The sequence below is a fragment of the Ambystoma mexicanum genome, chromosome 6q, assembly GCF_040938575.1.
Source record: "Ambystoma mexicanum isolate Mex_15411 chromosome 6q, UKY_AmexF1_1, whole genome shotgun sequence".
NCBI lineage: Eukaryota > Metazoa > Chordata > Amphibia > Caudata > Ambystomatidae > Ambystoma > Ambystoma mexicanum.
In genome coordinates, this window is record NC_090937.1 from 1,607,510,269 (window position 1) to 1,607,582,357 (window position 72,089).

The window sequence follows — 72,089 nt, forward strand, 5'->3', positions numbered from 1 at the left end:
ATACACGGCTTAGTTCTCTGCCAGAGCCCGAAGTAAACCAGAATATGAAGTCAAATCCATCCTGGACTCCAAGGTGGTTCGATCAAAATTTTATTACCTAATTGACTGGAAAGGTTATGGACCTCAAGACCGAACTTGGGAACCCAGTGAAGACATCCATGCTCCGCGTTTAATCAGACAGTTCCATCGCAATAATCCCACCAAACCAGGACCGGGAGGAGAACCACCCTTGAGAGGGGACTTGAGGGGGAGTTCTGTCATGGTCATGAAGTCAGGGGCACAGGCATGCAGGGGTCGTATGCACAGGAGACCTGGGTGGACACTGTCCTGGCGCCTTGGGGCCAGGCTCATGAACAAAAGAAAACAAGAACCTCCATTTAACACCAAAAAGCTTTTATTATGGACATAGCACTTCAGATGCATTAACCTTGAGCATTCCATCCATTAAGCACGATGCATGAACCTTGAACATTCCATCCATTAAGCAGCCCCAAGTGTATTCTTGGGTGTGGCTGCTAATGGATTGCCTTCGCACGTGCTCACTCTCTAGGAGTGGCAGGGTGTGGCTGGTAAGCCAACCCTAATGGGCCTGCCCACAATCTCAGCTATATAAGCTGCCCTGATCCTCAAGACAGACGCTTCGCGTTACTCTGCACTTGCAAGCAGCGTAATGCTCACCGTCGCCTGAGGTCAGACTTACCTTTGAAGATACTGCTTCCTGGACATCCTGCTTCCTGCCAGCATACTTACCAACTGGGGAAGCTGTTCTTACCTGTTCATCTGTTCGGCGAACCAAGTATTCATCTTTACACTTTCCGGAACGCCGAAATCTTAATCTTGGCACCACAGCACGACACTCTCCATCGTCGACAGCAGTGACTGCAAGGAAAAACAGAAGACAAGGTTAGACATCGAAAAAACAGTCAGTTTAAGGATGCGCTTCGCCATACTTTGCGCTTTTCTTTAAACCATCACTTACCTGCTGTCGAACATTGTGGTAGCATCAATCTTCCATCCGTCCGCGTCTCGCGTCTCACAGCTGCATTGGCGCAGCATTTCCATCTAAGGGAAGAAAACAGAAGAGAGACATTGCAGGCATAAATAGGAGCAACATATAAAGACATAAAAAGATAAAATATATAAAAATGGTTATATCAAGATTATTAGTTTGTCACTTAATACAATAACAAAGTCCTCAACGTAAACTATTGACCAGCACCTGCAAATTGTCAGATAAAAGAACTCAGTCTTATGAAATGCTAGAGGGTGCCACAACCCACCATGAATCATCTACATAGGTCGCGCAATATTTCCACTATTTTCACCCACATTTTCCTAAATGCGCTGGTAGGATAGCTCAGGTGCAACGTGCTTGGCTTGGAAGGAAGATGATGCAGAGCCACACAAGTTCGATCCCCGGTCCGTGCTTAGAAAACCTCTAGGTATTAAGCATGCTATAAATAACCAATAAAATAAATAGTTAACTCATCCCTGTCAAAATATCTAAGCCACAAATGGGAACAACCTAAAGAATCTGTAAAGGGGCCGTGTGCTGTAAGAATGATAGAACCACTGGATAACAAAGCTTGAAAATATATCGTCTAATTTCGAACGTGCCTGAGTGGAACCAAAGAAAAGAAGCTCTGTTTTAGCCACATTAAGACACATACCATTGTTGAACATACAACTTTGAATAGTACTGTAAATACTAGAAATAAGACACAAATCTTTTTCATAGTCACCACTGATATTTATAATCAATTGGGTATCATCGGCATATTAAGAAAAGCTGACTCCCAGTGAGTCAAGGAGATCAGATAACGGGCGACAAAATGCATTAAAAAGAGCTGGTCAGAGGCAGGCGCCCTGTGCACACCACACTTTAGCCTCTCTGGTTTGGATTGAGATTCTCCCCCAATGATTTTAGACATCCTATTTTGCAAAAGTGATTCAATCCAAAGGTCTGCCTCATCTGAGTAACCAGCAAGATTTTTCAAACGATCAACAAGGTCGAAGGCTGCTGACAGATCTAACATCATCAGCAGCCCAAATTTGCTGTTGTCCATAATTTTGAGCATTTCGCTCTGAAGATCCAGCAGAGTGCTTTCCGTGCCATGGTGAGACCTGAAACCCGATTGTCTAAGGTGTAAAACTTCATAAGAAACAACACATTTGTAATAGGTCTGTAATTGGTGTGGACCTTGTGGTCCAGTCCTGGTTTCTTCAATAATGGGGATACAACTGTCCCCGAAGGTCACGTTTACAAAGCGAACTAAGAATGGCTGGAAGATACTGAGATGTTCCAGAACTATTTTAGAGTGGAGAATCTCACCCTCATGGGTCGTAGGATTCATCTTGCTTAATGTTTTAGCAAGAGAATCCTCCGAAATAATCTAAAAAGAGAAAGCTATATTACATTCCTGATTAATTTCATGTATACTCTCAGCCAAATATGTAGGCACATAGTTGGCCAAGTTTTCCTTAATTTGAACATGGCCGCCAAAATTGTTTTCCACAAAGGCCTTCTGAACTGCTTCACAATCCTTAATATTGGGAGAGAATTGATGAGTGAGGATTTCGGTTTTTCTAAATCTCTCAGTATTTCGAACAACTTCCTGGAGTCATTCTTAGCAGCCAGAATCTGTGAATCAAAAAAGCTTTTCTTTGCTTGCAGAACCTCCTGACGATATAATTTTTCCAGGGTCTTCCAAGCCTCCCTATGTTTCTGTGACTGATCTTTATGCCCCAATCACTCTGCTGTCCTCTTTTCTTGTATACGAGCAGATAGTGCTGGAGAAAACCATTTCTTATTACTAGGCTTCTCTCGGATGAGCTTACTTCTGACTGGTGCTACCCTGACCAGATATTTTATCAGAGCCTTTTCATATTCCACCACCAGGTGATGAGGGGGGGGGGGGTCATCCTTGGTGGTCGAGATCATAAGCTCCACCAGGCACTGCTCTAGACCAGCCATACACAATTTATTAAAATGTCTACTCCACTCCCTTTTGGTGGTGTTGGGTTTCTGAGTAGATAGTGCCGGAAGCGTCATGGTGAAACTCACCATAAAGTGGTCAAACCAGATGCATGGATTGACACATATTGGTCTTAGCATCATACACCTAGCTATAACCCAATCAAGGACATTGCCTAAGTTGTGAGTGGGGTCCCTATTGTGAAACACAAAATCATTATCCCCAAAAAGCTTTTCCAAATGAGAGGCTTCTGTATATTGTGGATTATTCCCCCTTGGCTGACTCACACCCTGACACAGCCCTTTCCATGCTCCACTCTGCTATATCTGATACGCTCAATGCTCTTGCCCCTGTCATGAGGATTCGCTTCAAGCCCAAAGCCAAGTGCAACTCTTGGTACGACTCAGACCTCGTCACCGTTAAACGCAAGTGCAGGGTGGCTGAGAGGAAATGGCGTGCCTCTGCTGCCTGCTCCAAAGGCAATGCCAGCTCTCCGCCCGCGACAAGAAGAGAGGCCTCATCCAAGCCCGCATCTCCGAAGCATCTAACACCTCAGCCAAACTCTTTAAAATCTGCAAGGAGCAGGCCAATCCTGCTGCAGTCTCTACATCTCCTGTCCCTTCCCAGGCCCTCTGCATGGCTCTGGCTTCTCATTTCATCTATAAATCTTAGGACATCCTCTCCTCTTTCTCTTCCTCTGCCCCTCCTCCCTCCACTCTCTGTTCCTCCTCGGGCCCTTCTTCAGCCACCTCTCTTCCTTCCTTCTCTGCCTTTCCCCTGTTCTCCTCAGACGAGGTTTCTAGACAGGTCCGATCTATAAAAGTCTTGTCAAAACAGGTTCACCCCTGTTTCTCCAAAACCATCAAGGTCCACATTGACACCCTGGCTCCTGCTCTGACTGATTTCTGCAACCACTACTTCGGCACTGGAGTCTTCCTCTCCCCCTGAAGCACTCCCTTGTACACCCCCTTCTTAAGAAACCCTCTGCCGACCCTTCCTGCCCGGCTAACTATCGCCCAATCTCCATCACTCCTTTCCTGGGCAAACTCCCAGAAAAGCTCTCCCATGTTAATCTTCACATTTATTCTGTTGGTTGTTTCCATGACCATCAGTCTGGCTTCGGAGCTGCCAGAAGCATGGAAACGGCTCTCCTGAACATCCGTGAAGACCTGCTCTCCAACCTCGATTCCAATACCCCCTCTGTCCTCATCTTACTTTCCATGCTGCTCCACTGTCTCCTTGATAACCTGGGTATCACCAATCAGGCTCATGCGTGGCTGACCTCCTTCCTCTCAGATCGACCCTCCCAGGTTCAACTTGGGTCCTTCCTCTCGTCTATCTCTATCTCTACCTGTGGTATTCCCCAGGGGTCTAACCTCTCTCCCTGGCTGTTCAACCAATACCTGGCACTTCTTGCCCACCGCATTGTCGTTCTCTGACCCAACTTTCAGTGCTATGCGGATGACACTCAACTCATTTTTAGGCTCCCTTCTGCCACCTCTTCTCCTTTTCTCCTTTCTGACTGTCTGTCCGCCATCCAGGAGTGGTGTGCTGGCAATGATCTCTGCCTTAATGCCAGTAAGACTGAGATTCTCCTCATCGGTTCACCTGCTCCCTCCTTTCCTGTCACTCTCTGGCCGGCCTCTCTTGGCCCTCTCCCAGCTCCCACCTGTAAGGCTAAAAACCTTGGGGTTATCTTCGACTGCTCACATCTCTGACGTCTCTAAGAAGTCACACTACCAGCTGCACCTCCTCAGAGGTATTCTTCCCTTCCTCTCCTTCTCCCAGAATTCACTGTCTCCAGAGCTCTGGTTCGCTCTAGGTTGGACTACTGCAACAGCCTCTTTCTAAATTTGCCTGCCTCTACTCTCCGCCCTCTGCAACTTATTCAAAACAGGACTGCAAGACTTGCCCTTGGCCTCCAGCACAGGGATCGTATCTCACCAGGACTGAAATCTCTGCACTGGCTCCCAGTGGCGATGAGGATTAAGTTCAAAACCCTCTGCATTTTCCACAAGGCCTTCTGGGAGCTGGGGCCTCAATCCCTTCAACTCTCTCTTCCTAAATATCTTCCTTCTCGAGCTCTTCGCTCATCCGCCTCCAAACCCCTCAGGGTTAGTCACTTCTCCAAGCAGCAAGTTAGTGGTAGATCTCTTTCTTCTGCTGGGTCCTCCCTCTGGAACCACCTCCCTGCCTCTCAAAACTTAGGGAGAACCATCTCTGGTTCTGGAAGCACCTCAAGACCCTCCTCTTTGCTTCTGCTTTCTCTCCTCCTCTCCCCTGCTGAATTCCTGACTGAATCTGGACTGGTCACCTGGCTACCCTCGGATCTCGGGCCCAGGTCCACTCCCCACCAATTGCTCACCTGCACTGCCCCCCAGGCATCCCTTGCATCCAGGGACGGTTTCTGTATACCTACAGCCCCTACTAGCACTTGACACCTGATGTTTGCACTTACCCTTGCCCTTGCCACCAGCTGGCTGCAGTTTTTTTATTGTATTTATTTTTTTACTGTTATCCTATGCACTGCACTGCCCCCTCCCCTTTCCCCCCTGCACTTTTCCTCTTCCCTCCTGCCCTGCACTTGCACAATCTCAATGTCACCGGGCCTAGTAGGATCGCTGTCTCTGTTTCCCCTCCTTTGCCTCGTTGCGCTTTGAAACACTTGTGTATAGGCGCGTTATAAATGCCTTATCATATCATATCATATTCATCCACCTTTTAAAATCCCCCAATACCAACGTGGAGTTAAAGAGAGGCTAAGATACTTGAAATGTCCTCGTAAAAAAAGGGTGTATCAGAAGGTGGACGGTAAAGAAGTACGATATTCACACAGTTGTTAGGGGTAGGTGTGGTCTTCAAAAGGATAATTTCACAACCTGAGCAGGTAACGGGTACTTGAAAGAAGTGTAAATCTCCTCGTACCACACATGCCACTCTCCCTCCCCTTCCAGTTTCCCTATTTTTAGCAAAGAATGTATAGCCAGGGGGGATTGCCAAGTGAATGTTTGGGCCACTAGAGTCCTGTAGTGATGTTTCATTAAGGCACATAATGTCTATTATTTGATCCAATATGAAATCTTTGACATCTAGTGGTGCATATTTATCCAAGGACCTACTATTTAACATGCCGTTTCTACAGTTTTATGTTTACCTACGATGGTCATTGTTAAGATGGATTTCTGAACTCTGTCCTGGAGGGGCAGAGGTTCAGAAGGCCAGCCTAGTTTCTTGGAACAGGTTAACCTCTGGACAAGCCAGACCAATCAGGATAGCGATGGCGGCGGTCAAGACTAGGTCTCAAGAGGGGTGATGGTGACTGAAAGCCCGCAATGAGCACACAAAGCAAGGACGCTTACAAATTCCTCCAGACAGGTGTTATATTAAAAATATAGACACATTTATTACAAGGCCTTTGTAACATCGACCATAGTAAAGAATCACAGTAAAACTCCAGTAAACCAACACATCACAATCAATACAGTTATATATACAGACCGAGGGGTATAAAGAGTTAGAAGCACGAAATATGCAGACAACCTAGATGGGGAGGAAAACAGGCAGTGCAAGTAATCGTTAGACCCAGTTTGACATCAGAGGCCAGCTAACTAGAAGGAAGTCCGAGCCCTATGAAGAGTGGAGCCTTGTGCTCAAAAGTACCTGCACACGTGGGTGCCAACGGGCAACGGAGAGTCTCTTCAGGGAAATCAGGCAGTTCAGAAAGGTGGACGAAAAGATGGTGAACAAATCCCTGTGACTCAGGCAAGGCCTCCACTTGGGGGCAGAAGCAGGGCGTGACTGCGGGAAAGGGTTGCTGTTTACAACAGCGATGGAAAGCCACAGGCTCCTGTGGGAGGGCGACCGGTTAGGTTATTGACTACTCACCAGTCCCCGATGCAGGCAGACCCAGGCTTCTCCGGTTCAGTTTCGGTACTGGCAGGTTCAGATGCGATCAGAGGAACGTCTCGACGTCGTGTAGATTCCGCGACAGCAGGAGTCAGGGTCGAGGGTGTCCCAAATGCAGCGAACATGAACAGATTGTTACCACAGCAGGGCAACTTGGCAACCGCGTGTATTCCAGTCCCAAAGCACACGTCTCACTTCAGACCTGGGAACGCCAAGTGTACGAATCGTATGAGAGTGTCGAGGACAGTTTGGGGGTTGCCACATGGAAGGAAAATTACCTACAATTATGAAATCTTTCCTAACAGTCATGAAGTGATCAGGCTTGATACTATGTTCCAAGGGCATTGTGTGCTATGGACCATATTATTTGAAGGTGACAAACCATTCCTGGTGTTTAATGTAGGAAAGAAGGCAGTCAGCGCCGGTGCGTTCAGCGCAGGCTTGCACAGACTTGCTGGTCCCTGACGCGCAGGCGCTGACCTGCCTGACAATGAAGAAATAGACTAAAGGTCTATAAGAATGATGGAAAATATAGTTCTTAGTGCAAGTACGTGAGCTGGCTAAGGAGTCTTACTTTGCAGGCGCCCCGCTACTAAAAGGCATACACTGTAATGTAGAGCCTGGCCACAGGGGGTGGCTCACCCCTACCACACTTGGACCTGAAGCCATGGGAGGAGCAGACGCCTGAGTCCACAGCCTGCATGTGACATAAGCAAACAGGACCAGCAAATAAGGTGAACTAGGGCCACATTTACCAAGACACCCCTTATGTGGTTATCAATAAGTACATTTCACATCGACCATGTCCCGTGCATGTGTCTGTGTCCACATACCACTACTTCCCATCTAAACATGTGAATATGATGACCACATTACATGAAACATGTGCATGCCTGGCCACGCTCATCAACTTAAGCACGTTAGGCTGCCACCTTGACCAATAGCTGCTGCACTGTTAAATGCCAAAAAGGAGGTGAATGGCACAGCGCAGACGCCAATCATCTGCACCAATTCATGACTCCACCAGAGAAATTGAGTCACCACTGACCTGAACTCCCTGTGGACAAGTAAACTTGAACATACACTCACATTGCTGCACATGTTCATGGAGGGTGAGCACACACATGCAGCAAGAAGGGGGTTGACATCAGGCCAACATGCACACAGCATCTGGTTCACTATCACTGATAGTAGTTACACGTGTGGACGTTGCCTCAATGTGTGCCTATTTGCATCAGTCACAGGCCTGCAGATCAATACCTGGTACAAGCCACACGCTGCTGGATGATGCATCATGCACACCTGGAGGCCCTCGAATCACGTGATCCATGGAAGCCACAAGCAGTGTGCCTTTGTTGCACTGCATGTGGTAGATGGCGATGTCCATCCCCTCACATGATGCTCACGCACTGGCCCTGGCAGAAACTGGAATGCCCTTGAGATGCACAGCACATGCTGAAACACTAGTGTACACAAAATCCATGTGTGTACACATGCTTTGCAAAAAGGAGGCCCCATGTGTCTAACAGAGTGGCCACATACACAGTGTCCCCGGCCAACACAAGACACAACCACTCCAATATGCTGAGCATGCACTGTAGGACGTGAGTGTATAGGAGAAATGGCTGCACAACCTTGCATAAAACCAGCACAATGCTTACCCTTCACCTATGCTTCAGGGCGGTGGTGCCCGATACATGCATCGGTACATCTGACATGTCCAAGTATGACCAATGTGATAGCACTGTGATACACCCGCAGCACCCACTCAACACTATGCCTGCCGACTGCTTGATGGCACTGAGCCGGGGGTGTTTAGAAGTGGTCCATCAAATGGCAGCATGCACGCCTGCGGACACACATGGGAGAATAGAAAAGAAAGTGTCATGGCATATGAAATACCATCTACTCACTATTAAGGTGTCGTCTGGCACCGCGGAATGTTCCAGTGAAACTGTGAAAGCGAACGCCTGCCTGCCCTCCCAGCCATTCCTTAACAGAGCAAGCCACTGTAGGCCATTCTGAAGGTAGGGCGCTGGGCCATAGAATAGGAACACCAGCACCACCTCCCATTCCTCCTCTCCTCTGCCATTACAGAACCATGGGTTTAGGATTGCCATGGAATCCCCAAGCCATGGCCACCTGTCAGCGGCAGGGGATACAAAGGGGCCCCCTTGATTATGCAGAGGCCATGTAGAAACTTGCTGTCACAAATGGCACGGACAGAGCACCGGGTCACATATGAGCACTGTGCAGAGCACAGGGACGCTTGGATATGAGCCCTGTGGAGAAAATGCATCCAACATCTCCATCCCACCTCCTGCGCCCATTGCACTTGCCCCTGGGGCTGGAAACCTCTTGGCATGCAGGCATCATTAAGAGGCAGTCAGAAGCGGCACAGCCCAGGACTGGGTGGAATCCAGTGGGAGGGAAATCCTGGAGACGTGCATGGTACTTTGGTTAATGTTGGAAGATGTCCAAAAGTCCCTGGACTGGTGGCAGCCAACTGGCTGAAGGCACATCATATTGAGGCGGTATGTGCAGCAAGAAGGATGCTCGGCTTGCTCAAGATGAGGAGGTATGTGCATTAAGGCTAGAGTCCAGGAAGGATTCTCGGCTTGCTCCAGATGAGGAGGTATCTGCAGCAAGAGTAGAGTGCAGGGAGGCTGCTCGGTTTGCTCAAGATGAGGAGGTATCTGCAGCAAGGCTAGAGTCGAGGGAGGATGCTCGGCTTCCTCGAGATTTGGAGGTATGTGCAGCAAGGGTAGAATGCAGGGAGGCTGATCGGCTTGCTCAAGATGAGGAGGTATGTGCAGCAAGGCTAGAGTCCAGAGAGGATTCTCAGCTTGCTCAAGATGAGGAGGTATGTGCAGCAAGGCTAGAGTCCAGGGAGGATGCTCGGTTTACTCAAGATGAGGAGGTATGTGCAGCAAGGCAAGTGTCCAGGGAGAATGATCGGCTTGATGAGGAGGTATGTGCAGCAAGGCTAGACTACAGGGAGGATGCTCGGCTTGCTCAAGATGAAGAGGTATGTGCAGCAAGGCAAGAGTCCAAGGAGAATGCTCGGCTTGCTCAAGATGAGGAGGTATCGGCAGCAAAGCTAGTGTGCAGGGAGGATGCTCGGCTTTCTCAAGATGAGGAGGTATCTGCAGCAAGGCTAGAGTCCAGGGAGGATGCTCCGCTTGCTCAAGATGAGGAGGTATGTGCAGCAAGGCAAGAGTCCAGGGAGAATGCTCGGCTTGTTGAGGAGGTATGTACAGCAAGACTAGAGTACAGGGAGGATGCTCGGCTTGCTCCAGGAAGAGGTATGTGCAGCAAGGAAAGTGTCCAAGGATGATGCTCGGCTTGCCCAAGATGAGGAGGTATCTGCAGCAAAGCTAGTGTGCAGGTAGGATGCTCGGCTTGCTCAAGATGAGGAGGTATCTGCAGCAAGGCTAGAGTCCAGGGAGGATGCTCAGCTTTCTCAAGATGAGGAGATATGTGCAGCAAGGCTAGAAACCAGGGGAGGAGGCACAGCTTGCTCAAGATGAGGAGGTATGTGCAGCAAGGCAAGAATCCAGGGAGGATGCTGGGCTTGCTCAAGATGAGGAAGTATGTGCAGCAAAGCTAGTGTGCAGGGAGGATGCTCGGCTTGCTCAAGATGAGGAGGTATCTGCAGCAAGGCTAGGGTCCAGGGAGGATGCTCGGCTTGCTCAAGATGAGGAGGTATGTGCAGCAAGGCTAGAGTCCAGAGAGGATGCTCGGCTTGCTCAAAATGAGGAGGTATGTGCAGCAAGGCAAGAGTCCTGCGATGATGCTCGGCTTGCTCAAGATGAGGAGGTACCTGCAGCAAGGCTAGAGTCCAGGGAAGATGCTCGGCTTGCTCAAGATGAGGAGGTACGTGCCGCAAGGCTAGAGTCCAGGGTGGATGCTCGGCTTGCTCAAGATGAGGAGGTACGTGCAGTAAGGCTAGAGTCCAGGGAGGATGCTCGGCTTGCTCAAGATGAGGAGGTATCTGCAGCAAGGCTAGTGTCCAGGGAGGATTCTCAGCTTGCTCAAGATGAGGAAGTATCTGCAGCAAGGCTAGAGTCCAGGGAGGATGCTCGGCTTGCTCCAGCTGAGGAGGTATGTGCAGCAAGGCTAGAGTGCAGGGAGGATGCTCAGCTTGCTCAGGATGAGGAGGTATTGGCAGCAAGAGTAGAGTGCAGGGAGGCTGCTCGGTTTGCTCAAGATGAGGAGGTATCTGCAGCACGGCTAGAGTCGAGGGAGGATGCTCGGCTTGCTCGAGATGAGGAGGTATGTGCAGTAAGGGTAGAATGCAGGGAGGCTGCTCGGCTTGCTCAAGATGAGGAGGTATGTGCAGCAAGACTAGAGTCCAGAGAGGATTCTCGGCTTGCTCAAGATGAGGAGGTATCTGCAGCAAGGCTAGAGTCCAGGGAGGATGCTCGGCTTGCTCAAGATGAGGAGGTATGTGCAGCAAGGCAAGAGTCCAGGGAGAATGCTCGGCTTGATGAGGAGGTATGTGCAGCAAGGCTAGAGTACAGGGAGGATGCTCGGCTTGCCCAAGATGAGGAGGTATCTGCAGCAAAGCTAGTGTGCAGGGAGGATGCTCGGCTTGCTCAAGATGAGGAGGTATCTGCAGCAAGGCTAGAGTCCAGGGAAGATGCTCAGCTTTCTCAAGATGAGGAGGTATGTGCAGCAAAGCTAGTGTGCAGGGAGGATGCTCGGCTTGCTCAAGATGAGGAGGTATCTGCAGCAAGGCTAGAGTCCAGGGAGGATGCTCGGCTTGCTCAAGATGACGAGGTATCTGCAGCAAGGCTAGAGTCCAGGGAAGATGCTCGGCTTGCTCAAGATGAGGAAGTATGTGCTGCAAGGCTAGAGTCCAGTGAGGATGCTTGGCTTGCTCCGGATGAGAAGGTATCGACAGCAAGGCTAGAGTCCAGTGAAGATGCTCGGCTTGCTCAAGATGAGGAGGTATCTGCAGCAAGGCTAGAGTCCAGGGAAGATGCTCGGCTTGCTCAAGATGAGGAGGTACGTGCCGCAAGGCTAGAGTCCAGGGTGGATGCTCGGCTTGCTCAAGATGAGGAGGTATGTGCAGCAAGGCTAGAGTCCAGTGAAGATGCTCGGCTTGCTCCGGATGAGGAGGTATGTGCAGCAAGGCTACAGTCCAGGGAGGATGCACATTGGTGATAGGCAGTAAAAGAAATATGTGTGTAGGATGCAGATAGCCGAGATGTGGACTATTGCAAAGCAGCAAAGGGTGCATTGTGTTTCCACCATTTTACAATCGTGCTGCAGTTCAGGTGAGGCTGTAAGAGTCATATGAGTGAAGAGTTTGCAATCACCATCCATAACTGCAAACTACATCATGCACATATGATGACTTGGGTGAAACGGGTACATTGGAATGTTAATATGTGTACAGGCACGTGGTGCATCTGTGTGTGTGTGGTGTTCAGCTTATATACATCAGCCGAGTCTGGCACGTCATTTCCTCATGCATGGCCGTCAGTATTCATTGAAGCCATGAAATCGTGGGTGGATGCAGACAGTTGTGCTCATGTGTGCGCAAGTGAGCACACCACCCCTTGTGCATGGCGGAAGTCTGGCATATGGTGAGGGCTGAATGTGGAGCAGTGTAAAGGGTACATAAAGTGTGCCCCTCAATTGCTTTGGAAATATTTTCTTTTGTGTATTTTTCTAAATCTTTAAGGCAAACCGTGAACAGGGCCGTCACTGAGGTCTTGTGTCACAGTTGACCGTATTTAGGGCCTCTGGCAGCGTCATCTCATGGTGACCGTGAAGCGCACCATGTGTTGGTTGAGTGCTCTGTTCATTTGTGTTGATTAGTAGAATTTCTTTACTCTTGTTATTGCTGTGTGATTATTCATAACGCATAGAGTTGTGTCCTCCGATGTGTGGTGTTCCACCATTACCTTTTGAAGATGTGCTCTCTTTGCTTCAGGACCAAAAGATAAAGAGATCAGGAGTAATCCTAAGAGTTTGTCATTTTAAGGCTGGGATTTGTGTTCCTTTAAATGACCCATTGATTTCCTGATATATTGTAGATATGTTTTAGCTGCACTAGAGAGAGGCAGGGCTGGGTGGGTAAGGAGAAGGAGTGTTTAAGCTGCACTAGAGAGAGGCAGGGCTGGGTGGGTAAGGAGAAGGAGTGTTTAAGCTGCACTAGAGAGAGGCAGGGCTGGGTGGGTAAGGAGAAGGAGTGTTTAAGCTGCACTAGAGAGAGGCAGGGCTGGGTGGGTAAGGAGAAGGAGTGTTTAAGCTGCACTAGAGAGAGGCAGGGCTGGGTGGATAAGGAGAAGGAGTGTTTAAGCTGCACTAGAGACAGGCAGAGCTGGGTGGATAAGGAGAAGGAGTGTTTAAGCTGCACTAGAGACAGGCAGAGCTGGGTGAAGAAGGAGAAGGAGTGTTTAAGCAGCACTATAGACAGGCAGAGCAGGGTGCATAAGGAGAAGGAGTCTTTAAGCTGCACTAGAGACAGGCAGAGCTGGGTGAAGAAGGAGAAGGAGTGTTTAAGCTGCACTAGAGACAGGCAGCGCTGGGTGGATAAGGAGAAGGAGCGTTTAAGCTGCACTAGAGACAGGCAGAGCTGGGTGGAGAAGGAGTGTTTAAGCTGCACTAGAGAGAGGCAGGGCTGGGTGGATAAGGAGAAGGAGTCTTTAAGCTGCACTAGAGACAGGCAGAGCTGGGTGAAGAAGGAGAAGGAGTGTTGAAGCTGCACTAGAGACAGGCAGCGCTGGGTGGATAAGGAGAAGGAGTGTTTAAGCTGCACTAGAGAGAGGCAGGGCTGGGTGGGTAAGGAGAAGGAGTGTTTAAGCTGCACTCGAGAGAGGCAGGGCTGGGTGGATAAGGAGAAGGAGTGTTTAAGCTGCACTAGAGACAGGCAGAGCTGGGTGGATAAGGAGAAGGAGTGTTTAAGCTGCACTAGAGACAGGCAGAGCTGGGTGAAGAAGGAGAAGGAGTGTTTAAGCAGCACTATAGACAGGCAGAGCAGGGTGCATAAGGAGAAGGAGTCTTTAAGCTGCACTAGAGACAGGCAGAGCTGGGTGAAGAAGGAGAAGGAGTGTTTAAGCTGCACTAGAGACAGGCAGCGCTGGGTGGATAAGGAGAAGGAGTGTTTAAGCTGCACTAGAGACAGGCAGAGCTGGGTGGAGAAGGAGTGTTTAAGCTGCACTAGAGAGAGGCAGGGCTGGGTGGATAAGGAGAAGGAGTCTTTAAGCTGCACTAGAGACAGGCAGAGCTGGGTGAAGAAGGAGAAGGAGTGTTTAAGCTGCACTAGAGACAGGCAGCGCTGGGTGGATAAGGAGAAGGAGTGTTTAAGCTGTACTAGAGAGAGGCAGGGCTGGGTGGCTAAGGAGAAGGAGTGTTTAAGCGCTGCACTAGAGACAGGCAGAGCTGGGTGAAGAAGGAGAAGGAGTGTTTAAGCTGCACTAGAGAGAGGCAGGGCTGGGTGGATAAGGAGAAGGAGTGTTTAAGCTGCACTAGAGACAGGCAGAGCTGGGTGAAGAAGGAGAAGGAGTGTTTAAGCTGCACTAGAGACAGGCAGGGCTGGGTGGCTAAGGAGAAGGAGTGTTTAAGCTGCACTAGAGACAGGCAGAGCTGGGTGGATAAGGAGAAGGGGTGTTTAAGCTGCACTAGAGACAGGCAGCGCTGGGTGCATAAGGCGAAGGAGTGTTTAAGCTGCACTAGAGACAGGCAGAGCTGGGTGAAGAAGGAGAAGGAGTGTTTAAGCTGCACTAGAGACAGGCAGAGCTGGGTGAAGAAGGAGAAGGAGTGTTTAAGCGGCACTAGAGACAGGCAGAGCTGGGTGAAGAAGGAGAAGGAGTGTTTAAGCTGCACTAGAGACAGGCAGGGCTGGGTGGCTAAGGAGAAGGAGTGTTTAAGCTGCACTAGAGACAGGCAGCGCTGGGTGGATAAGGAGAAGGAGTGTTTAAGCTGCACTAGAGACAGGCAGAGCTGGGTGGAGAAGGAGTGTTTAAGCTGCACTAGAGAGAGGCAGGGCTGGGTGGATAAGGAGAAGGAGTCTTTAAGCTGCACTAGAGACAGGCAGAGCTGGGTGAAGAAGGAGAAGGAGTGTTTAAGCTGCACTAGAGACAGGCAGCGCTGGGTGGATAAGGAGAAGGAGTGTTTAAGCTGCACTAGAGAGAGGCAGGGCTGGGTGGCTAAGGAGAAGGAGTGTTTAAGCGCTGCACTAGAGACAGGCAGAGCTGGGTGAAGAAGGAGAAGGAGTGTTTAAGCTGCACTAGAGAGAGGCAGGGCTGGGTGGATAAGGAGAAGGAGTGTTTAAGCTGCACTAGAGACAGGCAGAGCTGGGTGAAGAAGGAGAAGGAGTGTTTAAGCTGCACTAGAGACAGGCAGGGCTGGGTGGCTAAGGAGAAGGAGTGTTTAAGCTGCACTAGAGACAGGCAGAGCTGGGTGGATAAGGAGAAGGGGTGTTTAAGCTGCACTAGAGACAGGCAGCGCTGGGTGCATAAGGCGAAGGAGTGTTTAAGCTGCACTAGAGACAGGCAGAGCTGGGTGAAGAAGGAGAAGGAGTGTTTAAGCTGCACTAGAGACAGGCAGAGCTGGGTGAAGAAGGAGAAGGAGTGTTTAAGCGGCACTAGAGACAGGCAGAGCTGGGTGAAGAAGGAGAAGGAGTGTTTAAGCTGCACTAGAGACAGGCAGGGCTGGGTGGCTAAGGAGAAGGAGTGTTTAAGCTGCACTAGAGACAGGCAGGGCTGGGTGGCTAAGGAGAAGGAGTGTTTAAGCTGCACTAGAGACAGGCGTAGCTGGGTGAAGAAGGAGAAGGAGTGTTTAAGCTGCACTAGAGACAGGCAGAGCTTGGTGCATAAGGAGAAGGAGTTCATATATCCGGCTGGTTTTGGCACACTCTGATATATATACTCCAGACCCCTTTTATCAGATAAGTGTACTATGTATCTGTTGTTTATGATAGTCTTTTTTTGCACCGTTAGTATTTTGAGGGATCCCTTCCATTGTTACTTGAAGTATCTGTTGTGTCTACTGCTGGGCGGGCTCTGTATAGGTTGCACACGCTGCAGTCATGATGGTCTGCGCTCCTACGCTCATGGCAGGCGTGAGTGCAGTGGCTGAATGCGACTAGCGGCTGGCATTGGCGCAGGGGTTTGTTTGTTTGTTTGTTTCTATGGCGCTCCCAACCCTAAGGTATCTGGGCGCAGTTCCAAGTTACAAGGTTACAAGCATTAACAATGTCATGGCTATGCACATCCCCCATGAGGGTTACATCCAGGTTACATGATAATGATATGATATGATAAGGCATTTGTAACGCGCCTATACACAAGTGTTTCAAGGCGCAACGAGGCAGGGGGGGGGGAACAAGGGGAGACAGACAACGATCTTACTAGGCCAGGTGTCATTCAGATCGCGCAAGTGCAAGGGTAGAGGGGAAGGGAAAAGTGCATGGGGGAAAGGGAGAGGGGAAAGTGCAGTACAGGGTTATTAGCATACAGCATACAGGATAAATAACAAGGGCCAGCTGGTGGCAAGTGCGAGGTAAGTGCAGACAAGTGCTGGGAAGGGGGGCTGTATGGATACAGACACAGTCCCGTAGTGCAAGGGTTGACGTGGAGGCAGTGCAGAGGAGAGTGGCTGGGCCGAGAACGGTGAATGGCCCAGTTGCAGATTCAGTGCAGTTTCAGTAGTATTAGCAGGGGACAGTGGGAGAGAAAGCGGAGGCAAAGAGGAAGGTTTTGAGGTGCTTCCGGAACCGGAGGTGGTTCTCCTCAAGTTTCAGGGAGGTAGGAAGGCTGTTCCAGAGGGAGGCCCCTGCAGTGGAAAGAGATCTGCCCCCAACTCGTTGTTTGGAGAAGCAGCTGACCCTGAGGGAGTTGGAGGCGGATGAGCGAAGAGCTCGAGAAGGAAGATATTTAGGTAAAATACATCATGGTAAAAGGTTACAGAGTATTCACAGAGCATTTACACAAAAAGAAACTCAAGACAAAGATATATACATAAAACATATATACAAAACAGTGGCCTCAGATAGTGGTTATTAGCAGTATGTGAGACTCAAAGAAATCATCTTGGAAGGAACAGTCAAACAAATGCTATTTGAACTCATAAGTCATGCTAGTGAGAGCACCGGTTTGGTGATCAAGAGCGAACAGCCATGATTTAGCATCTTTCCTAGAGGCTTCGAAGGAAGGGGTGGCACTAAGGGACTCTGGCTTGGAATTCCAGGGCTGGGAGGCCATGACTGTGAAGCTGCTCCCTCCAGCTTTCCTAAGTTTGAATTTCGGGATTCTTAGGCTGTTGGTCTGCGCAGTTCTGATAGGGCGTGCCGAGGTATGTTTGGTGAATTTGTCCACTAGATATTTTGGCACACTATTGGAGAGGCATTTGTAAGTGAGATTTGAGGATTTAAGCTTTATTCTGTCCTTAATGGCAAACCATTTTACTGAGCGCCTGGTGTTGGAAATGTGCTGAGTTTTAGGGATGCTTAATGCCGCTCTTAAGGCGTTGTTTTGGAGGATTTGCAGTTTGCTAGTATTGTGTTTGCTCGAGCTAATATAGAGAGCATTGCAATGATCTAGGTTCGACAGGATAAGGGCTCCAGCTAATGTGATACAGCTATCTGTAGACAAAAAAGGGTTGCAGGAGTGAATAAGTTTACATGTGTAGATAGTGGCCGGGGCCGTAGCGTTCACTTGTTTATTCAGGTTCAAAGCAGAGTCTAGATAAAAGCCTAGGGTTTTGACCTCCTTTGAGACCTTGATTATTTGCCCACCAATACTAAATGAGCTGCGTAGGTTGCTGAGTTTACAGTTGGGAGAGGTTGGGATAAATTCTTTTTTTTTGCGCCAACTAGGATTATTTACTCATTTGTTTGTATTATGCAGTTCAATAAAGAATGAAGGAAGGCTTCAGTATGCTGAACAAAAAATTGTTTATTTGAGTTCTGATGTTTTCTTGTTCTACTTATGGATTCTCTCTACACGTGTTTCACCATTCAACGGTGTAGAATGAATCATCAGGAGGGATTAATTAAAAAGCTGCCTAAGATATGGTACCTTAGATTCAAAGTATACTGGTTCACAAATGTGTTAAAGGCTTTGGGTCTGCCTCGTGAGAGCCGTGAAGATTCGTGTAAGAGACACCAGGTTGCTGAGTTTGTTAAGTTTGTTAGTTGACCCCATGAGTAAGAGTTGTGTCTTATCATCATTGAGACAAAGGCCATGCGTGGCCATCCAGGATTGTATGATCAGGTAGATTTTATTAATCAAGTTCACGTCAGTGTTATAGTCTCCTGAGATTGGAATGAGAATCTGGCTGTCATCCGCATAGTTTTTATAGGAGACACCCAGATTATCAATGATATCAAATAAAGGCGTTGTTAATATATGATACATAGTGGGGGAGACGCATGAGCCCTGAGAGACTCCACATGTAACTGGAACTGGGACTGCTGACGCAGTAGGTGAGAACACTCTCATGGATCTGTTGTCTGGCAATGACTGGATCCATGCAGTGGCTTAATCTGAGAAGTGGGCAGTGGAGGAGAGATGGTTACATACAATTCTATGGTCCACCAGATCAAAGGCGGTGGAGAGATCCAGCAAGAGAAGCAAGGCTAATTCTCGTTTATCCTTCCGTTCATCCATTTGATTTTTTAAATCAATGAGGGCAGTTTCTGTTCCGTGTCTCGGTCTAAAGCCAAATTGCTGGGTGCCGAGTAAGTTATTGGATTCCAGGTAGGTTTGAATCTGGAGATAAGCTGTCTTGCCACTATTTGTAGGAGAACAGGGACAGCAGTTATTGGCCTGTAGTTGGTGGGTATGCCAGGGTCTAGGTTAGGCTTTTTTTAAAGGGGAAGAACGCAGGCGTCCTTAAGATTTGTCGGGACTGTGCACATGTCAAAAGAGGAGTTGATTAAGGTAGCAACAAAAGGAGCTAGGTCCCTAGCTGCCTCTTTAATTGTTGAAGCCATGCAGGAGTCTCCTAGACATCATGGTTTGAGTGAAGAAATGATCTTTTCCACTTCACGGGTAGAGACTGGTGCACATTTAAACATGTTAGTTGGTTTAATTTGGTTACCATGGACTTTCTGTGATATGGCTTCCTGAGCCTTTGGGACATTACGATGAAGTGAGTATTTTTTGGCTGCTATTTTATCTTGGAGCATGGATATTTTGTTACATAAGGCATCTTGGATGTTAGTGCACCAAGTTTTATATTTGATGCACGTGTCATTAGGGATATGCTATGATATGATATGGCATTTGTAACGCGCCTATACACAAGTGTTTCAAGGCGCGATGAGGCAGGGAGGGGGGAACAAGGGGAAGACAGACAACGATCCTACTAGGCCAGGTGTCATTCAGACCGCACAAGTGCAGGGGTAGGGGGAAGGGAAAAAGTGCAAGGGGAAGAGGAGGGGGAAGTGCAGTACAAAGTAAGTAGAAAAAAATAAATAAATAGGGCCAGCTGGTGGCAAGTGCAAGGTAAGAGCAGACAAGTGCTGGGAAGGGGGGCTGTAGGGATACAGAAACAGTCCCGCAGTGCAGGGGTTGCCAGGGAGGCAGTGCAAGTGGAGAGTGGCTGGGCCCAGGACTGAGGTCGGAGAGGATGGCCCAGTTACAGATTCAGTGCAGTTTCAGTGAAGAATTTAGCAGGGGAGAGGGAGAGAGAAAGCAGAAGCATGGTTCTCCTCAAGTTTCAGGGAGGCAGGAAGGCTGTTCCAGAGGGAGGCCCCTGCCGCGGAGAGAGATCTACCCCCAGCTCGTTGCTTCGAGAAGCGGCTGACCCTGAGGGAGTTGGAGACGGATGAGCGAAGGGCTCGTGAAGGAAGATATTTAGGAAGAGAGAGTTGAAGGTATTTAGGCCCCAGGCCCCAGAAGGCCTTGTGGACAATGCAGAGGGATTTGAACTTAATCCTCGCAGCCACTGGGAGCCAGTGTAGAGATTTCAGTCCTGGAGAGGTACGGTCCCTGGGCTTGAGGCCAAGGACAAGTCTTGCAGTTCTGTTCTGGATGAGTTGCAGAGGGCGGAGAGTGGAGTCAGGCAGATTAAGATAGAGGCTGTTACAGTAGTCCAGCTTCGAGAGAACCAGCGCTCGGGAGACATTGAGCTTCTGGGAGAAGGAGAGAAAGGGAAGAATACCTCTGAGGAGGTGCAGCTGGTAGTGTGACTTCTTAGAGATGTCAGATATATGAGGAGAGAAGGAGAGTGTGGAGTCGAAGATGACCCCGAGGTTTTTTGCCTTGCAGGTAGGAGCAGGAAGAGGGCCAAGAGAGGCTGGCCAGAGAGCTGCAGGGAAGGTGGGAGTGGGTGTGCCGATGAGTAGAATCTCAGTCTTACGGGCATTAAGGAAGAGGTCATTGGCGGCACACCATTCCTGGATAGCAGACAGACAGTCAGAGATGAGGGAGGAAGAGGAGGAGGCCGAGGGTAGCCTGAAAATGAGCTGGGTATCGTCCGCACAGCACTGAAAGTTGTGGCAGAGGCCGGCGATGCGGTGGGCAAGGAGTGCCAGATACTGGTTGAACAGCCAGGCAGAGAGATTAGATCCCTGGGGAACACAGGTGGAGAAAAAGATGTCAGAGAGGAAGGACCCAGGTTTGACCTGGGAGGGTCGATTGGAAAGGAAAGAGGTCAGCCACGCCAGAGCCTGACCAGTGATACCCAGGTTATCACGGAGACGGTTGAGCAGGATGGCATGGTTGACAGTGTCAAAGGCAGAAGAGAGATCGAGCAGAATGAGAACACACAGAGTGTTGGAGTCGAGGTTCAAGAGCAGGTCCTCACGGATGTTCAGGAGAGCAGTTTCCGTGATTCTGGCCGCTCTGTAGCCAGATTGATGGTCATGAAGACTACCAACAGATTCAGCATGGAGGATAAACTGGGAGATGGCCAATTTCTCCAGGAGCTTGCCTAGGAAAGGAGTGATGGAGATTGGGCGATAGTTAGCTGGGCAGGAGGGGTCGGAAGAGGGTTTCTTGAGAAGAGGGTACACAAGGGAGTGCTTGAGGGGTGATGGGAAGACTCCGGAGGCGAAGGAGTGGTTGCAAAAGTCAGCCAGGGCAGGAGCCAGGGAGTCAATGTGGTCCTTGATAGTTTTGGAGGAACAGGGGTGAACCTGTTTAGACAAGACTTTCATAGATCAGACTTGTCTGGAAACCTCGTCAGCAGAAAAAAGGGGAAAGGCAGAGAAGGAGGGAGGCGGGGTGGCTGCAGAAGGGCCAGAAGAAGAGCCGGGAAGAGAGGGAGGGAGGTGATAGGAGGAGAGTGAGGACAGAATGTCCTGAGTTTTAGAGATGAAGTGAGAGGCCAGTGCAGTGCAGAGGGCCTGGGAGAGGCCAGGAGAGGTAGAGACTGCAGCAGGGTTGGCAAGCTCCTTGCAGATTTTAGAGTTCAGCCGAGTTGTTAGATGCCGCAGAGATGCGGGCTTGGATAAGGGCTCTCTTCTTGGTGAGAACAGAGAGACGGTATTGCCTTTGGAGCAGGCGGCAGGCCAGTTTGTCAGAGGATGAACATGAAGCATGCCATTTCCTCTCTGCCACCCTGCACTTGCGTTTTAGGGTGACGAGATCCAAGTCATACCAGGAGTTACATTTGGCTTTGGGCTTCAGGCGGATTCTCATGACAGGGGCAAGGATATCAAGAGTATCAGATATAGCAGAGTGGAGCATGGAGAGGGCTGTGTCAGGGTGGGAGTCAGCCGAAAGGGGGTGGGGGGACGAGAAGGTGGCAGCGAAAGCCTCAACTGACACGCGCTTCATGGGCCGGATGACCGAGAAGGTGGGTGGCAGTGATGAGGGTGGCTTTGCCTGTGGGGTAGGAAGGGTGAGGTGGGAGGATAGGAGAAAGTGATCACTCCAGGAGAGAGGAGTGGAGAGAGGGACGGAGAGGGGAAGGTCAGAAGATATCAGAGCATCAAGAGTGTGCCCTGCAGAATGAGTAGGCCCAGACGGGAGAATAGAGAGTGAGTGAGAGTCGCAGAGGTCACGAAAGAGTCCAGTCGGGGGACAGGAGGCATCCAGGTGGATGTTGAAGTCACCAAGAAGGAGGAGTTCAGTGGTAGAGGACAGGAGTGAGGAGGAGAGGTCAGCCCACTCAGAGAGGAAGGAGGAAATTTGACCAGGTGGCCGATAGATAGTAGCCACGGTAAGGGAATGGCTAGGAGAGAGAGAGAGTCGGCAGACAAGACATTCAAAAGAGGAGTAGGTCTGCGTAGGAGTGACAGTGGCAGGAATCCACTCAGGGAAGATAAGGGCAACACCCCCCCTGTGCGGTTGGGACTGGGCATGGAGAGGATCTTGTAACCGTCAGGTAGGAGTGTGTCAAAGCTGGTGACAGAGCTGGCCGTGAACCATATCTCAGCGAGACCGAGGACGTCAAGGTCCAGTTCCTCAAGAAGGTGACAGATGTCAGAGGAATGCTTGATGGCAGAGAGAGAGTTAAGAGTGGCAATGTGGAGAAGGTTGCCATCCTTGAAGGACTTCCGGGGAGGGGTACAGATTAGAGGTACGCCCTGCGGAGGTGTAGAAGAAGGAGGAGAAGAAGGAGCACGGGAGGGGGCAGGGAGGGAGGGTAGAGGCAAGGTAGCCGAGGACAGAGGAGGGGGGACAGCAGGAGAGGAAAGGAAGTTGATGAGGCGTGGGAAGCGTCTATCAACGAGGTGAAGGTTGGCCTGAGGGCCTTGGGCCAAGACGGTCCCATTAGCGTAGACATTAATGATGGCCTTAGCGGAGCGTATTAATAATGCATATTAGGTGCACAGTGGAGAGGCCACCTAAGTTTGAGAATCCTGCGAGGGGAGAAAAAACCCTAGTTTATCACATTTCAGAACAACAACAGTAATGCGTATTAGGTGCACAGTGGAGAGGCCACCTAAGTTTGAGAATCCTGCGAGGGGAGAAAAAAACCCTAGTTTACCACAGCTGTTGAACACAGTGAGGTGAAGACACCATGCAAATGCAGTGGCCAGGTGTAGGGGGGGGGCCAGGAGAAGGTGGAGATAGCAAATTGACCTTGCGCTTTGCGTCCCCTTTGGACACCTGCAGACACAGTGGGAGCCGCAGCTGTAGGAGCCGCCCTTTGCCTGAGGTACCCTTAGCCGTGGGGGCTGCCGGGCAGTGGGGCTGCCCAGGAGGGACAGTAGATAAGGGGGGGTGGCGGGCAGGGAGGCGGGCTGGAGGAGGACACCAGGAAGAGGCTGCAAGGGGAGGGGGGAGGGAGAACACACCAAACACACGCTCGGAGCGCAACAAAAACGAAACAAGAGGAACAGGGCTAATCTTACTTCAGGCCCAGATGGACCGGCAGGCTATCAATCCTGCAGCTGGGCTGCCGGGCGAGCTGCTCTCACCCCAGGAACTGCGCAAAGAGGCGAGCGGGGGAGAGCAGCCGTCGGGTAGTCCAGAGGGACTAAGTGGAGGAGCCAATCAGAGGGGGGGGGGCTGGAGGAGGACACCAGGAAGAGGCTGCAAGGGGAGGGGGGAGGGAGAACAAACCAAACACGTGCTCAGAGCGCAACAAAAACGAAACATGAGGAACAGGGATAATCTTACTTCAGGCCCAGATGGACCGGCAGGATATCAATCCTGCAGCTGGGCTGCCCGGCGAGCTGCTCTCACCCCAGGAACTGCGCAAAGAGGCGAGCGGGGGAGAGCAGCCGTCGGGTAGTCCAGAGGGACTAAGTGAAGGAGCCAATCAGAGGGGGGGGGCGGGCCGGGAGGCGGGCTGGAGGAGGACACCAGGAAGTGGCTGCAAGGGGAGGGGTGAGGGAGAACACACCAAACACGCGCTCGGAGGGCAACAAAAACGAAACAAGAGGAACAGGGATAATCTTACTTCAGGCCCAGATGGACCAGCAGGATATCAATCCTGCAGCTGGGCTGCCTGGCGAGCTGCTCCCACCCCAGGAACTGCGCAAAGAGGCGAGAGGGGGCGAGCAGCCGTCCGGAGATTGTCAGAGAGGATGTCAGGAGATTCTAATTCTCTTAGAATTGAGAAAAGTTCTCTGGTACTGGAGCTAGCTTATGTGATTCTAACATTAAAGGAGTCTTTTTTAGTTTGGAGAATTTCCTTCTGGCAGTCAGGATAGTGAGATTGTCCTTGTTTTGCTCTGATTGGTTGTTTCTCCAAAGGGCTTAGCGTGTCTTTTTTCATTACGTGTGACTTTAGGGCTCAGAGTAAACCATGGGTTCAGGTGAGCTTGAGGTTTCCCTTTGCTAAGATTTAACGGTGCGATTGTTTCAATGGCATGGTTAAGGGTTGTGCTATAAAGGTCAACTAGCTCAGTAGGATCAGTGTTAAGGTTAGCCAGGTTGGTGATGGGATGGAGGAGGGTTAAAAGATTATTGACTGTTTTATTTCGTGTATTTCTTGTTAGAGCTGTGGGGGGCCATAGGAATGGCTTGATTCATTTTCAGGTTGTCTTGGATACTAAAGGAGATTGGGTAATGATCTGTCCAAGTGCATGGATCAATGGAGGTAATAGATGTCGTACAATTAATGAAGGCAATCCAGTCCAAGGTGCAACCTTTAATATGAGTGGGCGTGTTGATCTTGATAGTGAGGCCGGCCTCAGAGATGGAATTAGCTAGGGTAGTTGCATTTGCGTCATTTGGGTCATTCAAGCAACGGTTGAAGTCCCTGAGTAATATGATTTGAGAGCCCGGCTTGGAATTATTGTTGAGTAAGACTGTTATATCTTCATCGAATGACGCAATAGGGCCGGGTGGCCTGTATACGAGGAGCATGATGATAGTACAGGAAGCTGATAGAGGTAGCTTAACTGAAACGAGTTCGCCGGAATGGAAAGGGATGTTCTCTATAGCTCTCATTCCTAAGTTAGATTTGGCTATGAAGGAGATGCCCCCACCTTTAGAGGTCACTCTATCTTGTCTAAGGATAGAGAAGTTCTCCAGAATTGCTAAGGACAGGGCAGTATCTGCTGCAAGATGCAGCCAGGTCTCTGAAGGCTATAAAGTCTAACTGGTTAGCTATGATGAGATCAGCAATGTCAATAGCGTGAGCAACTAAAGATCTTTCATTGATGAGGACTCCTGTGGCGAGACTGTAGTGATAGGGAGGATGGTGACAGGGAAGCTACATTAGATTTACGTTTGTTGTTCCTTTTGCATGGTTTAGACGGGTACAAGGTGTCGCAGAGGGGGTTGGTAGGTGAAGGGAATACGTTGTGTCTGGATCCTTGCCTAAGATTTCTAAGAGTGGTAGGGCACGGGTTGGTTAGGTTTATGTCTAGTGGTGAAGCAGTGAATCCATTGAAGGGGGTTAGAATATTAGGTTGTGTTTCAATTGTACCTGTCACTTTTGTCTGTTTGTCCTGTGAGAGGACGAGTGGCGGCAGAAAGTAGGTAGGTCTGATTTGGTGGGAATGCGGTAAGGGTTTCGGGACTGGGCACGTATTGTTGTTCATATTGTCAGAGGATCCTAGTCCAAGAAAGAGTATTAGCAGTTTAATCTTGTATTGTGCCGTATTACCCGCTGACTGAAGTGCAATGTGATTGCAGCTCAATAATAAAATGGCAACAAACTTAGTGTGAGACTGTGTCATGACTAGGCTGCTCACTATTGTACTGGGACATAAGGAGCCAGGTGGACAGTAGTATAAGAGGTTAACAATTAGATGGCAGATTTAGCGAACTGCCTAAAGCAGTGAGCAGAGACTGTCTATTCGTAGGCAAGCCAGTAAGTACATAGCAGTGGGATGAAGGTTGTTATACTAGTGGTAGATAGTAAAGTCACAGAAGGCAGCATATAGGACTAAGATAATAATGGTAAGTAACCTGATGAGGTCTTTCTCGACTAGTTAGGGATCAGGATGGTAGCAGTTTTGAGGCAGTGAAACATTAGGCATGTACATGACCTACGACATCAAGATAATACAATGCGTATTAGAAGTACAAGCTACGATGAGCGCAATCAAACATGTGTCAGGTATGAATACATCCTACAGCGTCAGAGCAGTCCTCCTAAAAAATGGCATATAGTGAGGTAGGAAATGCTTACATTAGTTGTACTAGGGACATAAAATGCTAGAAGGTGAAGTGTAACATAATACCATGAGGCAAAACACAGTTCTTACCCACAGCTAGGTTGTATAGGTAGAGCAAAGTATACGGTTGCGCAGCACTATGGAACGGTAGCGTGGATAGTCTCAGAGGTGCAGGCAAAACACCTTGTTGGCCCTTACGGCACGGATAGGTCCAGACAGGTAGAGGCCTTGTACTTAAGGGCCTCAGTCAGTAGGGACCTGGCTTGAAATGGGGAGCGCTTTGAGGTTTGGAACGCGGCAACGACTGTCTGCTCCTGCAGCAGTCAGGATCCAAATGGTGTGGTAGTTGCTCCTGAAGCGTTGGTGATGACAGGGCTCCAGCCCAGTGTCAGAGGGGGGAGGGGAGCAGTAAATGAGTGTCCAGACAGATAGAGGCCTTGTTCTTAAGGGCCTTAGACGGTAGGGACGCGGCTTGCGCCTTCCAGTAGCCTGCAACGGCCTATCAGCATGATCGTAGAGGTTGCCAGGCAACCAAAGTAAACAAATTCAGGCACAATTGCCGGCGGCCATTCTCAGCAATAATATACTAACACAGGACCATAGTTACCACATGTGTGATGGAGGGAGCCAAGAGTAAAGTTGGCCTGGCGTGGCTCAGTTTGGACTTGACTTAAATAAAGTTGCTCCTCGTTACTTCAGTCACCGTATGTGTCTTTCCAGTGTTGGAGCACGTCGCAACATTTTGGCGATGAGGATGGGTTTGAGCCTATTGAGGCGGCAGAGTGGGTATAACCCATGGTGATAGCTAAAAAACCTGATGGAGGGATTTGCATGTGTGTATACTTATGCTCCCTAAACATCAACATATGGGTGGACCGACACTCACTACCAAGGGTGCAAAAGATGATAACCTGGCTAAATGGAGCAAGGTATTTTACGACCATAGATCTATCTAGTGCTTATCATCAAATTAATTGCATCCTGATTTAAGAGCTCTGATTTCATTAGTAACCCATTTGGAGCATATAGATTTAAGAGGAAGGGTGCCCTTTGGGTTGGCCTCTGCTGCTGCAGTATTTCAGCATATGATGGAATATTTATTTGGAGAAATGAAAAATGTAATATGTTTTCAAGATGTGTTTCCTGATATTTATGACAGATTCAGATCAGCATGTATAATGAAGTATAATGAAGCTATTGACGGTTCTGCAAAATGCATGGTTAACAGTTAAGAAAGAGAAGTATAAATTCAAAGTAAATGTGGTATTGTATTTGAATCATGTGATTAATGAATCTGGCATCAGGCCAAAGACTAATCTGGTAGAAGGTAGAGTAAAGGCCTCTGCACCACACGATAAGGACGCCTTAAGAGCATTTCTAGGTGAGGAGCTGTTTGCCACATTGGTTGCTCCGCTAAGAGATTTACTGAAGAATATTGTTGTTTTTGCATGGATTGAATCTCAAGATAGTGCTTGTAAGAGTATAAAAAGGGGCCTTCTTGATGCTCCAAACCTGGGGATGTTCGATCTCTGCAAGAAAACAGTATTGACCACAGACGCAAGTACAGTAGGACTGGGGGCTGTGCTCAAGCAATTGAAAGTTGAACAGGAAATTGTTTGCTGTTGCATTTACCTCAAGAGCTCTACAAGGAGCACAGAGTAATTACTCTACGATAGAACGTGAGGTGCTAGCTTGCTGTTGGGTTGTGAATAATTTTTTTGTGGGGCATTCCATTCTTGATGAAGACAGATCACAAGCCTTTGGTGCATGTTTTGGTGGGACATAATAGGTGTGTTTCTCCCAGGATAAACCGTTGGACTCTTGCCCTAGAAGAGAAAACCCCCCTTCCGCCATTGCCCTTCCCCATTCCCATTTCTGCCCCATAGGGCTCTATGGGAATGGGGAAGGCGCTAATTACGGCACTGCAATTTTGCGGTGCCGTAATTAGCTCCGAGGTCCCTTAGCGGGTTGGATTTTAACGCCTGCAAAAAGCAGGCGTTAAATCCCCCAACCCGCAAAGGGACCTCGTAGTAAGGCGGTAGGGATTTACCGGTACCGGTATTTTACCGGTACCGGTAAATACCTACCGCCATCCGTTTAATGAGGCCCTATGAGTGAACTGGGGATGCTGGATGGTGCACAGAGGCCAAGAGAAGAGAATTCGAGCTGGAGAGACCCTGGAAGGCCTGGGGGAAGAAGGACTGCCTAATTGCAGTGCCTGTGCATACATGGGAGGCTGCAGTGTGGCCTTCGAGACCCCAGCAGGGAAAGATGGTTAGGATCTCGTTGGTTGGATAGGTCTCGAACAGTGGGTAACGAGATAGAGGGTTAGGAAAGGGAAAGTGGACAGGCAAGGGAACATATGGGAAAGAACAACAATAATATCCACACAATTCCCCCACACATTCACACAGTGCTTTACAAATAGCTTTTGATACAAAAGAGGCACTTAGCTCTGTGGGTGAGTGCTGGCCTCCTGCCTGTGCACTCTCAGGTCCGGAACTCGGAGCAGTTCAAATGTTGCATGAGAGGTTTAGTATTAGTGACTTGTGTTACTTCACATAGGCAAAATACAAACCATAAAACACACAACAGTGAGGCATGCCACCTCTGGGTTTAGTTAGTGCAAGCACATACACATTCTGGGTTAATCAGCTCACAGAGCTTAACAGCATCCAAGAACTGACAAGAGCTTAGCGCTCGGTTACGTTAAGGGATTCAGAACGTGTGGCCCAAGTTCACCGCACGTGGCTTAAAAAGAATAAGACCCATCATGCTGCCAAAGTTTTGCCGCACATGGCTGTGCTCAGAAAGCTCTCTGTGCTGCCAAAATTTGCTGCACGTGGCTGAAAGTAAGTTGGGTAAAGAAACGCTGCGCGCGTTAGTCTTAATGCTGCATGCAAACCCAAACCGCATTGCTTAAATACAACAGAACGCAGTGGAGGGTTGGGACCCCCAATGCTCTCCTTTCGCTTCCGTGCTCTCCCCCTGTAGCTGCGCGTCTAATTCCCCTGTGCGCTCGTTCGCCGGGAGTTTGCTGCACTTATCTGCTATGAGCGAGGGGCCGGAATGCTGGCTCCTTGGGGCATGGGCCCTTGCGTGATCCCTGTTTACAGGAGCTCCGGTGGATGCGTCTGTTCCGGTCGGGAGGTTAAGTACAAGCCCCGTGTCTTTGTCCTTCGCGCATGCGCATGCGCGAGCCCCTCCCAGCCTGGGAGTGAAAAAGTAGTTCCCGGCTTGGAGTCTGCTGTGAATCATGGTCCGTAGGCTTTTCTGCCTGGAAAAAGGACAGAGTAGCCTCCTATAAGGCTGGAGGCTGGTCCTTTGGGTTTGTCTTGTTTTCGGTTCTTTTCTCCTGCGCCTGGGGCTTCTCACTGAGCCCTGATTCCCCCTTATAACACCCTGTACCCTGACAGTCAGTGCCTACACCAGAGCTCCTCCCCTGAGCAAAACAGGAAATCCCAGGCCTTTGAGGGGCAGGTGGCGAGACCCTGGCCTAAACAAGTTATCCCCTTTACCTACATCTGCTCCCAAAACCCCAGAATGCTGTACAGGGGAGCTGACGAAGTGGGAGCAAAATAAGAAAAGTGCATTTGGGAAGTGAAGTCCAAAGACTTTAAAACATTGCAAATCAAGAGGGGTCTGAGCGTGACTGAGGAAGACCCATGTGAGAAACTTTAAGGAGGGGTCCGAGCCCGGCTTAGGGAGACCCCTAAGAGGACAGAGTTGAGTTGGAAAGTGAGAGCTCCGAGCCCGACTGAGGGAGACCTGTGATGAACTGTGAGTGATTGAGAGGTCTGAGCAAGGCAGAAGGAGACCTGTAGAGAACTTTGAGAAAGTCGGAGTGGTCCTGCAGAGGTCTTTAGTAAAAGCTTACACATTCAAAAGTCTTCGACATCAGTGAAAGGTCTGAGCCCGACTGAGAGAGACCAGAAGTGTGATAAGTTAGGGGAAGGGAACCCCACAAATGTGAATTAAACTTGGGGACGGGAACCCCTGCAAACGCTGTGATTGCAAGGTCCGAGCACGGCTGAGCGAGATCTGCGTTGAATCAGGTGCTTGTTGATTGAGAGGTCCGAGCCGGCTGAGGCAGACCTATGTGAACTGTTAAAGCTTTGAGAGGTCCGGCTCGACTGATGGAGAACTATATGAACTTTTTGTTGAACTGTGAAAGAACTTTTGGAACGCTAGAATGCGTGACTTTGAGGCCGGGCGGGACTTGAGCCATGTTTTGAACTGCCTTTGTTTTGAGAACCTCAGTGAGTCATCCTATCTACGGGGTCGCCATTTTCCATGCTGTCCATGGTGAGGAGGAGAGCAGACCCAGCCATCTTGACTTTAATGTTATAACACTGATTTTCCTTTATATACACCTTTTTCCTTGCCCCCATTTGTTGCAATAGCGTAAGGGCAGGCCATAGGTTTATTTAGTATAGGCAATTTTATTTTGACAGACATTACTAGGACTGTGTTATTTTGTTATTTGATGGAAGAGCATGCTCCCATCTTTAGATATAGGGCCAGATAGGAATTTTTCCAACCCTTGTTGTTTAATAAACGGCATTGAACCTTGCATCCCTTTTGTCTGTCTTCATTTGTGATACCGTGGCTCTCTTACAACAGCCAGTGGCAAATCACATGTTGGGGTACCTGGCGAAATTTCTGCATAAAGGACTACGGACCACATTTATGCAAGCCTGTCTAAACCTTTTAAAAACCAATGCGATCTTGGCAATAAGAGGTAAATCTAGAACCAACAAATGCTGGTATTGCAAAAAACAAGACCAAGTGGAAACAACTAGACACCTGCTATTGTACTGCCTTGGAACAACCAAGATGAGAAACACCTACTTAAGATGCCTATTTTCTGGCATACAGACAAACCAAGAAAAAGCCTGGTGGTTTCACCTGATGAGTGGCGAGAAGACATCGTGGGTGATCGCAGTTGCAAAGTTTTTTCAGAAATTAAATCTGGAAAAAGATACGGAGTAAGAAAAAAATAATAGATGAGAAACATTGACATAACTACTGTACCAAGAAAAGTGAAGACTGAGGGATTATTATTAGGACAATAAGAACGGGAAATTGAAACGGATCCGGGGATATAACCCCGAATGATCATCGTATCAGCCTTCCAAAAATTGTAATTCAATTAAAGTAAATAAAAAAAAAATGTTTTAATAAATCAGATGTTGCAGTAAAGTCAACTTTTGAGTCTGATTCGGATACGAATGCAGCCCTGGGAGAAAATGGCTATGGATATTACTGGTCCACTGTCTGGATGCTAGCAGAGCAGCAGGTTTCTGTTTACATTGATTTATTACCACAGTAAATGGCCATATATGGGGTGGGATAATTAATTAATAGCCACAGCAGTTGTGGAGTTTTTAGATTGTATATTTGGGAGAGAGGGTTTTCTGTGAATGGTATTGAATGACAATGGAGCGCAGTTTCAGTCGAGTGTATTTGCAGACTACCTGCGTAGTTTGGGTTTAAGACATCAGACTATGGCACTGTGTTGTCCCAGGCGGAATGGACTTGTGGAGAGATTCAACAGAGTAGTGAAGGGGACTCTACAATTGACTTTTGTGTCCAAGTTAGATTTGGTAAAGACTGTAAGAGGTATGGTGTGGGCCTACAGAACCACGCCACATTCTGTGACAGGTGTGTCACCATTTGTGTCTTTGAGAGGGGAGAGGCCCATTAGTGAGTTGGCTCCGGAATGGGGGGTCACTTCGGGCGCAAAAGTGATAAGGCAGAAGCTCACACGAAGGTCAGAGGAGTTGCTGGAAAAATACAAAGATGCTTTGAAGGCAAAAAAATTGAGCCCTTTCAAGCAGGAGATAAAGTGAGGGTAAGGAATCCCAGATTAGAGGGAAGAGTGATGCGTATTTGTCAAGTCCTAAAAGGATACAGAAGATGCTAGGTATTACGATTGTGTTAGAATATGGAACAAAATGGAGCATGAGGCAACTTGTTAAGTGCCAGGAATCAGAGGGTAGAGTGTGTGACAGGAGTGTTACAGAAAATGTGTGGAGTGACAAGAGTAGTGAAAGAGATGCTTGAGTGAAGAATCAGGGTGCTGAAGGATTTGTGAGATATAGCTCCATGGACATTATAGACATGAGGCGAGAGGCATCATCAGAGTCATCGAGAGCTGATGTCTCTGGAGCTGACGTTGGACTTATGGGCCGCGAGACACATGTGGGACTAGTGACTTCGGCTGACCAATTGGACAATGAAGAGTCTACATCTGGGAATGGTGAAAGGGGAGTCAAAATACAAGTTAGACCTTTGTAAACAAAGATTTTGTACTGAAGCGGTGCATGAAGGAATATGGAGGAGTTCAAGATTGCGGAGTGTTTCTACCAGGTTGAAGGATTATGTGTTAAATTCATTATTTTAGGGGGAGGTGTGTTTTGTCTCCTGCAGTGCAGGGCCTGTATAGGTTGCACACGCTGCAGTCATGGCGTTCTGTGTTCCTGTGCGCATGAAACCCGTGAGTGCCGTGTTCGAAGGTGACTCGGGGCTGGCACGGGGGTGCAGAGTCGTTGGGGAAGCCGAGAGTTGAGGTGGCCCTTTGTGGCTCACAGTTTGGACTTGCCTTACATAAAGTTTCTCCTCGGTACTTCAGCCTCCGTCTGTGTCCTTACAGTGTCGCACTACGACACAACAGTATCCTTTGTCAATCTCAGGAAGTGATATAAACCAGCAGCTTTCAGATTAAGGTCCACTGTTTTTAGTTATGCCAGCTCTCTGTATTCCCACTTGTTGGTAGTTTTGTAATCCACTTTCAGTTTTTGTGTCTGTTTGTGGGTGTGTGTGTGTGTGTGTGCGCTCTCACCAGAAGCTCCCTCTACCCTTAAAGGATGTCCATATTACCCAACATGTATGGGCTGTGGAAGGTGTCATGCAGAAAAGGTGTATCTGGTCTCTCCTATTGTATTTTTCAATTTGGGCATATGCCCATTAACCCAGTGACTAATTTGAATTAAATCAGATTTTAATAACAAACTGTGTTTAAAAGAAGTCCAACTTTAAGCCTGCTCTTAAACTAGGAATTGCCACAAGACATATTCCAAGAATGGGTATTAAGTACCTTGAATAGTTATTAGCACAGATATGGTTATTAACACATATAATGATCAAGATCAATATTACACGATCAACAATGAACATGGTTCCACTTCTAAGAGCTGGAGACAAATTCCGAAAAGAAATCAAAATACTCCAAAAATTAATTTTGAACTTTTTTTGGTCATATTGATATGGCATGTATTTTTGAACATATATCGATCAATCAGAATCTTTTTTCCAATGGATCTTGCCCCTGATTTTCTGACATTTAGACACGCAAACCTCAATGGGTCATAACCCGCAATCTTGTGATAATCTTATCCGTTGATCCACCCCCCTACGTTCAAGTACCCTCGTGGCAGTAAATCATTGCACCTCAAGCTGAAATCATTAGACGCTTACACCACTTGTGACAAAGCAAGTGCACGTGTCATATGTGCACAATCTATTGACGTGTCTCCATAGAAATTCCAAGACGCCTCTTTCCTTGATAAATATCAACAAACCCTTTCTGATCAGACAACATTGGAGTTTCTGCTCACTTTGTGTCCGTCTATTTCATTACAAGCCTCCACAACTTCTTTTTTCTCTGTACTTACAGTAGCTCAAATGACTTCTCTGTAAGCGCTTTCAATTTCAATAATTATTACATTATTGACAAATGGCTTTACCAAACAATTTGCATCAGTTATTATTTCATGTGCCAATGAAAACTTTCCAACTTTGGGCCTATTCATGTTGTCTTTGTACTGTGGGTTCTTATAATATGTCGGTTTCTTTTTCTCAGAATTGTTTTATACATGACATTTTCAAATAAAACATAATCTAATTATGTTCGCCAAATTACTAAAAAGAAAATCTCCCAAAGTTGATTTTCTGCTTCTACAATGCTCGATAATTATGGCATCCATTCAGCAGTACCTTTACGAGCTGGAGTATACCGAAGAGGAAATGGTTGAGAGAGAAAGTAGCTGAAAAGACAGTGAATCGAGTGAAAGTCATGACAATCGCTCACAGGATCCTGATCCTCGTTGCATGGAAGACGTTGACACTTGGTGTATCTGCCATCGATGTGAGGTAATGCCAACTTTGCAGAGAGCTGTTGTTGCCGAGAAAGCTGTGACTGCTTGACCCACATATCCGAAAAAGAGCCTCCACCACTATGCGTTACATAGCTGTATGACTTCAGGGCAGCCTGACTTACAAGATCTGTGCTGAGAATGCTGACAGTGCAGATGCACCTACCTATAGCAACTGTTTGCCTTCCTGCTCCTAGTAATGAGTAAGTATTGTGTCTATATGTTTTATTGGGACAACCTTGCATTATAGCCTTTTATATTGTTCTCCAACCCCATTGTGATAGCATGGGTTCACTCACGATATATATTTTGAGTTATTGGGAAATGTATCATTCTTTGTTCATGCCATCTTCTATTTTGCAAGTCAACAATAACATTTGACTTACTTTGAGCTATTATGAAATCTTATTCCTAGCTTTTATTTTTCAAAAGGTCGTATACATTATTATATTAGCCTTACTTCAAAAGTATTAGACTGTGACTACTTTACTCACAAAGTATGTTTTTGAATTCACACAAATGCCTTGTATTTTACAAGATAGGCCAAACAAGATAAATGCAATTATTGAATTCATTCAACAAAAGTATTTCTCTATCTTTCACACAGATGGTACAGGCTTGTGGCCTATCAAACATTTACCTGATGTATTCATGGAAGACGGGGATTGCGCGTTAGACGTGTCATACCTGCCTCGATAGTTCGAGCCATCTGTGAACAATTTCTTAGTTCCTCCGTATAATACAAGGGATTTTTTTTTTCAACATGTTGTTTATTGGCATTTGTATATAACCGACGCATTATACATTTTAATGACTTGCAATTGAGAACCAAACAAAAGAGATAGCAAAAAAAAATAAAAAATACAACAATACTAATGCCTCAATGGAGGCTAACTTAGGTTTGGGAGGGGGGTGTTCCGGAGGGGACCGCTAGGGGTTGCGATTGTCTCATTTCAGCAACTCAGAACTTCTGATCACTGTTCGTGTATGTGGGGACTGATGTATATCCAGGCCGGGGCAGCTCCGCCTTATTAGTCCATCCTCGTCAGCCATCTAAGTGATGGAGGTTGTCTGGCAATGCCTGGAAATTTCTGTACATAGTCAAAGAAGGGGTCTCAGATGTTGTATTTGTATTTGTATTTATTGATTTATTAAGCGCTTTACGCCAAAGCGCTGTACAATTGAACAACAAATTACATAAACAAACCATAACAGTAGAGCAAATACATTATGAATCAGTCGACTAAACAATGAAAAGAGCAATTAACTGAGGGGGTTAGGTTGGGAAGGGGAGAGGGAGTGGATGGGAGGGGAGTGGTGAAAAATAGTAGGAGGAGGGATAGGGAGGGTGAGAGGGGGGATAGTTAGGGGAAGAATAGGGAGGAGAGGGGGGAAGTAGGAGGGGGGAGGTGATTCAGGGAGGAGAATGGAGGAGAGATTTATGGGAAGAACGGAAGTAGGTGAAGGTGGGGGTAGAGCGGATGGCAAGAGGAAGGGAGTTCCAGTGTAGAGGTGCTAGGAGTTGGAAGGAGCGGAAGCGAGAGGAGGCACAGGGGGAGGGAGGTACAGTGAGAAGGAAGTGGTCAGCTGAACGAAGGGAACGGGAGGGAGAGTAGAAGGAGAGAAGGGAGGAGAGATAAGGAGGAGCGAGACCATAGAGAGATTTAAAAGTTGTGAAACTTATTCCTGTTTCCCTGGCGGATTGCTGTGATTTTCTCGGCTGCAGCGATATCCCAACATTTTACCCACCAGAGCAGGATTGCTGGACCTTCTGGGAGTTTCCAGACTTTGGCCATCGAGATTTTGGCTGCCGTTAATAAGTGCGTACAGAGGGTTGCCAGGTTGCCAGTCAGGGGAAGCTGTCCGTCTCCTGTGTCTCCCAGTAAAATAATGCCTAGGTCCCATGGTATTGACAGGCCTGTGATCTGATGGATCTGCTCTAGGACTTCCCTCCAGAATCTTTCTGCCTTCGGGCATTTCCAGAGGAGGTGAAACAGTGAGCCTGTAATTGTGCAGCCTAGCCAACATTGGGGTGGAATAGTGGGCTTACATTTGTGTAGGGTTTCGGGGGTCATGTACCACCTGTAGCATATTTTAATAGCTCCTTCTTTGTTTGTTACGCATCTGGAGGCCTTATGAGTTCTTGCCCAGATGTGGAACAAGCTGGCTGCATCTAGTTCCCTACCCAGGTTGTACTCCCACCGTTTCATGTAGGGCTCCTTCACTTCTGGGTTTGTCCTGTCTAGTAGCCTGTACAGGGTCGCAATCTTGCCTTTGGGCGGTGAGGTTGTTAGTGTGTATTCTAACGCCGTGAGCTCTCTGTTTCCGTGGGCCTGCATCAAGTCGTGGGACAGCCAGTGTCGGAGCTGAGTGTATCGGAACCTCGCCGTGTCTGGCACCTGGAATGACCTTTTACAGTCCTCGAACGTGAGAAGGGAGTCGCCATCATAAAAGTCTGATACAAGCCTTAGTCCCCCCGCCTTCCATCTGGAGAAGCTGTTTTGTCCTTGTCCTGGGGTGAAGTCTGGGTTATCCCAAACTGGTGAGAGCGGGCCTGTCGTAGTTCTGCATTGCCACTTTCTTGCTGCCTTCTTCTAGCTGTCTACTGTGTTTCTCGTATTTAGGACATCTGATGTGTGGTAGAGATTCCAGAGAATAATGGCACCAGTCCTCCTGCAATTTCAGCCAACGGGGCTTATTATCTCCCTGTTGCCACGTGAATGCCGCTGCCAGTTGAGCGGACAGGTAGTATCTTTCGACTTCGGGTACTCCCAAACCTCCAGTTCCTGGGCTTTTGAGTAGTGCCTTCTTGGCCACTCTGAGCTTCTTGCCCCCCCAGATGAATTTGAACATGCTTGCTTGTAGTTTCTGTTTGGCTTTTTTGGGGAGTGTTACAGGGAATGCCTGGCAGTGATATAGTAGCCTGGGGATCAGATTCATTTTGAGCGTTGTGATCCTCCCCAACTAGGATATTTCCTGATCTTGCCAGCGGACCATATCTGCTTGTAGGTCTTTCAGTCGGTCTGGGAAGTTCAGTTTAAAGGTGCGCGTTTGGGCAGGCGAACGCCCAGGTAGTTCAGGTATGATTTGGCCCATGGAATCGGCAGGGTCGTTGCTAGAGAGTCCATTGTTACTTTTGGGATGTTGATACCCGGCGCCACAGATTTCTTATAATTAATAAAGAACCCTGAGGACTCTTTGAAGCGGCACAGTTCATCCCATAGTGCTGCCATGGACCTATCTGGGTGTTCTAATATTAACAGTACATCGTCGGCATATAGGGCTGCCTTATAGATGTCATTCTTCAGCTTGAGGCCTTCGGTTGCGGTGTTTTGGTGGATCCTCGTTTCAAACAGTTCCATTGAAAGAGCAAAAATAAGGGGTGACAATCGGCAACCTTGGCGGGTGCCTCTAGTGATATCAATCTCAGGGGACATGGCTCTGTTGATTCTCAACTTTGTGGTAGGGTGCTTATAGTTTGCCATCGTCCATTTCCGAAATATCGGCCTCAGTCCATAGTGTTTCAGAGTTTCGCCCATGTATCCTCAGTCTAGCTTATCAAACGCCTTGTGAGCGTCAAGCGATACTATTGCTAGTTCTCTTCCATTTCTGTTGGCTGTTTCAATAATGTTCAAGGTGCGCCTGACGTTGTCCATGGTCTTGCGCCCCGGGATAAAGCCTGTTTGGTCTGGGTGAATAAGACTGGAAGCAGTTTAGCGAGTCTGATCGCAAGCAGTTTTGAGAAGATTTTGGAGTCCACATTCATTAGGGCGATGGGGCGATATGATGAGCAGCATTCTGGGTTTGCTCCCAGCTTCGGAATCAAGATCGTGATTGATTCCGTCATCGAGGGGGTGATTGTTCCTGTTACCAGAAACGACTTAAAGAGAGAGGCCAAGTGGGGGGCTAAGATGTGGTTGAATTTTTTATAGAATGGAGCTGTAAAACCATCAGGGCCCGGGGCTGAGTTCTTTAGCGAACGGATGACTTCTGCTACCTCTTCCGGGGAAATAGTGTCCTCCAGGTAATCGACCTGCGGGTGGCATGCCGGTCTTGGGACCTTACTCAGGTAAGCCTTATGTCAGCTTGCCTCTGTGGGGATCCATTGCATTACGTTTCTGTGGTGTTCGGTCATGATGGCCATTTTCTCTGGGTCTGAGCAACGGAGGGTTCCGCCTTGATCCAGTAGGGACGTGATGTTATTTCTGGTGTGGACTTTCTTGAGTTTATGAACCAGCAATCGGTTGGCTTTGTTGCTGTTTAGGTAATAATACTGCTTCGTGTATGTTAGCGCTCGAGCTGTTAGGTCCGCCAGGTGCATTCCCAGGGCTGCTTTAGCTTTACGGAGCTCATTCCATGACCTTGCTGATAGACGCGCTTTATGAATTGCTTCATTCTGGGCGACCTCCGCTTCCAGCACTTCCTGTCTGTGCTGGTGCCTGCGCTTATATGCCGCTGTACAATTCATAGTTACTCCTCGGACCACCGGCTTCATGGCGTCCCAGACTGTGGCTTTTGTGGGTCCTTTGCCTAGGTTCTCTGCGAAGTAGTTGGTTAATGCCTCTGCTAATTCATAGCTTGCAGCCATGTCTGTGAGGAGGTAATCCTGCAGCTTCCAAGTTCTATGCTGTGGCGCCGGTAGGCCTTCTGTTTGGAGGTGTGCTATCACCGGGGAGTGGTCGGAGATCACCCTTATGCCAATATGTGTGTCCACAATGCAGGGAAATAGCACACTTGACACGAGGAGGAGATCTATTCTGGAAAAACCTCTATGGACATGATAAAAGAAGGTATTGTCCCTTACCCCGTCGTGTGCCACCCTCCAACCATCTACTGTACCCGTCTCCCTCAGAAACTCAGCGAAGCCAGAAGCTTTTGTAGAGTCTGTTCCAGAGGGTGGAAGGGTTTTATCCATCAGTGGTTCCGGAGTGAGGTTAAAATCTCCTCCAATTAACAGACGACCTTCTGCAAAAGATGTGATCACAGGGAGAATCCTGTGCAGGAAGCGTTCCTGGGCTTCATTTGGGCAGTAGATAGCTATGATAGTTAATGGGAAATCGACCAGGAGGCCTTTGAGTAGGAGATACCTTCCCTCAGGGTTTCTTTTCACTGTGGCCCTCGATAGGATCGCCTTTTGACTAAATAGGATTGCCACTCCTCCTCTCTTCTGACCCGAGGATGCAAAAAACTTCTTCGGGAATCTACGGTATTTGACGCGTTGCTCATCTGTTGCCAGTAGGTGTGATTCCTGTAGGCATACTATATCTGCCTCCAGTTGGGCCAGGCGATGTTCCACAGATTTCCTTTTCCTGGGAGAGTTTAAACCCTGAACCTTCCAGGAGGTACTCGTTAAGTTAAGCTTAGAATCGCCTGTTTCCACTAGGGGTTGCACAACTGGTAAGGGCTGCTGGGCTCTGTACGTCCCAGGCCCGCTCGGGCGGTCCTAAATGAGGCTGAGTTCTGTTATGCTGACTTGTGTTCGCCTGGTGTCCACCTCCTTTCTCCCCCCTATGAAGCGAAGTTTGGCCATCTGGGCCCGCCTTCGATCAGTGGGGACACCGGCTGGGCCAACGCATCCTGCTGTGGATAGACTTCTGGGCCTCTGTTGTTGTCGATGATGGGTGTCTGAGGCATTGATGTGCTTTACACCGGGGACCTGTGTGTAGCTCATAGACACAGGTCTCACTGAAGAAGTGGTGGCACTTGTTTGATACCTTAGACAGTTTTGCGCGGGCGACCACCCCTCGGTGGAGGACCTCTAATTCTTTTATGACGCCGCTCAGCTCGCAACCAAGAATGGTTGGGGTCTAATGATTCTTCTTGTTCGGAGTGGCCCTCCTCATTACTTCTACCCTTCCTCCCTTCGGGGTTCAGCAGTTTCTCTGCTTCCTGTATCTTGCGTATTTGGCGGACACTCCCATTCCAGGTGAAGACCCAGGCTGCGGGAAAGCTCCAGTGGTACGGCGTGCCCTTCTCCCTCAGCCACTCCATGACTGGCTTCAGTGCTTTCCTTTTTAGGAGTGTGCTGGCGGCAAGATCTTGATATAAGGAGATGGAGGCGTCTCAGAAAAGCACTCGCGGGGAGCTTCTTGCCTCACGCATAATTTCTTCCTTGAAGTAGTGCAGTCTGGCTAGGACATCAGGTGGAGTTGAAGAGTTAGCCCTGACTCTGGTGCGGTGGACCCTATCAAGCATTATGGGGGGGTCATCTGGCAGCGTGAGGATAAACTGGAAGAGGTCACACACGAACTGCTCTAGTTCTGCCTCCGGTATAGATGTTGGGATGCCTCAGAGGCGTATATTGTTGCGTCGGGAGCAGTTTTCTGCATCTTCCTGTTTGAGTTCCAGGGCTTCACATCTGGCCTTTAACATAGCTAGTCTGTCTGCTCCTTTTTTCGATCTCATATCCATGCTCACAGACAGAAGTTTCAACTTCTGCAGTTCTGGTTTCCAACTCTCTCCCTCTGCCTTCCAGGAGTTTGATAGTGCTTTTCACTTCTTCCGTGCCCCTTTGCAACTCCTTAGTTAGAGCTGTCAGGAGGTCTTGTAGGCCCGATTTAGTGGCCGATTGGTTAGGTGCTTCTTGATGTGAATCTGCTTGTGTACTTTCACCTACTTCTGGGGGGTTCCTTCTTCTCGGCCTGTCTGACGTGGGGGTGGCCAACAAGGTCGCAATGTCCGCTTGCTTCGTCTCCTTTTCGGCCATGGTGGGGAATGGGGAGACGCTCCGACCGTTGTATGGCGTGCTGGAGGAGCCGGGCCGAGGCGCCTCCTTGCACGTGGACGTTGATTTGACGGACTCTCCGGCTCTGAGCGGCCACTTCTAAGAGTGGAGTTGGCTTTGGGGGTCAGCCCTTGTGACCGCAGATACTTCACAAGATCTGGAACGGCGCAGATCTGGCAGTTTGGGTCAGATTGCTTGTTACTAGGTCCGGGGTCTTTCAGGAACGGGAATGGGTAGTTCACTGTTTTATGTGGCCCTGGGGACTTGGGTGGGGGTGTGCAACATTGCCCCTGTTGTTCTGCAGTAAAGGCCCACCTAGTCCTCCGTGAAGTTGATGAGCTTCAGACTCCCCTGGTTCAAGACCCGCCAGCTCCCCCCCCCCTGCAGGTGGGCCTTTGTTGTCCTTATAGGCAGGGGCGGATGATGCTGCATTAACTGCTGCACTACTGCCGCGGCCTACAACCCCCACTTCCCCTTCTGCTGGTGCGTATGATGCTCCCCACTTGGTGAACCTCTCATGGAAAGGGGCACAGGGCCCCCTCATGCCACTAACCTGACAGTAATTGATATGCCGGTGTTGGGGCTCCACGCCACTTTGGACTGATATATGACGCAGTTACTGGCCCCCAGGACAAGTGTTGGCGGTGTGGGCTACCCCGACTGGGCAACCCCGTTAACTGCTTTTCTCCCACTCTGATAATCTGCCGGGTCCCGGGTCTGCCTCCCAGAGGCCTGACCCTGCATGCTGTGCCTCCTCCTCTGCACTGTACCCTTCGCTGCCGAGGACAGGAGGGCCCCCGTGTCTCCAAAGGGGGAGCCGGGGTTCGGCGATGGGCCCGCGCCCCGTACCCATGTGGAAGGGAACCAAGGGCCCGTTGCCACCCCCACTCACCCTGCGTCGTGCCTCCCGGTGGCCACGGGTGGGACCAAGGCACTGCAACGGCCCTCCAGTCGCTGCGGACCACCCCGTGATGGGGGATTAATGAGTTACCAGACTCCGGGGCACTCCAGCCCAGCTCTCCGCCCGCAAACCCAAGCTGGTGCGGGTTTGCCGCTTGCTGAACATTGGCTGCCATGGATGGGTAGGCGCTGGGGGGGCCCACAAGCTGCTGCTTCTTCCAGTTGGGATCCGCTCCAGACACCAGGTCCAGGGGGCCTGAGCGGGTGCGCTGCCAGATGATCGTCGGCTGCTACGGATGGGTAGGTGCGGGGGGGGCCCACGAGCCGCTGCCTCCTCCGGCCAAGAACCACTCCAGTCGCTGGCCCCAGGGGCAGCCCCGGCTACCACCCTGCCCGCGGACCAGAGCTGGAGCGGGCCCGCCGCTTGCCGGACGGCGGCCACCACGGGTGGTCAGGTGCAGGGGTTCTCATAAGCTGCTGCTTCTTCTGGCCTGGCCTCGCTCCAGACGCCGGGCTCAGGGGCAGCACTCCAGGCTGACTCTCCTCCCGCAAGCCCCGGCTGGAGCAGGTTCGCCTCTTACTGGACGTTGGACGTCACAGATGGGTAGGTGCGGGGGGGGCTTTCTGCTTCTTCCGGGCGGGGTCTTCTTCTCGGGCTATCAAGCTGCCTTTCGGAGTGTAGTATGATGATAGCCGCCATTTTGGCTGTCGTTCCACCCGGCGCTGAATCCAGCGCTGGGATCACCAGGCTTCAGGGCCCGACGAACGTTGGCTTTTAGCTCAAACTATGCTTCATCGCCTTGGTTTTCAGGTACCATCACTCAATGCTGTCGGCGTGCACTATCACCGTGGGAATTTCGCGTGGATGCGTGTCCTCAGCCGGGAGCTCTTACGGAGCCGAACCGACCGCCATGGCGCCAAACCACACCTCCCACAATACAAGGGATTTTTACAGACAGTAACACTACCAGATAATTGTAATTTGTACCTTGTACTTACCATCACATTTTTTTTTAAATGCCATTTTATTACAATATTTTACATTCAATAAAAGAATATGTGTATCAAATAATTTGCCATTTGTTATTTTGTAAGTATTTCAAGTCTGTTTATTTTATCTCAAGTTTATGGTTCTCTTTACGAATTTCAAGTTTCTCATATGTTCCCCAACAACATACAACAAGGCACAAACCCTGAAGTCAAAATACCAACTACTCAGTACTTGCGTTAGAAGAGGAATTGCATTTCTAATTCTTATTATTTCTTCACATGTCACTTCTTTGTTTCAAGTAATCTAAGTGTCATTAGATTTCATTTGCACATTTTCAAGTTTTCTTTAGTAAATGTTAACAATGATCACAGTCATAGGAAATAAAAGCAATAAAGTAATATGATACATTAATGAAAGTGATTGTCCAAGTCACCAACACTACCACGTATACTAATAACAGTATGCTAGTTCATCAAGATCAACAAAGATTATTGTTACTGACATCAACACCGTATCAATATTATTCTAACTCGATCATAATCTATCCAAACACTTCTCCCTTATCAATGACTTTTCGTTTGTTTTTGGTTTGGACAGCAGGTTCAACAAAGTGTAAGTGAATGCAAAACTGGCAGTGTTCTTGCGTCTAGCAACAATTGTACATCTAAGACCTGGTATGTCCATGCTCGAGGTTGAAGACCCCGTCCCTCCGATCAACATATCTTTGTGTCCTTTGGCAAAGTGCCGGGGCTATTGCACTCGCTACATCGTTATCGCCCTCCCTTTTCAAAGACAGTTTTCACCTGGGCCCACGCGCTCACAAGGGGGGTGGCAGGATGGGAATGCACAATGTGCTGAATCCCATGTACAACTGAAAGGGGTGTTACGCAAGGGGACTACTGGCCACATGGCCACCCAGACCTGGTGTCTCTATGCTCCCCTTTGAGGACCCCGTCCCAGCAATCAACATATCTGTGTGTACTTTGACTAGGTTCTGGAACTATTGCGCTTGTCATGTCCACATCCATCCCTCTCCCTTATTAATGGCAGTTCTCACTTGGGGCTAGGTGGATGGGAAGGCACAAGTTGGCGAACAATGTATACAACTCAAGGGGATCTGGCCTCTAGTATCTATTGGCCACATGGCCCTCCTGGACCTGGTGTCTCCATGCTTGCCCTTTGAAGACTTAATCCCTGCAGTCAACATATCTTTGTGTCCTTTGACAAGCTGCTGGGCCTATTGCGCTGGCAGCATCCACATCCATCGACCTCCCTTATCAATGACAGTTCTCACTTGGGCCAATGTTTGTGCAATGGGGTTGCGTGAATGGGAAGGCACAAGGTGCCGAATAACATGTACAACTCATAGGGGTATGGCCTCTCAGGACCATTGGCCACATAGCCAACTCAGACCTTGTATCTCTGTGCTCGCCCTATGAAGACCCCATCCCTGCAATCAACATATCTTTGTGTCCTTTGAAAAGGTGCCGGGCCTATTGAGCTTGCTTCATCCTTATCCATCGCGCTCTGTAACAAAGGCAGTTCTCACCTGGACACATGCGCTCAAAAGGGTGGGGGGGGGGGTAGATGGGAATGCACAATGTACCGAATCCCATGTACAGCTCAAAGGGGCCTGGCCTTTAGGGACCATTGGCCACATGTCCACCTAGTTCGAGTTTCTCCAAACTTCCCTTTGAAGACCATGTCCCAACAATAAACATATCTGTGTATCCTTTGACAAGGTGCTGTGCCTATTGCGCTTGCTTCATCGTTATTCATCCCCGTCCTTATCAAAGGCAGTCCTCACTTGGGCCCAGGCATTGGTTGTTGGTACGTGTCCACGTTACTTTACTAAATTTGACGTCATTGCTCCTTTATCAACCTCCACCTTCACACAAATTCCAAATATGGCTATGTCCCGATAATATATCACACCCATAAAATTAAATGACCAATAACATTCAAGGGCTGTCCTTACACAAAACAAATTCAAATACACACACAAGTGTTCATAAAGTACTTCAAATCCTTAGCAAGAAAACATCTCTGCAGTCTATTACAGATATCATCATTCCACGGTATGTTATCTTCATGGCTGAATCTTCTCTTAGATTTTCCCAAAGTACAGGTAATTGAAGTCTTAGTTAATACGTTGCTCTCGCTTTCAAGTTAGCACATTTGTAGTGCTTTGTTACTAAATTTACATCCACATTTGCTTTTCATGAACCTGTATAACTTCTCAACCTTTCTATGTATTATTACATCGTGAATTCCCACATTACATGATAGAGTATTTTTTAAATATTTCCTGTTTTTTCATCGCTCTTGATGATCAAAGTACCAGTAAAACATTTTGTCGTGTGACAGGCCATTGGCTGAGTATTCAAACTTTTTCCACACTCCGCACTTCGTTATCAGATTGTTCATTGTGACATGATGAGTGGCTTCCTAGTGAGTTCAAGTTTTTTCCATACCATCTTTTCCTTTTTTCTTTTTGTTCCCTTCTCCTTAGTTCTCCAATTTCTGAGGTCCAACGGTTAATCACAGACAGTACATTCAGTGGTATCACCACAAGTGAAATATTATCAGGTCAGTTCTTCTCAGTTGGTCTCATTACATAGTCTCAAGACTTACTTTCAACAGTGACTCTCATTAAAGTTCTATACTTATGGCTATTCACATGTTTAATTACAGGAACAAAGAGAGTTCCTATCCCCGGAATAAGGGAGTGATTCCTGAAACGCATAGTGAGAACTGGAATGCTCATTTACTACAGAACAACTATTTACCAATGTTATGTCACATGTCCACCTAGTTCGAGTTTCTCCAAACTTCCCTTTGAAGACCATGTCCCAACAATAAACATATCTGTGTATCCTTTGACAAGGTGCTGTGCCTATTGCGCTTGCTTCATCGTTATTCATCCCCGTCATTATCAAAGGCAGTCCTCACTTGGGCCCAGGCATTGGTTGTTGGTACGTGTCCACGTTACTTTACTAAATATGACGTCATTGCTCCTTCATCAACCTCCACCTTCACACAAATTCCAAATATGGCTATGTCCCGATAATATATCACACCCATAAAATTAAATGACCAATAACATTCAAGGGCTGTCCTTACACAAAACAAATTCAAATACACACACAAGTGTTCATAAAGTACTTCAAATCCTTAGCAAGAAAACATCTCTGCAGTCTATTACAGATATCATCATTCCACGGTATGTTATCTTCATGGCTGAATCTTCTCTTAGATTTTCCCAAAGTACAGGTAATTGAAGTCTTAGTTAATACGTTGCTCTCGCTTTCAAGTTAGCACATTTGTAGTGCTTTGTTACTAAATTTACATCCACATTTGCTTTTCATGAACCTGTATAACTTCTCAACCTTTCTATGTATTATTACATCTTGAATTCCCACATTACATGATAGAGTATTTTTTAAATATTTCCTGTTTTTTCATCGCTCTTGATGATCAAAGTACCAGTAAAACATTTTGTCGTGTGACAGGCCATTGGGTGAGTATTCAAACTTTTTCCACACTCCGCACTTCGTTATCAGATTGTTCATTGTGACATGATGAGTGGCTTCCTAGTGAGTTCAAGTTTTTTCCATACCATCTTTTCCTTTTTTCTTTTTGTTCCCTTCTCCTTAGTTCTCCAATTCCTGAGGTCCAACGGTTAATCACAGACAGTACATTCAGTGGTATCACCACAAGTGAAATATTATCAGGTCAGTTCTTCTCAGTTGGTCTCATTACATAGTCTCAAGACTTACTTTCAACAGTGACTCTCATTAAAGTTCTATACTTATGGCTATTCACATGTTTAATTACAGGAACAAAGAGAGTTCCTATCCCCGGAATAAGGGAGTGATTCCTGAAATGCATAGTGAGAACTGGAATGCTCATTTACTACAGAACAACTATTTACCAATGTTATGTCACATGTCCACCTAGTTCGAGTTTCTCCAAACTTCCCTTTGAAGACCATGTCCCAACAATAAACATATCTGTGTATCCTTTGACAAGGTGCTGTGCCTATTGCGCTTGCTTCATCGTTATTCATCCCCGTCATTATCAAAGGCAGTCCTCACTTGGGCCCAGGCATTGGTTGTTGGTACGTGTCCACGTTACTTTACTAAATTTGACGTCATTGCTCCTTCATCAACCTCCACCTTCACACAAATTCCAAATATGGCTATGTCCCGATAATATATCACACCCATAAAATTAAATGACCAATAACATTCAAGGGCTGTCCTTACACAAAACAAATTCAAATACACACACAAGTGTTCATAAAGTACTTCAAATCCTTAGCAAGAAAACATCTCTGCAGTCTATTACAGATATCATCATTCCACGGTATGTTATCTTCATGGCTGAATCTTCTCTTAGATTTTCCCAAAGTACAGGTAATTGAAGTCTTAGTTAATACGTTGCTCTCGCTTTCAAGTTAGCACATTTATAGTGCTTTGTTACTAAATTTACATCCACATTTGCTTTTCATGAACCTGTATAACTTCTCAACCTTTCTATGTATTATTACATCTTGAATTCCCACATTACATGATAGAGTATTTTTTAAATATTTCCTGTTTTTTCATCGCTCTTGATGAGCAAAGTACCAGTAAAACATTTTGTTGTGTGACAGGCCATTGGGTGAGTATTCAAACTTTTTCCACACTCCGCACTTCGTTATCAGATTGTTCATTGTGACATGATGAGTGGCTTCCTAGTGAGTTCAAGTTTTTTCCATACCATCTTTTCCTTTTTTCTTTTTGTTCCCTTCTCCTTAGTTCTCCAATTCCTGAGGTCCAACGGTTAATCACAGACAGTACATTCAGTGGTATCACCACAAGTGAAATATTATCAGGTCAGTTCTTCTCAGTTGGTCTCATTACATAGTCTCAAGACTTACTTTCAACAGTGACTCTCATTAAAGTTCTATACTTATGGCTATTCACATGTTTAATTACAGGAACAAAGAGAGTTCCTATCCCCGGAATAAGGGAGTGATTCCTGAAACGCATAGTGAGAACTGGAATGCTCATTTACTACAGAACAACTATTTACCAATGTTATGTCACAAACTGTGGGATTTTTCCTGTGTGTACTCAATCTTTGTACGCATTTTTTATTACTTTATATGCAGTTTATGCATTGATAATAATTCTGTTCTAAAAAATGGGCAATTGTAAGGTCTGTTTTAGAAATTAGATACAAGTCGAGGTAGACTTAGTTTATTTGAATTGTTTGAATTGTTAAAAAGTGGATGAATTCTTTGTGTTAAAACTGATAAAAATGATGTTATTAGGTCCTCATTTAAAATTAACACTCATATTTGAGTGTGATGAATTATGTTATTCAATGCATTATTTTGTGTTTATGAACGTTGATAAATCCTTTGTTTTGTAATATACAATATTTGCGTACATTAATTGCTTGTAACACATTGGGAGTTGTTCCCATTAGAGTACCTTGGTTCTTCCTTGAGTAGTTTCAAGGAACTACTCTATTTTCTATTTATAATATCCCTTTAGCCAGTGATATTGTTACCAAGAGCACCAGAATTCACACTACTTAATACTGAATATAGTGCACCCCCCCTTTTTTGTAAAGTGTTACGATCCGATAATGGACAGCACTTTGCAAATGATTTGTTTATCGTAATTGATCCCCTTATTGGGCCAAAACCATACGTTATGTTGTTTCTATCATCTCAGGCGAACGGCATAGTAGTATGCCTAAACAGTCTGCAAAAAGAGCGCATGCGCTTCTCTCGCAAAAATGGGCTCTATTGTTTACTTCTGGCTCTTTTTGTCCTACGCAATCAGCCATGTTCGGACCACCACCTCAGCCTGCATGAACTGGTTACTGGCTGACAAATGAATATACCCCTTGTTTCTGCACGTACTAAATTTGACACCCACAGTACCGCCACTATTTTAGGTGATGAGTGTCATGCATATTTGACCACCATGACTGATGCTCTGAAATTTTAATCTGCTATGCAAAGCTGCAACAGGGGGGACCGGCCCAAACTAACAGTGAAGAGGGCGAAGATAAAGATTGGACAGTGACTATTCCACCAGCTCTGCAGCTGCACCCTGGTGACAGGGCGTTAGTGAGGAATTTAGTTAGGAAGTGGGATACTTTAGGACCATACATTGTCCAGTGGACTACTGAATCAGCTGTGAAGATAAGAGGACGAAGGCAATGGCTCGACCACAGCGACGTCAAGAACAGCAACAGTAGTGCTCCCCTGTCCGACAACCAGGAGAAAGAAGAAGAGGACGTGGACCCTTGATAAATCTGAATGTTTAAATGTTGTGAGGCCTGGAACACACACAGACTTTGATTTTTTGTCTCATCGTTTGGGAGTAGTGATTTTTTCTTTTACGACAAAACTGTCATGTTTCATAGTGTGTAAAGTAATGTTCTTGTTTTCTCTTCCTTTCCTTTGGCTAGAACATAGCAGATATATGAGAAAAGGAGAAGTAGAAAATATAATTGAAGTAGAGAATAGAAGTAGGAGAACTTTAAGTAGAAAAAGAGAAATATAAAGTGAAGAACTATCTTTGAGAGACAATTGAGGGATTTTGATCAGAAGTAGATATTGGTATAGCCACATACAGGGGGTGTGAAGTGAAAGATTGAATGAGAGTTGCTACGTTTTCTCTCTCATACCCCAGCCCATGGGTGCCCCTAGATTGTTTGTAGCACAAGAGATACCAGTAGACACAGCACATTTCCTGGTCCATCTCGCAGTTTGGAAAACGAGAGGACTGGTCCAAAGCCACTGGGCATATGTTAAATGGGTAGATAGTGATGATTATTTCCACATTTCTACAGATGAGTATGTTAAGGAACAGCGGATGTTGGATAGTTTAGCAGGAAAAAACACAGTAGTGAAATACACTTTGCAAGGAGAACATAGAGGGAAGGTTGTCTATCCACTACAAGAAAAATGCACTAATGCTATAAGGGCTGTGTTGCCATGGTGTTGGACCAGGCCACAGCTCCGTATTAAAGTGAGAGCTTTTTTCAAAACAAGGCTGGACGGATGGAGTGTTGGGATGCTGTGAAGAATTAATGATGGGGTTAGCGAAAGAAACAGTTGCATTCATAAACAGTAAGTGCCTTGCTGATTGGAGACAGTATGCTAATTTGCGCACCTGGGTTGATGTATGGAGAGCCAATGCAGGTAAAGAGAATGACAACACCGTCATTATGCTTTAGAAACAACAGCACTGTGCATGTCGGAAAAAATAAAGGATGCAAACGAATTATAGATTTTCCTAATATGCAATTGGGCCCTGCAGCATTGATGGACCATTATTGGTCCTGGGGCACTAGAGAATACATGTACCTATCGCAACATTGGCACGGTATTTGTCCTCTTACCAGTCTGCACTCAGCAGCGCTTGTAGTGCCCCAGAGCTATGTTATGGCTATTAATGAACATCCCTCAGTAATGGATGTGACCAACAAGAAGGGGGCCCCTAGGAGTTTGGGATTACAAAGGAATAAGAGAGAGAATTTTTCTCACAAGATTTCGCAAACAGATTAGTGGCAATACCCGCAAAATACAGGCTGTTTAGCAAAGCAGCTGTATTTTTTTCAGCCCTGCTGGCCGGGGGGTACAGGTGGCAGCAAATGCGAAGTGGCACCAAATCACCAGGTGGGAACTGTTGCAATTGGCCAGTGCCACACAGAGAGTTCTGAACACCATTAAGGAAGAATTACGGGCTGTCAGACTATTTGTTTTCCAGAATAGGTATGTGCTGGACCTCCACGCAGCTATGGAGGGAGGAGTGTGTACAAAGATGGGGGCAGGTTGCTGCACCCTACACCAGCAAATGATGAACAGAATGGCAGTTTAACAGAAGCTACCTGCCTTGCACACCCCGCACACTACTATGGAGAAGGAGAGTACTAAATTAGTAGATGAGGACTGGCACCAATGGATGTTCTCATGGGTGCCTCCCTAGTTGGGTAAAATATTTAAAGTAGTAGTGCCTCTTTTGTTGGTACTATTTGTAAGCATGAGCATCCTACACATAATAATTGGATATTGTAGAGTAGTGAAAAAGGGGAAGAAAGAGAGTAACATGATATCCCTTACCATTGCAATTAAAGAAGGTACTTCTGGCCTGGTGCATACTGATACACATGCAGATGCACTATTTGTCCAAGATGAAAGTAGGATGGTTCCGATAGAGAGACCTATTGGACCACCTGGAACTAAGTTTACATCCCCTTTTAATCCTAAACATTATACACAACACTGGGTAGATTGTGAGGGCGATGGTGATTGCTGCTTTATGACTCATGGACCAAAAGAATACATGAGAAGAGGAGGTAGCTTGGGGGAGGTCTGTAGAGCTTGGATCCCTAATGATGAGTATGACAGGATGATAGATGGACATTTGGTCAATAAAAAGGCCAGAGGGGGAATATGATGGTGGCGATAAAGGCAGGGGTGAGCAAAGACCCGCCCGCCTGTCCCTTAACGAGAGCCAACATATAGAATAAGAAAACTAGAATAAAGTGCCATTTTGTGTATGCGACATCCGTGCAGAATGTAACACAAGTAGGATAGAGATTGTTTGCCACGCTGCAGGGAGCTAGCTTGTCACATTGCAGGAAGGGTTTGGTGGCTGGATACACAGAGAGGGAACATAGTAAATGGTGGTATGCGCAGTTGGGTAGGGTAAAGCAGCATTATAAATGACATGAGAAATGTCATTTTCCTTTTTGCAAGTCCCTGCACAGCACACTGTTAAGAAAGCACATCATTGTGGCTTAAATAGCTTAATAGCGATTTTTGTTAGCTTTTGGTGGTGTCCAGATGACTCAAAGTGCCAAGGTCTAGAGAAGAGGGAGGATAAATGAAACTGCCTTTTCTCATATTTCCAGTTTAGATATGTAACAATTAGGTTAGTTCTGTTGATAGCAGCCAGAAATATACAAAGTTCTAGTAGCCAGGTTAACACAGTACCATTGCCAATGATACACTAGTAAGATATATACCTGCAGTGCCTCTAGTGGCGAAAGCAGTTCGACGCATACACAAAGAACACATTAACAGGTTGAATAAATTGTCTCAGACACTGACCTCACACTACAATGAACAAGTTATACACGTCATGACCCAATTAGATCAAACACCTGCAAGCAGCGGCATGCATCAGAAAGGAGTAGAGAATGTGCTGCCCAAGGTTGAGGAAACAGTCCGGGAGATTGGGGACCAGTGTCGAGGGATGAGATGGGAGTACATTTGATAGTTCTTTGGCCAAGACAACGTTTTGATCTTTCCTTTCCCAACAGAAGGTAATTGGACTGTTGTGGGTAAGTAAAATATCCAAGGCCACTTCAGTAAAAGGCACAAGTATTGTAACAAGGGCAGTATATTATTGTTCCGACCAATTACAGCATGGTCCGATGATGCCCGGGACATGAAGTCACGTGCAATGGGGCGGACCCCGGGGGGGGGGGGTTACGATAAGGACATAGGTGATTTTATTTTAACATTCAATAGTAGCTTGTGATTATTGCTTTTTATGAATATGACAATTTAATTTGTTTCGTTTAAAAACCTTGGGTTACGATGAAGTGAGAGAGAACGTCTGTCGACCTTCTTCCGGCTGAATGTATTAATGAAGTTGGTTTCTTAGTGCACCTTGGTTTGCTCCCTTATTTGGTTTTGTGTGGATGATTTGGAGCCCCTTTACAAAATCAAGCAAATTTAACGAGTAGGCCAAGTTTTTCTAGTCTTTGGGCCTAAAATTGACAGTTTGCCACTTTCCAAAATTCTTATTTTTAATGCTTGCTTCAATAATTTGTAGGCACAACTAATTTACAAAGGTAAACTGCTTTGGAAATGAGCAGCAAGCAGCTGACTGATGCCTTAAAACCGAGACAGCAAATTGCTCATAGGCCTAAAAATTGGCACTTTGAAAATGTTTCCAAATTATACTTTTTTGACTGTATCAATATTTTGGTGGCTGAAGTAAAAGAAGCTGAGCCACTCCTCAGATAAGCTATATTGTCCAGTTTATTTGGTAAGTTATGCAGCATAAAGACCCCCAAACACAAAGCAGGACCCTATCCATCAACTGCAGTTCCTTTCTGAATCATAACATTCTACTGCAGTGCTGGAGCAGTCTACATTCCATCTCACTGTTCTGCATTTTTCTTTTACATGGGAGGACTATTAAGAGACACTGGTCCTCATTACGAGTTTTCCGGTCCAGATACAACGGTATCGGTAAGCTTACCGGTACCGTTGTATCTGGACCGGCAAGCTCAGAGTTGTCTGACCTGGCGGAATGAAAGGCACCCGCTTGAGCACAGCAAGCCTGTAGTACCGGCACAGTAATGAACCGTGATGGTGCTACAGGCATGCCCATTCCCATTGAGCCCAATGGGGCTCAAATGGGAATGGGGATCTATCGGCTCTGGCACCCGCGAAAGGTCAATTAACGGACCGGCGGGGCCGGAATACACTGGTATTCGCCCATTCGCCAGTGCTGGATTTTCTTGCCGGTTTGGAGGTAGCCTTGTAATGAAGCCCACTGTGATGTATTTTTGTTAGGTTATATAATCTGTGCTGTCCTCCCACACATTGTTGGCCAGCAAAAGTGGATCCATCAGTGCACAACGGAGGATGAAAAGACAAAAGACTTGAAATGTTATATTAATCCATGGCTCTTTATCGCGTTTAGGCGGTTCTTAATTAATTACCCATAGAAAGCATAGATTTTTTGGCAGAGTTTTTGCCTCTTCCACCAAATGACTTATTCGGAGGTTGGTCTGCAGAACCACACGTGCCATTCTCACCCGTCTTGCCAATTCACAACAGCACAATTATGAGTATGAGTCTGTTTACAATTTACTGTACAACAACAGATATATACTCAAATATGATTGGTCAAAGGTTGTTTTAACATTTTACACGAGTAGGATGCTGGGTATCTACTCCACTACTTTATTGCTAATATTGGCAACTGTATATTGTTTCCCTGGTGTATTTTTAATGCTCATATATTATCTCCACAAGAGAAGAAATATACAAACATGCTAAATAGGAGAGTGAGAGCATCATGAATGTATTTGTATTTATAAGTATATAGGGCATTGGGCTTCATTACAGTTTTGGTGGTTTACTGCCGGTAAATGCCACCAAAATGGTAATACCATTTCTGCCACTTAGAATGCCGGAATCACTGGCATATTCCAGGTAGCGGAAACGCGGGTAAATCCCCATCATAAGGAGTCCAAGAGGACTCAACGGAAGGGATTGCCAGGATTACCAGCACCGGAATTACCAGTGCTGGTAATGCTGGCATTTTATTGCCAGTGGGGGCAAGATTGACCTCCAGCCTTGGGGTGGGGGTTAGGCTCTGGCATGCATGGTGTGATGTAAATCATGACAACACGAGAGAGAGGAGCTGAGCGCGGCAGAGATTCTATATTCGCTCTGTGCCTCTCCACTACTTTGTGTCAGAGGAAAATGGGGCAGAATGGGAAATGGAGGTGTAAACGCTCTAGCCAGTTTAGAAGGAGGGTGTGAAGGTGTGGTTTCTCTCTTTCCCTGAAACAAGCATCTGCTGCATTCCTGTACTTTCATTCACCAGTAACATCCATTGCCCTTATCCTGCTTAACTTTCACAACATTCCTTCTTATAAATAATCTACTCTTTACATTATTTCGTTAACCTGTGATATTTCACTTGGCTAATTGCGTGCATGGAATGGTGTAAATGCAGAAATACCCATCTTTACACCTTGTTTTTACACTTGGCATTTCACATTGAGTGAATGCTGCCGGCTGTTTATGTATGGCGGATGACACATTGAGTAAATGCTGGCGGCTGTTTACGTATGGCAGATGACACATTGAGTAAATGTTGCCAGCTGTTTACGTATGGTGGATGACACATTGAGTAAATGCTGGCGGCTGTTTACGTATGGCAGATGACACATTGAGTAAATGTTGCCAGCTGTTTACCTATGGTGGATGACACATTGAGTAAATGCTGCCTGCTGTTTACCTATGGCAGATGACACATTGAGTAAATGCTGCCTGCTGTTTGTGTATGGCATATGACACATCAAGTAAATGAGGCCTGCTGTTTACGTATGGCGGTTGAAATATTGAGTAAATGCAGCCGGCTGTTTACGTATGGCAGATGACACATTGAGTAAATGCTGCCGGCTGTTTACGTATGCCAGATGACACATTGAGTAAATGCTGCCTGCTGTTTACGTATGGCAGATGACACATTGAGTAAATGCTGCCTGCTGTTTATGTATGGTGGATGACACATTGAGTAAATGCGGGCGGCTGTTTACGCATGGCAGATGACACATTGAGTAAATGCTGCCTGCTGTGTACGTATAGAATATGACACATTGAGTAAATGCTACCTGCTGTTTAAGTATGGCATATGACACATTGAGATAATTCTATCTGATGTTTATGTATGGCAGATGACACATTGAGTAAATGCGGGCGGCTGTTTACGCATGGCAGATGACACATTGAGTAAATGCTGCCTGCTGTGTACGTATAGAATATGACACATTGAGTAAATGCTACCTGCTGTTTAAGTATGGCATATGACACATTGAGTAAATGCTGCCGGCTGTTCACGTATGGCAGATGTCACATTGAGTAAATGCGGGCGGCTTTTTACGTATGGCGGATGACACATTGAGTAAATGCTGCCTGCTGTTTACGTATGGCAGATGACACATTGAATAAATGCTGCTGGCTGTTTACGTATGGCGGATGACACATTGAGTAAATGCTGCCGGCTGTTTACGTATGGCAGATGACACACTGAATAAATGCTGCTGGCTGTTTACGTATGGCGGATGACACATTGAGTAAATGCTGCCGGCTGTTTACGTATGGCGGATGACGCATTGAGTAAATGCAGCCGGCTGTTTACGTATGGAAGATGACACATTGAGTAAATGCTGCCTGCTGTTTACGTATGGAAGATGACACATTGAGTAAATGCTGCCTTCTGTTTACGCATGGTAGATGACACATTGAGTAAATGTTGCATGCTGTTTAAGTATGGCATATGACACATTGAGTAAATGCTGCCGGCTGTTTACGTATAGCGGATGACATATTGAGTAAATGCAGCCGGCTGTTTACGTATGGCATATGACACATTAAGTAAATGCTGCCTTCAGTTTATTTATGGCATATGACACATTGAGTAAATGCTGCCGGCTGTTTATGCATGGCAGATGACACATTGAGTAAATGCTGCCAGCTGTGTACATATAGAATATGACACATTGAGTAAATGCTGCCTGCTGTTTAAGTATGGCATATGACACATTTAGTAAATGCTGCCGGCTGTTCACGTATGGCAGATGTCACATTGAGTAAATGCAGGCGGCTTTTTACGTATGGCATATGAAACATTGAGTATATGCTGCCTGCTGTTTACGTATGGCAGATGAAACTTTGAGTAAATGCTGCCTTCTGTTTATGTATGGCAGATGAAACTTTGAGTAAATGCTGCCTTCTGTTTATGTATGGCAGATGACACACTGACTTTGAGTAAATGCTGCCTGCTGTTTATGTAATGCGGATGACACATTGAGTAAATGCTGCCAGCTGTTTACGTATGCCAGATGACACATTGAGTAAATACTGCTTTCTGTTTGTGTATGGCAGATGACACATTGAGTAAATGTTGCCAGCTGTTTACGTATGACAGATGACACATTGAATAAATGCACCCGCTGTTTACGTATGGCGGACGACACATTAAGTAAATGCTGCCTTCAGTTTATTTATGGCATATGACACATTGAGTAAATGCTGCCGGCTGTTTATGCATGGCAGATGACACATTGAGTAAATGCTGCCAGCTGTGTACATATAGAATATGACACATTGAGTAAATGCTGCCTGCTGTTTACGTATAGCGGATGACATATTGAGTAAATGCAGGCGGCTGTTTATGCATGGCAGATGACACATTGAGTAAATGCTGCCAGCTGTGTACATATAGAATATGACACATTGAATAAATGCTGCCGGCTGTTTAAGTATGGCATATGACACATTTAGTAAATGCTGCCGGCTGTTTACGTATAGCGGATGACATATTGAGTAAATGCAGGCGGCTGTTTATGCATGGCAGATGACACATTGAGTAAATGCTGCCAGCTGTGTACATATAGAATATGACACATTGAATAAATGCTGCCGGCTGTTTAAGTATGGCATATGACACATTTAGTAAATGCTGCCGGCTGTTTACGTATAGCGGATGACATATTGAGTAAATGCAGGCGGCTGTTTATGCATGGCAGATGACACATTGAGTAAATGCTGCCAGCTGTGTACATATAGAATATGACACATTGAATAAATGCTGCCGGCTGTTTAAGTATGGCATATGACACATTTAGTAAATGCTGCCGGCTGTTCACGTATGGCAGATGTCACATTGAGTAAATGCGGGCGGCTTTTTACGTATGGCATATGAAACATTGAGTATATGCTGCCTGCTGTTTACGTATGGCAGATGAAACTTTGAGTAAATGCTGCCTTCTGTTTATGTATGGCAGATGACACACTGACTTTGAGTAAATGCTGCCTGCTGTTTATGTAATGCGGATGACACATTGAGTAAATGCTGCCAGCTGTTTACGTATGCCAGATGACACATTGAGTAAATACTGCTTTCTGTTTGTGTATGGCAGATGACACATTGAGTAAATGTTGCCAGCTGTTTACGTATGACAGATGACACATTGAATAAATGCACCCGCTGTTTACGTATGGCGGATGACACATTAAGTAAATGCTGCCTTCAGTTTATTTATGGCATATGACACATTGAGTAAATGCTGCCGGCTGTTTATGCATGGCAGATGACACATTGAGTAAATGCTGCCAGCTGTGTACATATAGAATATGACACATTGAGTAAATGCTGCCTGCTGTTTAAGTATTGCATATGACACATTTAGTAAATGCTGCCGGCTGTTCACGTATGGCAGATGTCACATTGAGTAAATGCGGGCGGCTTTTTACGTATGGCATATGAAACATTGAGTATATGCTGCCTGCTGTTTACGTATGGCAGATGAAACTTTGAGTAAATGCTGCCTTCTGTTTATGTATGGCAGATGACACACTGACTTTGAGTAAATGCTGCCTGCTGTTTATGTAATGCGGATGACACATTGAGTAAATGCTGCCAGCTGTTTACGTATGCCAGATGACACATTGAGTAAATACTGCTTTCTGTTTGTGTATGGCAGATGACACATTGAGTAAATGTTGCCAGCTGTTTACGTATGACAGATGACACATTGAATAAATGCACCCGCTGTTTACGTATGGCGGATGACACATTAAGTAAATGCTGCCTTCAGTTTATTTATGGCATATGACACATTGAGTAAATGCTGCCTGCTGGTGGATGACACATTGACTTTGAGTAAATGCTGCCGGATGTTTATGTATGGCAGATGGCACAATTAGTAAATGATGCCTTCTGTTTATGTAATGCGGATGACACATTGAGTAAATGCTGCCAGCTGTTTACGTATGCCAGATGAAACGTTGAATAGATGCTGCTGGCTGTTTACATATGGCGGATGACACATTGAGTAAATGCTTCCTGCTGTTTACGTATGGTGGATGACACATTGAGTAAATGCTGCCGGTTGTTTATGTATGGCAGATGACACATTGAGTAAATGCTGCTTTCTGTTTGTGTATGGCAGATGACACACTGACTTTCAGTAAATGCTGCCTGCTGTTTATGTAATGCGGATGACACATTGAGTAAATGCTGCCAGCTGTTTACGTATGCCAGATGAAACGTTGAATAGATGCTTCTGGCTGTTTACATATGGCGGATGACACATTGAGTAAATGCTTCCTGCTGTTTACGTATGGTGGATGACACATTGAGTAAATGCTGCCGGTTGTTTACGTATGGCGGATGACACATTGAGTAAATGCTTCCTGCTGTTTACGTATGGTGGATGACACATTGAGTAAATGCTGCCGGTTGTTTATGTATGGCAGATGACACATTGAGTAAATGCTGCTTTCTGTTTGTGTATGGCAGATGACACACTGACTTTGAGTAAATGCTGCCTGCTTTTTACGTATGGCGGATGACACATTGAGTAAATGTTGCCAGTTTTTTACGAATGCCAGATGACACACTGAATAAATGCACCCACTGTTTACGTATGGCAGATGACACATTAAGTAAATGCTGCCGGCTGTTTATGTATGGCAGATGACACATTGGGGGTCATGGCGGATTTACTGCCCCATTCCAAGATGAGTGGGGCGGTAAATCCCCATTTCCCATTTTACCCTTCCCCATTCCCATTTTTGCTCCATAGGGCATAATGGGAGTGGGGAAGGCGCTAATTATGCCACCGTAAATTACGGTGGCGTAATTAGCACCAAGGCGGTTTAGCGCCATGGATTTTAACGGCTGCTTAAAGCAGCCGTTAAAATCGGAATCAGGCGTTAAGGGTTAACGACGGCGTTTACCCTTAACGCCTGAGATGTAATGAGGCAAATTGAGTAAATGCTGCTTTCAGTTTATGTATGGCATATGACACATTGAGTAAATGCTGCCTGCTGCTTACGCATGGTGGATGACACATTGAGTAAATGCTGCCGAATGTTTATGTATGGCAGATGGCACATTTAGTAAATGCTGCCTTCTGTTTATGTATGGTAGATGACACACTGACTTTGAGTAAATGCTGCTTGTAGTTTACGTATGGCGGATGACACATTGAGTAAATGCTGACAGCTGTTTACGTATGGCAGATGACCCATTGAATAAATGCTGCCAGCTGTTTACGTATGTCGGATGACACATTGAGTAAATGCTGCCAGCTGTTTACGTATGCCAGATGACACATTGAATAAATACTGCTGGCTGTTTACGTATGGCGGATGACACATTGAGTAAATGCTGCCGGCTGTTTACGTATGGCGGATGACACATTGAGTAAATGCTGCCGGCTGTTTATGTATGGCAGATGACACATTGAGTAAATGCTGCTTTCTGTTTATGTATGTCAGATGACATACTGACTTTGAGTAAATGCTGCCTGCTGTTTACGTATGGCGGATGACACATTGAGTAAATGCTGCCAGCTGTTTACGTATGCCAGATGACACAATGAATAAATGCTGCCTGCTGTTTACGTATGGCGGATGACACATTGAGTAAATGCTGCCGGCTGTTTAGGTATGGCGGATGACATATTGAGTAAATGCTGCCGGCTGTTTATGTATGGCAGATGACACATTGAGTAAATGCTGCCTTCTTCTTATGTATGGCAGATGACACACTGACTTTGAGTAAACGCTGCCTTCTGTTTACGTATGGCAGAAGACACATTGAGTAAATGCTGCCTTCTGTTTATGTATGGCAGACGACACATTGAGTAAATGCTGCCTTCTGTTTATGTATGGCAGATGACACACAGACTTTGAGTAAATGCTGCCTGCTGTTTACGTATGGCAGATGACACATTGAGTATATGCTGCCTGCTGTTTACGTATGGCGGATGACACATTGAGTAAATGCTGCCAGCTGTTTACGTATGCCAGATGACACATTGAATAAATGCTGCCGGCTGTTTACATATGGCAGATGACACATTGAGTAAATGCTGCCGGCTGTTTACGTATGGCGGATGACTCATTGAGTAAATGCTGCCAGCTGTTTACGTATGCCAGATGACACATTGAATAAATGCTGCCGGCTGTTTAAATATGGCAGATGACACATTGAGTAAATGCTGCCGGCTGTTTACATATGCTGGATGACACATTGAGTGTATGCTGCCTGCTGTTTACGTATGGCAGATGACACATTGAGTAAATGCTGCCTGCTGTTAATGTATGGCAGATGACACTTTGAGTAAATGCTGCCTTCTGTTTATGTATGGCAGATGACACACTGGGCCTCATTACGCGGTAGGCGGTAGCCATGGCGCTATTAGCACCTTGGCTACCCCCTTACCGCATTCCGGGTCTGTGTTCCCGGAATAGGGACTTACCGGGTCATTCCGACCCTGGAGGACCCAGTAAGTCCCCATTCCGGGAACCATTCCCCATTCCCATTTGAGCCCCCATAGGGCTCAATGGGAATGGGGATGGAGCTAATAACGGGCCCGCTATTAGCAGGCCCGTTATTAGCTCTGAAGTCCCTTAACGGGTCACTTCCATAACGCCTGGTAAAACCAGGCGTTAGGGAATGGACCCGCTAAGGAACCTCGTAGTAGGGCGGTAAGAGATTACCGGCACCAGTGCCTTTACCGGTGCCGGGAATCCCTTACTGCCTACCGCGTAATGGAGCCCACTCACTTTGAGTAAATGCTACCTACTGTTTACGTATGGCGGATGACACATTGAGTAAATGCTGCCTTCTGTTTATGTATGCCAGATGACACATTGAATAAATGCTGCTGGCTGTTTACGTATGGCGGATGACACATTGAGTAAATGCTGCCAGCTGTTTACGTATGGCAGATGACACATTGAGTAAATGCTGCCGGCTGTTCACGTATGGCGGCGGATGACACATTGAGTAAATGCTGCCGGCTGTTTACGTATGGCAGATGACATTGTGAGTAAATGCTGCCTGCTGTTTACGTATGGTGGATGACACATTGAGTAAATGCTGCTTGCTGTTTACGTATGGCATATGACACATTCAGTAAATGCTGCCAGCTGTTTACGTATGGCATATGACACATTGAGTAAATGCTGCCGGCTGTTTACGTATGGCAGATGACATATTGAGTAAATGCCCCCAGCTATTTACGTATGGCATATGACACATTCAGTAAATGCTGCCAGCTGTTTACGTATGGCATATGACACGTAAATGCTGCCAGCTGTTTACGTATGGCATATGACACATTGAGTAAATGCTGCCAGCTGTTTACGTATGGCAGATGACACATTGAGTAAATGCTGCCAGCTGTTTACGTATGGCATATGACACATTCAGTAAATGCTGCCAGCTGTTTACGTATGGCAGATGACATATTGAGTAAATGCTGCCAGCTGTTTACGTATGGCATATGACACATTGAGTAAATGCTGCTGGCTGTTTACGTATGGCAAATGACATATTGAGTAAATGCTGCCTGCTGTTTACGTATGGCATATGACACATTGAGTAAATGCTGCCAGCTGTTTACGTATGGGATATGACATATTGAGTAAATGCTGCCTGCTTTTTACGTATGGCAGATGACACATTGAGTAAATGCTGCCAGCTGTTTACGTACGGCATATGACACATTGAGTAAATGCTGCTGGCTGTTTACGTATGGCAGATGACATATTGAGTAAATGCTGCCAGCTATTTACGTATGGCAGATGACACATTGAGTAAATGCTGCCTGCTGTTTACGTATGGCAGATGACACATTGAGTAAATGCTGCCAGCTGTTTATGATGTTGACAATTGATTCCTGTGGAATTCACCTGCTTTAACCTGGTGTAAAAAGCCAAAGGATACCATAGGAATCCAAAATATGTTCATGCTGGCGTCAATACTTGCACAGTTGCTTGGCAGAGATAATGGAGGTGGAGGAAATGACAATTTAGTTGCCTACTCTTACCACCCTCAAATCAATGAAAATGCGGCGGGTGTAAAAAGCACACGTAAAAGCTTTATGCATGTATTTTAAGTGTTCCTTTTATGCTACGCCAGGAAGAACATGACCCCTTGTATGTTCCAGCCATCAGAACCCCCATACACACTGTGTGAGCACAGCCAGCCATTAAGAATTACACAATTACACGAGCGCAGTCACGCGGAGCGCCAAGCTGGCCAGACCTGGCAACGAGATAACTTCCACCTAAAGCACCAAATGTGCGTATATTAATTCTGAACAAGTTGCAAAACCGTGAGCATTCATTTCGTCATGCTGGCCTTGAACTAATGAATTCCATAGGAAAGCGAATTACGCCTTGCATTCCTATGCAAATTATGAATATTATTCTGTCTGCAAATTACGCTTTTCAGCCAGCATTTGTTAACCACCTGCTTTTAGCAGGTGCTAAATGGAGGCGGATTCTATACAAATGTCCGTGTTTTACGCCAGCATGAAAATCACTTTCAGGTTTAAAACGAAGTGCACTTACAATACGGAGGTGGAAAGCAGGGCCGAGAGCTTGACTCGGCCTTCCTCTTCTCCGCCTTGTAAGCACTTGGAAATGGAGCAGAGCTGGAGATTAAGGCATTAAAGCATTCCCCTGTCCTTTTACGGCTTCATTTCCTGCACTACCCCAAACAAATGTAGGCCTTCTGTGTGTGTGTGTTCAAGCGTGAGGCTAAAGTGTAGTGAGGTCACCTATGTTATTTTTTCCTCCCCACCACACCTCCAGCACTATCTGAAATGTTGTCAGGTCTAGTATGATAGTCGATTGTTTTGTTCCTCCCCTCCCTTTCTGCACCCCTCTCCCTCACCTTTTGTTTTTCTCTGGCTCTACCAGAAATGTCGTCAGGCCTAGTATGGTAGTTGCCTGTCTGTTTCCATTTCCTTCCCACTCTCCTCCTCCCTTCCTTATCTATGTCTTAGCTCTTGCACTATCTGAAATGTCGTCAGGCCGAGTATGATAGTTAATTTCACATCCTTACTGTTCATGGCCTGTAAGTGTAAGAATGTGGTTGTATTTTCCCTTGTTCCCTCCCTTGCCTTGAAGCGCTTTGAAACACATTGGGCCTCATTACGACCCTGGCGGAGTGGGTTTACGCCAGCGTTATTCGCGGCGGACCCGTCCGCCCTACTACGAGTTTCCGTAGCGCCATGGAGCGTTTTCCGCCTGGTTTTTCCGGGCGGAGAAATACATGGCGCTACGGGACCTTGTCGTTAATTACGCCACCGTATTTTGAGGTGGCGTAATTAACGCCTTCCCCACTCCCATTATACCCTATGGGGCAAAAATGGGAATGGGAATGGGGAAGGGTAAAATGGGGGATGGGGATTTACCGCCCCGCCAAGGTCGGAATGGGGCGGAAAATCCGCCAACCCCCATGGCGCTATCGGCAGCTTTCCGCCGTGCTCCATGGTGCATTTTGCACCGCGATTTCCGCCAGGGTCGTAATGAGGGCCATTGTGTATAGGCGCTATATAAATAAACGATCATATATCATATCATATCATGTTATGTCAATTTATTTCTACCGCACAACAAAAGGCCCGGAGGAATACAGTGCTCTGCTCACACAGGATCTTGAATACAACACCATGCTTACACAGACTAACACAACACCAGCCATCAAACTGTCCAGTCTGAACACCAAGACAAAAAGCCCCACCTAAACAAATACGTGTTTTACTTCTGCTTGAACATATTCTGCGATTCAGTAGCTCTCATTCTGTGCCTTAGGTACTGCTGCAAAAAAGCACCTTTACTAACCCTGGTGAATGTAGACCTTGGCACCACCAGTAAATTGGTATCATTGCATCTCAATGCTCTCAACACCGGCTTTCTCATCAAAGCTTCTGTCAAGTTCTCGCTTGCGTTATAGTCAATTTGCATTACTAATGTGCAGGACTGGTTGTGTCAATCTTAGATTCACAGCTGTGCGCTCTGTGGGTCGTCTGGTAAATAGTGGTGGTTTTCTTCATCTTCCCATCACATTCTGCCTGATCAAGTGTGTGGCAAAGTGTGATGTGGGTCACCTGATGTGTAGTGATGGTTTGGTCCATCTTCCCATCACACTGTCTGCTCCAATGCGGTGGGAATGTGTGATGAGGCCATATGATGTACAGTGCTGGTTTTGTCCACCTTACAGTCACATTCGGTGTGTCCCAGTGTGGAGGAAAGTACAGGGAGGTCTCCTGATGTAAATAATGGTTGGCCATCTTGCCTTCACACCCTGTGTGCTCCAGTGCAGGGGAAAGTGTGATGAGGCCATATGATGTACAGTGCTGCTTTTGTCCACCTTACAGTCACATTCTGTGTGTCCTAGTGTGGAGGAAATAACAGGGAGGTCTCCTGATGTAAAGGATGGTTGGCAATCTTGCCATCACACCCTGTGTGCTTCAGTGCAGGGGAAAGTGTGATGAGGCCATATGATGTACAGTGCTGGTTTTGTCCACCTTACAGTCGCATTCTGTGTGTCCCAGTGTGGAGGAAAGTGCAGGGCGGTCTCCTGATGTAAAGGATGGTTGGCCATCTTGCCATCACACCCTGTGTGCTCCAGTGCGGAGCGGGGGGGAAGTGTGATGAGGCCATATGATGTACAGTGCTGGTTTTGTCCACCTTACAGTCCCATTCTTTGTGCCCCAGTGTGAAGGAAAGTGCAGGGCGGTCTCCTGATGTAAAGGATGGTTGGCAATCTTGCCATCACACCCTGTTTGCTCCAGTGCAGGAGAAAGTGTGATGAGGCCATATGATGTACAGTGCTGGTTTTATCCACCTTACAGTCACATTCGGTGTGTCCCAGTGTGGAGGAAAGTGCAGGGAGGTCTCCTGATGTAAAGGATGGTTGGCCATCTTGCCATCACACCCTGTGTGCTCCAGTGCGGGGGGGTGGAGTGTTATGAGGCCATGTGATGTACAGTGCTGATTTTGTCCACCTTAAAGTCACATTCTTTGTGCCCCAGTGTGGAGGAAAGTGCAGGGCGGTCTCCTGATGTAAAGGATGGTTGACCATCTTGCCATCACACCCTGTGTGCTCCAGTGCGGGGGGGGGGAGTGTGATGAGGCCATATGATATACAGTGCTGGTTTTGTCCACCTTACAGTCACATTCTGTGTGTCCCAGTGTGGAGGAAAGAACAGGGAGGTCTCCTGATGTAAAGGATGGTTGGCCATCTTGCCATCACACCCTGTGTGCTCCAGTGCCGGGGGAGGTGTGATGAGGCCCTATGATGTACAATGTAGGTGTTGTCGACCTTACTGTCACATTCTGTGTGCTCCACTGTGGAGGAAAGTGCAGGGAGGTCTCCTGATGTAAAGAATGGTTGGCCATCTTGCCATCACACCCTGTGTGCTCTAGTGCGGAGGAAAGTGTGATGAGACCATATGATGTACAGTGCTGGTTTTGTCCACCTTACAGTCACATTCTGTGTGTCCCAGTGTGGAGGAAAGTACAGGGAGGTCTCCTGATGTAAAGGATGGTTGGGAATATTGCCATCACACCCTGTGTGCTCCATTGCAGGGGAAAGTGTGATGAGGCCATATGATGTACAGTGCTGGTTTTGTCCACCTTACAGTCACATTCTGTGTGTCCCAGTGTGGAGGAAAGTGCAGGGCGGTCTCCTGATGTAAAGGATGGTTGGCTATCTTGCCATCACTCACTGTGTGCTCCAGTGCGGGAGGGGGAAGTGTGATGAGGCCATATGATGTACAGTGCCGGTTTTGTCCACCTTATAGTCACATTCTGTGTGTCACAGTGTGGAGGAAAGAACACAGAGGTCTCCTGATGTAAAGGATGGTTGGCCATATTGCCATCACAACCTGTGTGCTCCAGTGCAAGAGAAAGTGTGATGAGGCCATATGATGTACAGTGCTGGTTTTGTCCACCTTACAGTCACATTCTGTGTGTCCCAGTGTGGAGGAAAGTGCACGGAGGTCTCCTGATGTAAAGGATGGTTGGCCATCTAGCCATCATACCCTGTGTGCTCCAGTGCAGGGGAAAGTGTGATGAGGCCATATGATGTACAGTGCTGGTTTTATCCATTTTGCCAGCACACCCTGGGCTTTCCAATTTAAGGGACTGCGTGATGGGGGTCACACTAGGAGTAGTGATGGATATGTTTACATTTCAATTCTATTATTTCCACTACACACATTGCGACTCTGGCTACCGTTTTGGGGGCACAAAACAGTTAATTTCTTTTTTTACCTCAGTCTGAAGGCATCTTTGAATGTGCTGTCACATTTCTTCTCTTTCTTCTGATAATCCTTTGGGGGTGGGTTTATAAACTGATAGGGAAGGAAGCGCCATGATTAAAATCTGACCACTCAGCAGTTCCCGCTGTTGCTGTTTCCGGTGTGATTTCTATCAAAAGAACTGTGGCTCTGACATCCTTGTACTGGTGAAATCATCTAGGGCAGATGCAAGACATGCATTGGCAAAGCCAAAAGATCTGGATTTGTCCATTTGGAGAGTAAGACTGTTTTGAGAAGTCCCAAGACTTGCATACAGCATTTGAAAAGCCAGACCTATTGCCTTTGCCAATGCTTGGTAGTTTAGATTTGCAACAGAGATGGCTTCCCTCTGCATCCACTGCTATATGTCTGCTAGGGAGCCAAGCTCCCCATCTGCACGGCAGACTTAGGGCCTGATTCATGGAATCTTTTATGCGGTGCAAATTGACTGTATTTTTGTAGTGCAAAGTGACTTTGCACTGACTTTCCACTGCCTATGCACATCAGCAAAGTGACTTTGCACTGCAAAAATACACTTTGCCCCGCTCTGTGGATCAGGGTGTTTGGTGGCAGTGCAACGTCACTTGGCACCATGCACACAATTCCATGAATCAGGCCCTTAGTTGTATTTTGATTTCTTTGACCAGCACTTGCATGCATGCTGCAGAAATGCGCCCGCAACCGTTTGCATATCTATGAAGAGCTGGTATTTCCTGCTATTTATTGCCAGCGTAAACTGAATGCAATGGACCACCTACATGAGCACTTACCGTGTTGTGGGGTACCCTGCATGTGATTTTACACATTTACGGGGTAATGCAAAGAGCAAAAGCAAGGCAACATCTCTTTTACTCTTTCATTTCCCCCCCATTGCATGAAAAAGTAAAAGCTGCCTGAAAATCAGCTGTGCAGGCAGCGTTTAGTAATGGATTCCTATGGAATCAGCCTGGTCTTGACCAGGTACAAGACCGAGGTGGATTCTGTTGGGTCCCCTCTTGGGGCTGCTTCAAGTACGCCCAATAACCACACAGGAGCCATTGTGCACTCCAACCTTCTCTTTATTCCTCCATCCTCTTACTGGCTTCCCTCTTCCCTTGCCCCTCCCTTTCCTCCCGCTTCCCGCTCCCTCCCATAGTCCTGGGCTCCCCTCTTAAAGGGGCTCTGTCCCTTTTCCCACTTACAACCGATTCCAAGAAATCCATTCATTGCCTGCAAGAAATGATCATGCAGGTGCACACTGAAACGCACAGATGAGACAGAGGAGGAGTGCGCGCGCGGCGGAGAGCTCATCTCCGCTCTGTGCCCCTCCTCCGCCTCGTCACTGCTGGGAAATTAATCGAAGGTGTAAAGCAATAGGCCTCGATTAAATGAGCGTAATCATCCTCAAGGGATATCTTTGCATTGCTTCCCCTCCCCTCTCAGCCCCTATTCTTCTAAAATTCTGCACGGGTCACAGTTTTAGGGGGATGAAACATTATCCCCATTAAGGCTCAAATCTCAACCATACAAGCAGCAATTTGCAAGTTTGAAAAAGAGATAGGTAGCTGGTAATTTTCAGTTACATTTTCTAGCTTCCAAAAGCTATCAGGACTGGGCAATGTATGCATGTGAAACACTTAAGTGCATGCCAAGTGAATGCCAAGTGCATTGCTTGCATTGGACTTTGCTTGGCCCTGAAGAAGTCGCAGAGCGTGGATTCAGGCAACCTTTTAACCTCATTCGCAGCCTCTGAACCCCAAACTGCAAGTGCTTGTCTGTCCTCACTGTTGGCACTTCCCATGAGTCCAGCTCACCACCTTTGTGTGGGCCATATTTCGTAATTGTGCAGTCAGACTGAATAGCATACAGGCCCTTGGTGCATCATATGGGTTGATAAGCAAGAAGGATGTTAGGGGAGTTTTCCTAAAGGATCTTGGTAGAATGACAGAGAAGCCAGGCTTATCATAGGAGGAAGATGTGAGCTGTAGGTAAGTATACTGAGCCCAGTAAATACAATAGTCCAAAGAAACACACATAAATGTTACATTAAAATGTTCATTTATTATATTTACACAAGTAAGGTAGATACATACTTCAAAGGCCATTAATTCAATGATAGTTGCTTGCGGTTACAATTGTTACAGAGTTGGACCCTAATGACAGTTCTACCCTATTATCGGTACTACTGCGCCCTCACGTTACTTCACAGATATACGGTAATTGTATTTAGCTAGAAAAACCACATCAGATAAAGTCTATTAGGAAGGAAAACGGTTGGTTAATCACACAGCAGCAGAGCTTAACGTTTCAGGCTAACTAACACTCTTAAAGTCCCATCCCTAACTATACGAAAAAGTCAGTAGGAGTGGATCCAAAGTCTTAAGAAGTAACAGAACAGCAAAAGTTCCTCGGGATACTTTCAGTCTGTCTAGGATAAGTTACTTATCAATAAAACACAACGAGAGGGACCCTGCAAAAGGAGTCACTAAAGGGACCCAAACCGGTAGCTTGGTTCAGAGGTAGAGTGGAGACCCTGGACGCACTCCAGTCACTCTGGAGTTGCTTCTTGGTTCAAGGTAAGTTATACTTTATACCCCACAGTACCTTAAGTTAGAAGAAATGCTCGTAGCTAGATTCTCCTCTGTGCAGCAGCGATGGACCCGGTCTCCTGATTTCTCAGTCTGGTGACGAAAGGAAGGACTCTGAATGGGATGTCTCAGCAACAGTCTCGAGATAGGACCCGTGTTAAAGATTTATTCAGTCTCCTCGGTCGGTCTGCATTTTTTGCACCTTTTTCTCAGCACCAACAAAGGGCGGTATGCGCCCAATCGATCTTCATCACTTCTGAAGTCCTGCACTCTCGTGAGGGGACTTAGATGAGTCGGATCATGCCTCTGTAGGTCCAAAGGGAGCTCACCAAAGTTCTGGACGGATTCAGTGTTACAAAGACGTTGCACTTCAAATCGTTTTGAGTTCCCCTAGTATTCGCGGTCTGCAGCACTGGAGTGGCACAGCACCTCGGGAGATGGCTCAATTTGTAGTTCGTCTCAGGGCTGGTTGAGCCCACCAGCAAAAGGGATGGAGTCATCCTCTTCGGAGCTCCTCTGTTGTTTAGAAAACAGGGTCAGGACGGCAGTCGCCGCTTCATGGTGATTGGAAGGGTCTGCAGGCCTCTCTGGTCACCTTCAGCTTTGGTTCTTCTGTTGCACTGGTCGACATGCCTTTCACCTCGGGAACCTCACCTTTTATTCAGTTTTCCCACACACTCCTCTGCATACTCTCACATTATTTTACAGAAAGGAGTGGGTGGCTGTCCAATTAGGACAGCCAGCCCACCAGTGGGAACTGGTTACATTCAGGCACTCTGGCAGACAAAGGGCAGGGGAGTGAATAACTCCTCCCCCATTTTCTGCCCGCCCAGATGCACTGGAACCTAGGCGCGGACACCCAAGGGTTCCCACCAAAGGCAAAACATGCACACATTCCTCCCCCTCCCAGAATGGTAGAAGATGGACTAACGAAGAACAACCACTATAGAAATGGTGAAAAAACAAAGGAGTCGCCATGTTAGAACATAGGTGACCCTACTGTGTATTACGGAGACTGTGAATACAGTCTGCGGTAAAACAAAGCACAATAGTTGGTAGAAAACATCCACTGCCACCAGCCATCACTGTAGGGTTGTCTATGTGACTAAAATGTCACTGGAGTATAGAGAAGGGAGATACTAGGTATCCCCTTAGCACTCCACATAAGGTGGAGAGTGCTAATCTCTCATAAGGTTTTAGGAAGGATACAAAGTATCCCTCTATCCTTAAGAACTGGAGTTACTTGAGGATAGTAAAACAATCTCATAGGCGAACGCAAAGGGTTCCCAGCAACACTGCACATAAGGTTCTGTGTGCTGCAAAAGTTAAACGCAGATGCCTTTAAAGAAATATGGAGCAAAGCAGACTCCATAGTAAAGAGAAAACAAAGAGAGCAGAGTTCCAAAGTCAGAGCCAATAAGAATAAATGAGAGGGAAAGGCTCCCCACATTCAGGATAGATAGAAAAAAGTCCAGAAGTCCAGCAAAAAAGGCTTGTGGTATCATTAGGAGAGGGGATGTGGCATACAAATGATAAATCACCCTAACATAGAAGACCAAAGAACCTCCACAGAAGATACGTGGTGGGAGGGTGGAGAGGGGGAGCTGTGAACTGCGGGTGGAGCGAGGGGAGCATGCTACTGTCTGGCAGTGTAGGGGTTTGAACACCTATGCCAACCATGTCAGTCCGGAGGGCACAAGCAGGGTGGAGACTGTGGGCAGTGCTGAGAGGGAAGTGAGCTGGTCAATTCCTGTTACGGAGAAGGTGGCACATCTATGCCAGCCCTGCTGCTGCTGGCAAGGGCACTATTGTTGGTCAGAAGTGGTGGAGAGTGGCAGTCTCTATACTCTGCACTTGCCAGGTGGAGACTGTGGGCATTGCTGAGAGGGAAAGGAGCTTGTCAATTCCTGTTACGGAGAAGGTGGCACACCTATGCCAGCCCTGCTGCTGCTGGCAAGGGCACTATTGTTGGTCAGCAGTGGTGGAGAGTGGCAGTCTCTATACTCTGCACTTGCCAGGTAGAGACTGTGAGCTGTGACGAGAGGGAAGGGAGCTGGACAATTCCTGTTACGGAGTGGGTGGCACACCTTTGCCAGCCCTGCTGCTGCTGGCAAGGGCACTATTGATGGTCAGCAGTGGTGGAGGGTGGCAGTCTCTATACTCTGCACTTGCCAGGTGGGGACTGTGAGCAGTGACCAGAGGGAAGGGAGCTGATCAATTCCTGTTACGGAGAGGGTGGCACACCTTTGCCAGCCATGCTGCTGTGGCAAGGGCAATATTGATGGTCAGCAGTGGTGGAGAGTGGCAGTCTCTATACTCTGCACTTGCCAGGGGGGGACTGTGAGCTGTGACGAGAGGGGAGGGAGCTGTTCAATTCCTGCTACGGAGGGTGTGGCACACCTATGCCACCCTGCTGCTGCTGGCAAGGGTACTATTGTTGGTCAGCAGTGGTGGAGAGTGGCAGTCTCTATACTCTGCACTTGCCAGGAGGGGACTGTGAGCAGTGACGAGAAGGAAGGGAGCTGGTCAATTCCTGCTACGGAGGGTGTGGCACACCTATGCCACCCTGCTGCTGCTGGCAAGGGTACTATTGTTGGTCAGCAGTGGTGGAGAGTGGCAGTCTCTATACTCTGCACTTGCCAGGAGGGGACTGTGAGCTGTGACGAGAGGGAAGGGAGCTGGTCAGTTCCTGTTACCAAGGGGGTGGCACCACTTTGCCAGACCTGCTACTGCTGGCAAGGGCACTATTGAGGGTCAGCAGTAGTGGAGAGTGGCAGTCTCTATACTCTGCACTTGCCGGGGGGGGGGGGACTGTGAGCTGTGACGAGAGGGAAGGGAGCTGGTCAATTCCTGTTACTGAGAGGGTGGCACACCTTTGCCAGCCATGCTGCTGTTGGTAAGGGCACTATTGAGGGTCAGCAGTGGTGGAGAGTGGCAGTCTCTAT

At 47.1% G+C, this 72,089-nt stretch overlaps 1 protein-coding gene across 1 annotated transcript; it reads left to right on the plus strand.

Annotated features, from left to right (window-relative positions):
* The first annotated feature begins 9,417 nt into the window (after positions 1-9,417).
* LOC138515383 (trichohyalin-like) lies at positions 9,418-31,198 on the plus strand. Its single transcript, XM_069630245.1, has 4 exons — positions 9,418-10,186; positions 10,426-12,005; positions 30,490-30,607; positions 31,056-31,198. The coding sequence occupies exons 1-4, from the start codon at positions 9,418-9,420 to the stop codon at positions 31,196-31,198; spliced, it is 2,610 nt and encodes an 869-aa protein (XP_069486346.1).
* Positions 31,199-72,089: the final 40,891 nt, after the last annotated feature.

Excerpts from the sequence above, each read along its gene's own strand:
- LOC138515383 (XM_069630245.1), top strand. The coding sequence starts at position 9,418 with ATGTGCAGCAAGAAGGATGCTCGGCTTGCTCAAGATGAGGAGGTATGT. Across the intron at positions 10,187-10,425 it reads TCGGCTTGCTCCAGGAAGAG|CAAGGCAAGAATCCAGGGAG; the intron begins GTATGTGCAGCA and ends AGGTATGTGCAG. Across the intron at positions 12,006-30,489 it reads GGCTTGCTCCGGATGAGGAG|CCAGTGGCAAATCACATGTT; the intron begins GTATGTGCAGCA and ends CTCTTACAACAG.